Consider the following 69,192-nt stretch of genomic DNA (forward strand, 5'->3'; position numbering starts at 1 on the left):
GGAAGAAAGAAGGAGTCAGAAGGTTTCCACTTAAAGGGAACTGAAAGGTGGGCAGTGCAGTCACGGGGAAGAGAAAAGATGGCACGTTCAGTTTTAGAGAGGCGTCGAGTTTAGAAGTTGATAGGACGTCTGGACGGAGATGCTCAGCTGATATTTGGAAATCCCCTTTCTACTCCTATTCTGCTATGAAATTTCTTCTCCTTCATTCCATGGCAACACTTGCTCTCACAGCTGTGACCCTTATTCAAAACAGAGATATAATCAGGGGGACCTTCTGGTGCAAAAGCAGGAGGAAGGGACTGATCAACAAACTAGGGCCTGTCGACGCAAATGATCTGTAATCAATCTACAAATCACAATTGAGGTGAGGTTATTATGTGCCAGATCTGAGGACTAGCCCAGGGTCTTCCTTCCCCAAAGAAGGAAGGGCACCAAAGAAGTGGGGTGTACAGAGTGGTTCTATACCGTCTCGGAACAAAGAGCATACATCGCATATGATAGAAATGTCCCTTCTACAGTTGTCACAAGATGCTTAGCTAGCACAGCAGGTCCGTGGTCAGTAGGTCTGTGGTGACAAGGTGAGCACAGCAAGTCGAGAATAAATCCTTAGTTCCCAGGAAGAGATGCTTAAACTTAAACAATTGCTGATTTGGGGGAAGCTACATTCCTATCTTTAAGGGCCTCGTTCTTGTCTTTGGGACATACTAAATATTTAAAGCAGATGCACAATGTATGCTCAACAGGCCACGTCAGGCTCTTTTGGAAAAACAAGGTCAGGCCAAATTAGTTTTAAACCAAATGGCTTCCTCATATACTCCGATATACACTGTTGCTTTTCATTTATTTATCAGGCCCTGTACATGCCATGCTAAGCTGTGAGAATTGATCTTTCATCTAGGCCAGTGTTTCCAGCCAGAGGTCTGTGGCATTGGTCCAAGGGGTCCCTGAGTCCATAGGAGCACCCAGGATTGCTTGCAGATCAAATAACAGTGGTCTAATAAAAATACGTGCTGCTGTTTTTCAAATGTTTGGAGATACTTTCGACAGTAATAAAATACTCCTTCATTACAGAATTCACACCCCGTTTAGGTCACAGTTTCTGCCAAAATTATAACTACTAAAAAGTGAGTCAGGTTCCTATGTTTTATTGACATTAGAAAAACATCTTTCCACTTGGAACTCATCTGAGCCCATTGCAGGAGTGAGAGGGAGAGAGTAGGTGTTTCTAAGCAGACAATGGAGGGCAGGCTAAAGGTGAAGAGGACGGAACAGGAACAACTGGGGATCTAGCACAGCTGAGGCGAAGGCCTGAGACGAGCCCTCGGCAGAGCAGCTGGAGCGGGGGAGGAGTTGACGGACATTTTGCTGTTGGTTCTATGAAAGATGGGTGTTGTCACAAAATGCACATGGAGCCCACATACAGAGCGGATGTTCGCAGGCTTGCACGTGTCATCAGGTCCCCCTCCCTTCTCTGCCTCTCTCTCCTCCCTTCTCTTCTCACAATGTCTACCTCCACCCTCCAAGTTTGGGCCATGTTACTTCACTCTCTCCATTTAGCTTCCTGAACTGGTAACTGGGTTTAAGACTGTTGTTTCCAGCACCCAGTAAAGCCCACCATGGCTTTACTTCAGGACTCACCTTCTGGTCTTTGCTTGCCAGTCCTCCATTCCCCCATACTCGGTCCCCTCTCTGGCCTTAGGACCCTGCTTGGCCTGTGTCTGAAAAGGAGTGTGCTCTGGCATCTCTAGGTAAAACTGGTGGACACTGCAACTATTGGATGGTGGTGAGATAGGGACAGAGGAAGAGGTCACACACTACTCTGTGGGTTGTTTTGCTGGGACCTGGGTGGATGGAAATGCCACTGAGACAAGCATAGGGGGAGCAACTTTGGGGAAAAGAAAGGGAATTTGGTTTTGTACATGTTTCGTTAGCTACTTCCTGGTGAAGCTACTGGGAACTGCAGCGGAGCTGGTGGGAACAGAGTGGGAGGGTGAGCACTCTTTCAGTAACTCAGATGACAATGACTTGGCAGTCCCCTACTAGAGCTCTGCCATCAGTCCCCACCCATGTGCTCTTGTTCATTTTGACATCTGTCCCACTCCACCTCGTTTGGCACACACATTCCTGCTCATGTTTAGTCATTTGCTCTATTGGCCATCATTGTTAACTGCAATTATTTGAATACATTGTTAACACTGAAGTTTCCTCCCAAACTCTGGCCATTTGCCTCGCCTATCTCCCTCCTCCTTTCCCTCTCACCACCACCACCGCCTCCCTCACTGGTTCAGAATTCACACAAAAGTGGCCAGAAAGGAGTCACCAGGTTACTGTGGGATGGGCCATGATGATCAGTGCTAAGCACGCTCCTGTCACAGCTCTGCTGTGGCCACCAGCACCCAGCACAACCTCCTTCCCCCAGTAAAATTACACCAAGTAGGAGGCAGATGAGAATGGTATTGGGAAAGAGGTTTGCAACATAAATTTAGTTTGGGGGCTGGCCCGGTAGCATAATGATTAAGTTCACACGCTCCACTTCAGCAGCCCAGGGTTCATAGGTTCAGATCCCAGGCAAGGACCTACATACCGCTCATCAAGCCACGCTGTGGTGGTGTCCCTCATAGAAAGTAGAGGAAGATTGGGACTGATGTTAGCTCAGGGACAATCTTCCTCACACACACACACAAAAAAACATATATACAATATTATGTATTATTATAATATTGTCAACGAAAATAATCCATAACCAATCTATAAATGAAAATTTGGGTAAGTTTATTCTGAGCTTAAATCTTAGGATTATAACCCGGGAGAGTCTTTCAACAAAGGAACAGAGCACTCCAAAGAAGTGGGGGTATATAGGGTGGTTATATATCCTCAAAGAGTATGTTTCTCATATGATTGAAATGTCCCCTTTACAATAGTCACAAGGCTGCTCTGTCAGCACAGCGATTGATGGAAACGCCAGATAGGTCTGCTGTCTCAGTGAACGCCATGGGGTGGCAAGTGTGTTGCCTCGAGCTGGGCGGTCACAGATGAGTGCTGCAATCGGTTCCCAGCCTAAAGAAAGATGCTTAATCTTTAAGGAGATGCCAACGTTTGGAGGGGGAGGGAAGTTGCACCTTTATCTCAAGGGCCTTTGCTCTTGCCAGAGGGAATCTCTAAAGCAGATATACAATGCATGCTCAACCGCCTCCGTCAGGCCCTTTTGGAAAGACAAGGTCAGGCCGAATTAGGTTTATACCAAATGGCTTCCTCATATATTCCAATATATCCTATTACTTGCCATTTTTATTTGTCAATATAATAATATTATGTATTATAATATTATGTATTATATATTAATATATATATAATCGTGTTTCTATCAGGCACCCACACGCCTTGGCTGGATTCCCGGTGAATGAAGCAACGGCTAAAGTCTCAGTGAGAACACCCGCAGGCAGCCCGCCCCACGGACAGGGAAGCACGAAAGTCGCCGGCGCATCCTCGCCCTTTCACTTCCGGCCCCGGCGCCCCGCCCCCATGACGCTAACACGCCGCGCCGTCGGGTTGCGTCATCTCGGCGCGCCGCCGCTTGGCTCTTCAGTCAGGCAGACGATGGCGGAGGTTGGCCGAACGGCGGTGTGCGACCCCGGGGCTCTGCTCCCGGGGGGCTTCTGGGAGGCGGTGGGCGTGTGGCTGGAGAGGCCGCAGGTGGCCAACAAGCGGCTGTGTGGCGCCCGCCTGGAAGCCCGGCGGAGCGCCGTCCTGCCCCGGGCCGAGGCCGGAGGCCCCCGGACGAGCGCAGGCCCCCAGCTGGGCACGGCGGGGCGCGTCCCCGAGGAGTCCCGGGGCCGGAGGGCAGCAGCCACGGCGCCTCTGCTCGCAGGGGCCCCCGGGCAGCCCGGCAAGGCTGGCGTCGAGGAGGGCGACGTGCCCGCCTCGGAGCTGGACTCTCTCTGGAGCGATTTTTCCCGAAGCCTCTGCGGCAATCGGGAGATGCTGGCCTTCCTCGCCGGCTCCCGGGCGGGGTCGCGGCCGGAGGCGCAGCACGAGCTGGACGTGGTTCTCAGAACCGTCATCCTGAAATCGAGCCCGCATCGCCCGCTTCTCGCTCCGACGAGGGAAATGGTCGTGCAAGGTATGAGCATCTCTCTTAGTAGAGGTGTCAGAGGCAAACAAAGCCGGACCCCAGTGAAAGCGGCGAGGGTGGGTTTCAATTAGTACTTCGCTGTTGCTGTGGGGAGGAGAGTCCAGTGTGAACTGAACTCCACTTTGGTTTGTGCAGAGGCGCCCCGGTGTTTTCAAGGTAGAGGGAGGGATTAGGGAGGGGGTGAACTTAGAGTCAGGGCAGCGAAAAGTTAACAAAAAGCAGGAAAGGCAGGGGGAGGGGGTCGGTCCATGTGACACCCGTTTGGGTGGCCACCTGGTGCTTATGGAGTTGGGCTCCTCCCCTCCCAGAGGCCGGGGGACAGGGCTATCCTCAGGTGTGGGCTCCAACAGTCAGTTCTCTGTCAGCCTTGAGTTTTCCGGAGCAGGCACTTTAAGGGGGCCTAGGGGCATCCTAGGGGTGCAGCCTTGTGCCCTTAGGAGCTGTGTTAGTATTTGTTCAGGTTTTTATGGGCCGGGGTTGAAGCCCAGTTGGGACAGGGCTCAGAGGAGCCTGGCGAGAGTTGGGTCAAGAAGTGAATCGTTGGCAGAGAATGCGGATAGATTAAAAAGCACGCGCTCAACCTCATGTCATTGAAAAGGCGCTAAAGGGACCACTGTGCCCGTTCCTTTGCGGTGTCCTGGGGAGGTTGTAGATGTTTGATTGTTTTTTCGAGGGGCACGTAGAGGATGGGTTCGTTCATTGGGGCAGTGTCTGGACGGCTTCAGGGAGACGGTGAAGAAGTGCCGGATGTTGAGTGACAAAATGCTGGTGTAGCAGGTAAGGAGGTGAGTGGAAAGGCTCTCAAGGCCTCGCTCCAGTTCTTGAACACGGCTCCCTGCGTCTCGGAGCCCGCCGCGCATCAAATTCTCCTGCTCGCAAGCTGCACCTCTTCTGCCCCCAGCTGGAGAATGGTCTCAGGGCTCATGTGACTAGATTGAGCCCAGCTGCGTAATCCAGTGTACTCTCCCCCTTCTCACGTCTGTTCCTTAAGCACATCTGCAAAGTCCCTCTTTGCCCTGTAACACAGCATAGTCACAGAGTCTGGGGATTAGGGCGTGGGCATCTTGGAGAGGCTGTTCTGTCTGCCACAAGCAGCAATGCAGAGTTGCTGGTGGGTGCATGCCCCCCGCCCCGTACTGTCTGCCTCTGAGCTCCTGCAAGACTTCCCAGGGGTCCTTCCTCCAGGAGGCTCTCTCTGACCCTGCGGTGCCCAGACTGGGAGCTCTGCAGCCTTTATGCACCGTGTCGTGGTCACCTTTTACCTTTCCCCTCCCTTGGACTGAGAGGACCTGTGCTGCGGTGCCCCTGCTCCTGCGGGTGGAGACGTGGCGCTCTCACAGGCCTCTTTGCCTCTCTCTGGGAGCAGTGCTCCTCTCCTCGGGGATGCTGGTTTTAGGGCTGCTTCTTACACTCAGCCCCTGGCAAACTGTCTCCCGCGTGCCCTGCCCCGTGTAGGGCGGGGATGCGGCAGGGAATAGGAAATCAAAGCCTGTCCGACCCCTGGCACTGCTGTCAGTAGGTGGGGAGCCCTGGGAGATGGATGGCTCCGGAACTGGTTCATTACAAGTTATGACGGCTTCTGATAAGACACTGAACTAAGCAGTTTTAGTTTATCATCCGTATCTTCTTTTTCCTCAGATGTCCTCAATGGAACTGTAACTTTTTTACCTTTGGAAGATGATGATGAAGGGAATTTAAAGGTCAAGATGAGCAATGTGTATCAAATTCAGCTCAGTCGTTGCAGAGAAGAATGGTAAGAACTAGAAAACGGATTCCTCTTTCAGTGTTCTGTGGTTTCAGTTGATTACTTTTTTAGGTAGCTGCAGGATTCTGGGTCACTGAAGAGCCAGGGGACCGTCCCTCGGGCAGTTAGGGTTAGTGGAAAGGTGCTTTCTGTTGGTGTTTCCATGCTACGTCTGTGTTCCTGTGGAGCCTGGGTGGTCACAGCCTGCCTGGGGTCTGTAGTCTCCATATTCCACGTGGCCTTGATGGCTATTAGCACCTAGTTTTAGCATCAAATTCAAATAAACTGAACTCTCTTTATTTTTTGTTGTTTCTTACAGCTCAGTTAAGGGAGTGAGTGATGCTTCCTTTTTTGTTTCCTTGTGGTGCAGATGGTCTTAGGTACAGTGGGTGTTCAGTGATGCTTCTTAGAAAAGGAGCTGTTCAGTATGCTCCCTTAGTTCCATATGGTGTTTGGGCCTCAATGGAAAATCTGGAATTTGGTTTACTTCCACTTGGTATTTTTTATTTTTTTGTTTTTTATTTTTTTTGAGGAAGATTAGCCCTGAGCTAACATCTGCTGCCAGTCCTCATCTTTTTGCTGAGGAAGACTGGCTCTGAGGTAAGATCCGTGCCCATCTTCCTCTACTTTATATGTGGGACGCCTACCACAGCATGGCGTGTCAAGCAGTGCCATATCTGCACCCGGGAACCGAGCGGGTGAACCCTGGGCCGCCGAAGCGGAACATGTGCACTTAACCACTGCACCACCGGGCTGGCCCCCACTTGGTATATTTTTTTAAAAAAAAGTCAGAGGAAGGGTAAATTCACTCATTATTCTTGTGGTGATGTTATCCTGAGAGCCACATCCGGTCTGCACTTTCTAGAAGGACCTTGGGGATCGTGTGTGTTTAACCGGTGTGGGCTTTGCACAGTGTTTCGTAGAAAGTGGAGGGTCCAGTGGGAAGAGCTTAGTTTTGGAGTCAGACCTGGGTCTCCTCACTGGCTGTGTGATCTTGGGTGCGTCACCTTCGTGGCTCTGTCTTCTCACCTGTGAAGTGGGGAGGGCGCTGGGCTGGGCTTCCTGGGGACCTGTCAAAGGCTTAGAAGCTTGGTGGGCATACTTAGGGCCACCCTGGGTGAGCGGCCAAGAGGGGCCTTGTGTGTGGCCCTTTCCCCTTGGTGTGTGGAGAGTGAGGCACACCCCGCGGGCCGAGCTTTGTCTGTGGTGGTCTCCTCGTGGGGGCTGGTGCGGGGGCTGCTGGTGAGACTGGAGGTGGCGTCTGTCTGCTCAGTATGTTGGGAAGCTCCCAGCACCTGCGATTCGTTGGCATCACATTCCCTGTTCTTTGACGAGTTACAGAGGGCTCAGCTGGCTGCTCCCCATCTTTCCACATTGGCATTTCCTGTCCTTGCCCCACTGGCAGCTGTCCCTCACATTCCTTTTGGCACTGGTCAGACTTTGGGGGCCAGATGTGTTGTCCTCTAAGTGGAGCACACGTTAAATGGCCGTTAGAGGGGCGGCTGCTGGGGGGCACGGTGCTCCTGGGCGCTGGTTTCCGTAGTGTCTCTGGGCCCGCCATGTGCTCGTGCTGGGTGTGTGGTGGTGAGCGGCTCTCATGGGGCAGGTAGGTACCTCTGCGTACTGATACCAGGGGGTGCTGTGCACTGTGAGAAGAAGGAAAAGAGGAAATGGCTCTCTGTTCCCATGTCCCTCCTTAGCAAAGGTGGGGCTGTGTCCAGTAGGGTGGATGGGGGCACCCAAAGAGAGGCCTGAGCAGATGAGGGCATAGGTCATGTGACTGCTGGGGACACGTGGTGAAAGAGTGCGAGGCCCGGGAAGAGCAGGGGTGGCTGCCGAGGGGCCTCAGCCCAGAGGAGGCTTCCGGAGAGGAGAGGTGTCTGTTACTTGTGGGAGTGAGTTGTGTCCCTCTGATGCATGTGGTGGCAAAAAGCCTCATAGTCATAGCTCTCAGCAGACTGACCAACTCACCCTTGTCACCCGCCTGTCTCCCGCTCTACCCCTCTCATCCAACCGCCTGTGCTGCTGCTTGTTCTGGGGGCCCCATCGAACGCCACCTCCTTTTTTGCGGCCTGGCAAACTTGATGCTCTTTCCCTTTCATCGTGCCGCCCGAATCGCAGCCTCGGAGAGTGTGTGGTCGTGATCTGGGCCCACGGGTTGTGAGCTTTCGTCTACTTACTCGGCACACAGACAGCGATCGCCTGCCGTGGATCAGGCACTGTTAGGGCTCGGGTAGAGCAGCGCGTGAACACAATAGACAAGAGCCGCGGCCTCCCCGCATTCTGAGGGCAGGAGACACGCAGTAGACAAAATGAACCTGTACACTGCGGGGGGCTGCGTGCGTGAGCACTCTGCTTTCTGGCTGGTGAATAGTTGGTGAACCGGTATCCTCACATTTAAGCCGCACAAGTGAAAATGTATAAAAAATAGAAATGTTAGGCAAGTCCACAGACCCTGTAGAACCTGGCTCGTTAGCCCGTGAAGCAGAAGGTGACAGGGATTCGTTGTTTGTCCGTCCTGATGGGTCTCATGGGACGTGTAAATGCATTTGCAGCAATGTTTGCAAGAGGAGAGGCATTCTTTCTGCTTGTTAAATGTTTTTCTCTGTTAGATGAAAATTCTGTGACTAGTTCCAGATTAGTTTGTGTTTTCGATAAAACGTTTTGTGGTCGTAGCTGTCTTATTTCTTCTTTCAGCAAATAAACGTATAATTTTAAAATAAGATTGAAGCTAGCTCTACTTATTCACATTTCTCTTATTTTCAAAGGTTCATATCCGTTTTAATTTTCTGTCCAGAAAGATGGCATCCAGATGGAATTGCTTATCCCAAACTCACCTGGCTTGGGGAGGAGTTGCTGACCAAGCTGGCCAGGTGGTCTGTGGAGAGCGGGAAGAGTGGGTTTAAAAGCACCCTGTCCCTCATCTCCGTGCTGAAGTACAGCAGGGCCTACTGGGCGCTTAAGGAGAAATACAAGGACATGGTCAAGGTAATTCTGGGGAACAGCGTCCGGGACGCCCCTCGCTTACAGGAGGAAGTGTGACCAGACTACGCTGGGTAAAATTGCTTTTCCTGTGCACCATCTAGTTCTGTACAGACGCAGACTTAAGTCTTAGTATACCCACGTAAGTCCTGCGTTGCTCTGACATTCTTAGGGATGCACACCACAGCAGCGTTGGCAAGTGTTATGGAAAAGGATTGTTGGTTTTTTTTTTTCCAAAAGAACAAAAGGGAAATATTTAAATTTAAGATAATTGAACATTAAATTACTAAATTACCGTAATTCTTTGGTATAAACTTAAAAGATATTTTAAGAAAATATATGAGAAATTAAAGTACAAAAGAAACTTCCAGAAAGGAGATAAATTTCATAACGTGAACTTTATATCTAAGATGTACAAAGAAGGTAACAGCAGGCCTCTGTGGGTGCGCACCCAGCTCAGTCGAGCCTCCTTTGTCCTCTTCCTAGTTTACCCCTCCCTCCTCCTCCTGGAAGCAAGCACGCTTTGTCATTTCCATGTTTCTCTTATTAGTCATCTATTGCTCTGTAGCAAAGCACCCCAGACTCACAGGCTTGAGGCAGTACCATTCGTTCTTGCTGAAGCGTGTGTAGGTCCTGGATCTGCTGACCTAGGCTGGCTCCCCTTCTCTCTCAGATCCTGGCCTTGTGTTCCTTCATCATCTTAGTAACCATTCAGCATCTTCAAGAAGGGACTTTTATATTCTTCCAGCTTTTAAAATTGTCCTTAGTGAAATAGCTCGTCTGAACTGTCTATTCCACCATGACGGGAAACAGAAATTGAACATTTGACATTGGCCATCGGTTTTTCCTCTTCTGCACGTAACTAATTTCAATAACGAGGACTTGCACTTGCATAGCTAGTGTTTTACAGTTCTCAGAGCACCTTGATGGTCATCCTGCGTGGTGGTTAAGGCTTCGTCCCTGCTTTACACACAGGGAGATGCGGACACAACAGCTGAGTGACACTCCTGACGAATGACAGCTAGTCACTGACAGAACACGGGGCTAGAGTACTGGCCTCTTGACCCCTGTCGGCCTCCCCACCCGCCTCCTCTTTGTGTCCTTGTTCGTTATCTTCCTCTGGGTAAACAATGAAGATGGAAGAGCTGAAGATAGGGAGAAAGAGCTGAGCATTTCCTCTGATGTCTAGTTGCCTGTCTGAATATCTGACGTACCTTGTCTATTGCAAGGTGTTGCGTGGACCGCGTTGCCCTTGGTGTGTCCTGCCACGTAGACTTAGTAGAGGGTTGTGTGTCTTTATGCACGTCTCTTACTATGAGAGACCGACAGTGAGTTTCTGTCTTTGGAACAAGCTCATTTTTGTTATTTTATTGCGTGGTTAGTCCAGATTGACTTACACCTTAAGGGAATATTCAACATTGTGAAATGGTGGGGAGATGGAGAACAATTTACATATGCTCTTGAAAATGTTTTAGGTGTGGCCTGAAGTAACTGATCCTGAGAAGTTTGTGTATGAAGATGTGGCTATTGCCACCTACCTGCTGGTAAGAATGTATGTAATCTGAGTGGGGTGGGTGGGGGAAGCCTGCCATGGGCAGATGCTACAGGAGTGGGCGACATTGGTCAAATTCGTAACCTAGGCTGTTTGTAGTTCTCTTTGCCAAGGTTGCTTACACAATAATAGTTTTTTAACTTTGCATGGTGCTTTTGCATGAGTGTACAACAAGTTTGAATTGTGAAACGTAACTGCAGGCATTCAGCTAAATAATTCTTTCATAATTAATGGTCAACATGGAGATGCTGGCTGGCATATGGGAGCTCATGTGATTAGCACATCCCTTCCATTCCTAGCATTTGGTGTTTCTAGTTCTAGATCTTTCCTTAGCCAGCTTGCTAGCCACCTAAATTTGGACATGCTCTTTAACTTAATAGTCTGGATTTTTCTTATCTATAAAATATTTAGACTAGATAATTTCCAAGTTCCTTTCAATTGCAATTCTCTTAGTCTTTTTAGACATAGCATATTTTATTTTGATTATCAAAGTATACAAAACTTAAAGAATATAGAGAAAGCGTGAAGAAACTAACAATAACCTGTAAAGCTCTTACCCAGACATGGCCACTTTACTTTGGACTCTCGATGGAAGAAGAAAGCTCTGATGCTCCAGGCGGCATCACTCGAGAGCAGTGGGCCGATGTGCCACACTCTGCCTAACTATGTGTCACCTGAGTGAAAGCCCAGGGCCTCTGATGAGGCCTCTCCACCTGTGTGGGAGTGCGATTTGTAGTCTCACGTGGGGTTTGTGTCTGAATTATTCTGGGATAGAGTGAATTACAAACTGACTTTGTTTTTTTTTTTCTGTTGACTAGATTCTATGGGAAGAAGAAAGAGCTGAGCGGGGAGTGACAGCTAAGCAGTCCTTTGTTGACTTAGGATGCGGAAATGGTCTTCTGGTCCACATCCTGAGCAGTGAGGGGGTAAAGCACGGTTCATGGCCGTTTCTAGTATCTTCTCTAGAGAGTGTCTTCAAGTCCAGCCCAAGGTTCATTGAGATCTTTTTCTCCTGGTACGACCTGGATTCAGAGTCATCCTGGCTACTGGCATAGTGTCTGATTATAAACTTTGTTGCTCTGTAGAACGGGCAGCTTGTAAAACAGGAGGGAAAGACAGCCACCTCATTAGACTAGAAGAGCGGTTCTAAGGAACATGTGAGGCGTACCTATAAAACCACAGACTTTCAACAGCACATGTGTTTTTGCTGTCAAATAATTTTGTTTAGAAAACCCACCATTTCAAGGCACTGCAAGGGGAATAAAGGGCAAGGTGGGTTTCTGCCCTCGAGAAGCTTAAATTCAGCTCAGAGGACAGTCCCGGACACATATACCACAGTGTAAATTGTGGTGCTAGTTTGCATCTGTTTTCTGCGTCAGAGAAGTAAAGGCGGTCAGAGCAGGTCAGCAAACGTAAGCCGTAGCGCCCCATTCCTGGAGTTTCTGCTGTCGTCTCAGCCTTCCTGGTGAATCCAGTGCCTCAGGTGCTGTTCCCCCATCACCCGGCTCAGAGAGCTGGAGCTCAGCACCTTCACGCTCGAGGCGTGAAGCCCAGTTGTGATGACCCCATGGCTGATTTTCTTCTGACCGTAGCATTCTGCCTTACGGGATAGATATATTTGTCCTCAACTGTGGGAACTTGGAATGGAGTTGTTAAAATGTACTTTCTGAATTGCTTTGTAAAAGAATGGGTTTGTAATTGTAATACCTGTAAACAGGTTGTATGTAGGGTGTTAGCGCATCACTTGGTGACCTGGAGGCTGGTAGGTGGAGACGCTGGGGGGTGGGGTTGCCTGTGAGCTAACGGGCGTGGCCACAGTGTACTTGGTAAGGACTCGCCTCACAGGATGGCTGTCTGTCGTCTTGGTTGGCAAGCTGGAAGAGCAGCCGTGCCCGACATCTGAACTAGACTGAGAGCCGAGAGAGCTGCTCCCTTTCCAGGCCTGTTTCCTGGGGTTCCAGCCCTGGAGGTGTTTCGGCCTCTCGGCTCTGCTTCCCCTTTGTAAAGGCTCGTGACGGCTAATGGAGTACAGGGCCTCATCCGCGTCTTGCAGGAGCCAGAGTGTCTGGAGAGCTGAGAAACTGCTGTGCCGTCTGTGAATGCTGAGGCTCTGTTGCACTTCGCGCTGGTGGCAGCCCCTGCAGAGTGTAGTTTATTTTGCTAGTTTATTATGATGTGCTGAGCTTAACCTTTGATTTCTGAAATTTATTATTTTAGCATCCAGGCCGAGGGATTGATATCCGAAGAAGAAAAATCTGGGACATGTATGGACCACAGACTCGCTTGGAGGTACTGGCTTTCTGCATTTGTTTGACCTCAGCGTGGTTTTCCCTGGTGGCCGTTGTCTCAGTGGGTATGTTTCTGTGTGTCGGCCAATCAGAAATGCCAGGCATAACAATTCATATTAATCTAGGTGCTCTGAGATTTAAAGAAGGGTGAGCCTTCAGACTTTCCAAAACCTTCTGGTTAAATTGATGCTGACCTCCGGAGCTGGAGGTGCTCTTTCCTCCCCTAGGTCTGCCGCAGGCAGTTTGCATCTTGTGTGGGTGCCCTTGCTACCTTGGGGGCAGAGGATGGACCCTCGATCTTCTCTGCATCTTCTCCGGTGCCCGTGACAGGCCATTTGTTCAGACAATCACTTAGCATGGGTCTTTGTGCTCATGTGCTTTTAAGGAGTACACATCGTGGGGCCCACACAGATGAGCGGTGAACTAGAGTGCCATGTCAGGGCTGGTACAAAGGAGGTTTAGGGGCCAGGGACTCGCAGGAGGGACTCAGCCCCGCCTGGGATTTTCAAGAATGCTTCCTGGAGAGCCATCCTGGAGCATCCTCCTCAGGGGCAAGTGGGGGGTGGCGAGGTATCCAGCACAGAGTTGAGATGCACCCCTGACCAGATGGCCTCCTGGCTCTCGGATATGCAGGACATGAGGGGTAGAGCGGACCGTGTGTCCCAGACGCTTTCTCACATATCTGTGCCATATATATTTTTTTACCCTTCACATTTCCTTGAAATGGGACATTCTCTTTTTCTTAATACCCCTACCCAGAGATAATCACTATTTTTTCTTTATGGACATAAATACACATACTTTTAAAAATGACATCTGTGACCGTATTGTATGTAGAATTTTAGCTCTAGCTTTTGTTTGGTAACATCTCATCCTTGGCGTTTTCCAAAGCCTTCAACAATTACTTGTAAACATTGTTTTTATTGTTTTTAAAGATAGGCACCTGAGCTAACATCTGCTGGCAATCTTCTTTTTTTCCCTCCTTCTTCTCCCCAAAGTCCCCTGGTAGATAGTTGTATATTCTAGTTGTGACTGTCTCTGGTTGTGCTGTGTGGGACACTGCCTCGGCATGGCCTGACAAGCGATGCCATGTCCACGCCCAGGATCCTAATCGGTGAAACTGTGGGTGCCGAAGCAGAGCATTCTGAAGCAGGGCCCAGTTGGCCATGGGGCCAGCCAGTAAGCATTGTTTTTAAATGGGTGAATTCTCTTCCGTCCAATTGCACGGAACAGCCAGGCACCGAGTCTTGTCCCCACTGCCGACCCTCTGAGTGCTGTGTGCTGTTCCCCAGAACTCTGTGTGTCTGGACGCGCTGGCGCCCTCGTGCGGCCCGGGCGGTCGGCTGTCCGTTTTATGCCCCTCTCACAGGTGAGGAGCCCGTGCCGCAGGGAGGCTAGGCCACACGCACAGCACGCCACGGAGGCGTGGTTGCTGCCTCGACTCTTCTCCTTTTCTTGACCACCTGCTGTCAGATTACAGGTTACACCGTGTAAATCTTAGTCCACTTTAAAAGGAATCTTTTTCATAGGGCTGGATTTTAAAAGATTTTTGATAATATTGCCATGATGCTTTTCAGAAAGGTTTACTTGAAATACACTTTCATTTCAGGAAGAATCTTGAATGCTGTAAGAGATGTATCCAAAAAAACAGGAGAAAAAGTAAGGGATTCACATGTTTACCAAATATTTGAGTGCCTGCTGCCTGCCAGGCATTCTTTTAGGTGCCGACATTCAGCGGTGATGAAAGGTTCCTGCCTTCGTTGTGTGGGGAGGTGGGGACAGACAGCCCAGGGATAGATGAGTGGGCGCGTGGTGCCTCAGGTGGTGGTAACAGCTAAGAAGAGGCGGAAACCTAGGGAGGCAGGGATGCCGCCGCTGGGAGCTGGCAGGTCCCTTGCTGTAAGTAGAGGGACTGCTTCCCAGCACGGGGGCGCGGTGTGAGGAGTCGGGGAGGAGAGTGAGGGGAAGCGGCCTGGCCGCAGACATGCACACGCCCACGGAGCTGCGGAGACAGACCGCAGGTTTGCTCTGAGCCGGCCAGTAGCCTGGTCTCAGCCCATGACCGTGGGGCTCAGTGACCCAGGTCACTCCACCTTTGGTCCAGAGCCTCTCGCTCATCCTGAGTGTCCCCTAAGGGAGGGACATGATGGGTTCCTCCTCAGCAGTGACCCTACAGCGGGGCCCCTGTCAAGTGTTTGTGGCTGTTGGTCTCTAGGGGAGGCCTCCCAGTAGCCAGGGGAGCGCTCGGCAGTGGGGCCCAGTACTTGGCTTTGGGACCCCGGGGTTGTGGCTGCCCTCCTGCGATGCAGCTTCTGCTGAGCGGCTCCCTGCTCGCCTCAAGACCTTAGTCCTGGAGTTAGAATGCGGGGGTGTGACTGGGACACAGCTTCTCATCCACCAGAGGGCAGAAGGCCGGCTTGGGAAATGACACCAGTGTTTATTTTTCTTTATGGATAATGTCAAGAACATATAGAAGCAGAGAGAAGAGTGTAATGAACCCCAGAAACTTATCAACCAGCTTCAACGCTCATTCTTTTATCTCCCCCTCCCCCCCCCACATTAGTCCTGCTGTTACTTTGAAACAATTCTCAGGGATATCATTTCATCTGTAAATAGAAAATACAGTTTTTGAGACTATTTTTGTATTTTCTATCTACCTCACTTTCTTTTAAAGTTAAGAATGATATTGCAAAAAATAAAAGATCGGAGGAAGGGAAATTCATTGGAGCTGTCCAACAGCTCTTTATCTGCTGTTTTTCATTATATGTTTATGCTTTGCTTTATGCTACTGTCGGTGTCGCAATCCAATGTACACATCAGGATAGATGCGGAGAGGGCTGATGGCCACTCTGAGTTTATTATAACCAGCGTTTCAATATATACATAGCTTACAGCTGTTAAACATACACAGGTGTTCTGGATGAAGTAATTAGCGAATGCCAAGAATTCTTAGTGATTTCTCAAGGAGCCCTCTCTTGGCCTCTGTTTTGATATTATCATGTTGTTGCTGTGCTCCTATATTTTTATCTCAGAGCAGGCAAGGTCTCTTAGGCAACGGTCCCTCTTGCTCCCGATATTGATATCGTTTCTCCATCTGTGCCCCCGGGCGGCCGCCGCCTGGCTTAGGTTGCCCCCCAGGGGGTCTTACCCGTCATTGGCTAACCGGCCTTCTCACCTCCGGGTCACAGTTTGTTGGCAAGCTTTTTCCAGTGATTATTAACCCTTCCTGTGTCAGGGGCGGCTACAGCTACAAAGGTTTGCATTTGTTTATATCTTCATAGATTGTAATAAATTAAAACATACTTTAGAGATCTCAAGGTTGAAGAGTGTGTTGGTAAAGCCAGATGATGTGCTGGGATGCTCTTCCGTCGTGTGTGCAGACCAGGTGTTATTACACGGTTAAAATCAGGCTCTAAATTTAGGTATGAGGGTGATGATTTAGGCAAAAGGAATAACATGTTGATTTTAGAATTTTCTGTGTCCCTATGTTTTGTGAAAAAGCAAAATAATTTCTTTGGGTAAGAAGTTCAAACAGCAGTTGAATAAGCCCTCTGTTTAAGTTGTGACCCTAAGGAAGAGCTGGCTGGCATGAGGAGCCTCTTAGAGAACAGGTAGAAGGTTCTAGTGCTGTATCTGAGGTTCCCTAGCAACCTGCCTCAGACTTTCTGTGGAGTGGGGGAGACCCTACCCACCCCGTCGTCAAGGCCTGCTGATAGAGTTGTGTTCTGATCTCTTGTGAATTTTTTTCTCATTGCACCTGGACCTTCAGCCTCAGTGCTAGAATAGTCTTGCTTATTCTGGTGTTAAATATGAGGGTAGAAGCTGAACACGTTTCTGTTAGGCCTTCTGCTCTAGAAGAACTTGCCAGAAATGAGCGTGTTTTGTTGGCAAGTGCATAGTGCCTAGTAAATGAGTCATTTCCATGAACGATCTGGACATTCAAAGGCCAAGCATGGGATCCAGCTTCTTTTCATTCTTTCAAAAACCTCTTTTGCTTATAAGCAAGAGATGGTAAGAAAAAAGCCTGTTTCTAAAAAAGCATTGTGGTGATCACAAAGTGTCTTAATTTTGCTTGTGAAGCTGTATATGAAATAGGAATGTTGCAATTTGCTGTATTCAAAATGTCAGTTAAAAGTTTTCGTAAAACATGTGGGGCTTGGTTGTCTAGTGTGCTGTTGGCAAGGTAACTGTAAATGTTGCTGTGGTAATCACTAAGTGTAAATTATGGTTTTGTTAATACAAGCCATTTAAAGAGACAAATAGGCAAATTTAAATCTAGAGTGGGTGGGAATAAAGATTTGGTTTGTTTTTAGATTATGCATATACCAGGTGAGCAATGCTATTTCCAATATTTTAATATACATATAAATAGAAGCACATATGCTTATTTAAGACCTAGAAAGACTGTAGAATTTAAATTCTATTTTTGTATACATTATATCTACAAGACTCTTGTGTTTTATTGTGAGAAATGGCCTTGAAAAGTGAGTGTTGTTGTAAAGTCTTCCCCATTTTGTTTTTTTGGCGAGAAAGATTGGCTCTGAGCCAACATCTGTTGCCAGTCTTCCTCTTTTTTTTTTCCTCCCCAAAGACCCCCAGTACACAATTGTAGGTCCTTCTGGTTGTGCTATGTGGGACGCCGTCTCAGCATGGCCTGATGAGTGGTGCCATGTCCGTCCCCAGGATCCCAACCAGTGAACCCTGGGCCGCCGAGGCGAACTACCCGAACTTGACCACTTGGCCCGTCCAGCCCCTTCCGTTTGTTTTCATCAGGGAATGACACTCTGCTTACTTCCCTTGGGGATAGATTCCTCAGTTTTAAAATTAAGAGGATTTTGAGTGGTAGTGTAGTGTCTTTTCTCTCTCTTTCCAGTTTTTACTGACAGATTCACAATTGAGGCTGTTGATTTCAATAATTAACGATGGCCTGCTATTTAGCAGAAAGGATAGAGCTTTTATTTAAAGTTCTTAAGTCATAAAGCAAGCTGTTTCCAGCTTAACTAGAGAAATTATCAGAATGGTTAACATGCCTGTTCCATGGGTTTTTCCTTGCCGTCTGAGAGTTTACAAAAGATAATAGGATAGTAGCAAAGAACTAATGCATACTTTATATGTCAGTTCTTCCTACCTCTGATCTTTTCATAGACGTGCTTCATTTTGCAGAAGGAAGCTTAGACTTTCAGGTTGTATCAGTGCATTATATTATGCACCTAAATCAACTTCAGACCTAGCTGCTCGCCACTTGCCCACTCTTAGGGCCATTTCGTCCTCCCATATTCTGCCAAAGATGAAGCAATTTCCGTGTCCCATCTCTCCTATAGTTCCTTTTTTGTTTTTGTAAAGAAGCACATTTTTAATTATCAAACAGAGATTAGCAGTCAGACAAGTGTTCGTTTCTCTGGTTGTGACACCGCCAAAAGTCGCCAGTACTCTCGGCACTCTGGGGCAGACATGGGCCCAGGGGTGTTCACTTTCTCACTCCTAGTCCTGGTATTTTGCGCAGGATGCCCAGAGGGGCTGAGGTCATGCCCAGAGCAGCTGTGCTTCCGTGGGGCCTTGGCCCTCCCGCTGTGTCCTGCTGCCTCACTAGCTCTGCATTTATTTGCTAAACATTTAGTCTTGTTTTGTGTTTTTCTTTTAGGAAGGTGCAATCACACCAAATGATAAGACCCTTTTCCCTGACGTTGATTGGCTAATTGGTAACCATTCGGATGAACTAACCCCGTGGATACCTGTCATTGCGGCCAGGTGAGTAAGTGGAGAAGTGAGCGGCTGGGGATGTTTGTTGCCTCAACCTTACTGTCCAGAACAGGAGCCACTAGCTGCTTGTGGTTATTAAGCACTTCAAATATAGCTGCTTCAAAGTGTTGAAGTGATGGTAGGTTGAATATATTGGGTTAAATTTAAAATAAATTCCCCATTTCACTATTTAAAATATGGTTATGGGAAAATGTAAAATGAAGGTTCCTTTTCATGTTATATTTCTATTGGACAATGCTGATCAAAACCGTGCTACTTCTACAATATTTGTATCCAGTCTTGAAAGATGTGCCATTTTTTGGAAGTATTTTTCTCATAACAGGAGGGTTTGTCTTCAGAGGAGAAAATCTGTCAGTATAAAGATGATTTCCAGCAATGTTTGTCTCTTCAAAGTAGGAACTCCAGGTGTCTGTCAGAGGTGGCTTATGCTTCTGTATCAGAAGGAGATGTCATCAAGATGCTGGTTATGGGGCCGGCCTGGTGGCGCAGCAGTTAAGTGCGCACGTTCCGCTTCGGTGGGCTGGGGTTCGCTGGTTTGGATCCCGGGTGTGGACAGGGCACCGCTTGGCACGCCATGCTGTGGTAGGCGTCCCACATATAAAGTAGAGAAAGATGGGTACGAATGTTAGCTCAGGGCCAGTCTTCCTCAGCAAAAAGAGGAGGATTGGCGGCAGATGTTAGCTCAGGGCTGATCTTCCTCAAAAATAAATAAATAAATGAATGAATAAATAAATAAATAAAAGATGCTGGTTATGCTGCCATCCCCATGTCTCCTTCATCCAGGATTCTTTTGAGCTATTTTAGCTCTCAAGGGATAGCGCAAAGAAAATCTTAACCTTTGTTGTGCCTACCTCTGAAATTTCTTATGACAGCTGAAATCTCAAAGCACTTCAGAAAGTTTTAGATTCCAGTTGAGAAGAATAACTGCAATGGAAAAATATTTTTTATAAAAGTTATTAGAATCATATTTTATTGAAAAGTACTGTGCTGCATTGTTTCTAGAAAATAAATTGGGGAAGACTATAATTCCTTTTTTTTAAAAAAAATTTATTTTTTTCCTTTTTCTCCCCAAAGCCCTCCGGTACATAGTTGTATATTGTTAGTTGTGGGTCCTTCTAGTTGTGGCATGTGGGACGCCGCCTCAGCGTGGCTTGATGAGCGGTGCCATGTCCGCACCCAGGATTCGAACCAACGAAACACTGGGCCGCCTGCAGCGGAGCTCGGGAACTTAACCACTCGGCCATGGGGATGGCCCCCATATAATTCCTTTTTTTTCTTTTGAGGAAGATTAGCCCTGAGCTAACATCTGCTGCCAATCCTCCTCTTTTTGCTGAGGAAGGCTGGCCCTGAGCTAACATCCATGCCCATCTTCCTCTACTTTATACATGGGACGCCTGCCACAGCATGGCTGCCAAGTGGTGCCATGTCTGCACCCGGGATCCCAACTGGCGAACCCTGGGCCGCTGAAGAGGAACGTGCAACCTTAACCACCACCAGGCCGGCCCCTGTAATTCCTTTTTTACATAAAGAACAAAATTAGCCAGGAGCAAAGGTTTATGTTTTACCTTAGTACACCATTACCATGGGCTTTCTGCTGAATTTTCTTTTATGAATCTATTCAGGACTTTTGGTTTCTGTCTGTTGGTTGTTTTTGAAGGTCTTCCTACAACTGCCGCTTCTTTGTCCTTCCCTGCTGCTTCTTTGACTTTGTTGGGAAGTACCAGCGGAGGCAGAGCGGGAAGACCCAGTACCGGGAATACCTGGATTTCATTACGGAAGTGGGCTCGACCTGTGGATTTCACGTGGAGGAGGACTGCCTTAGGATTCCTTCTACCAAGAGAGTGCGTACGTCCTGACCGCCGTGGGTGTTCTCCATGCTGTGTTGCTGTTTAGATGGAAAGCTCAGGGCCGTGTCACAGAACCAAAAACGACAGTGTGATGTTTGAAAGTGTGAATGTTCCAGAAGGTGCCTGTGCCAGTGTCAACATCTCAGTCCTTGCTGGGGTTCAGAGGGCTCGTTCTGTCTGTACGGTCCCCTCCTCTGGAGGGGTTTGGCACTTCCTTCTGCAGGCCTGTAGCGGCTCTGCAGGAACCCTCCCCAGGTCTTTGCTGTCTTTGCAGAAACTGTGAGCAGCCCGAGGGGCCCTTCCTAGAGGAGGCGTCAGCTTGGCTTGTGTGGGTTGTGGCCCAGTGTCATCTGAGCTGGGGTGCTCCGAGTTGGCCTCCTTGGATTCCCAAATGATGGGCTGAGATTAAAAGTTGTTTTACGGGCCGGCACCGTGGCCGAGTGGTTAAGTTCGCACGCTCCGCTGCAGGCGGCCCAGTGTTTCGTTGGTTCGAATCCTGGGTGCGGACATGGCACTGCTCATCAAACCACGCTGAGGCAGCATCCCACATGCCACAACTGGAAGGACCCACAACGAAGAATATACAACTATGTACCAGGGGGCTTTGGGGAGAAAAAGGAAAAAATAAAATCTTAAAAAAAAAAAAAAAAAGTTGTTTTAGAAGTTCAAAGTGACTTCAAATTTTCTTATTAAAAGGCTCATTACTTCAGATTTACCTGAAATGCAATCTGTCCAGGCAGAAATTGGTCCTTGTGCTGTCTGAAAACAGTGGCCCCTCTCTGTGACCCTGCCCGGTGGTCAGGGCACACTGGGCGGGGTTCCTGCTTATTGCTCCAAGGACTTGACCCTCTGAAAGAGAGGAATCAGTTTACATTAATCTCTGACAACTGTCTTTTACAAGACTATGGCTGTGTGCTTCTTTTGAAAAACAAAACACAAAAATCCTTCATGTCTAAGTCACAGAGCTTGATCGCTTCGCGTGGTGAAAAGGACCAAATCCTGGGTCAGGATCTGGGCTCAGCTCTGGCCCTGCCGCTTTCCAGCAGTGCACTCGGGGGCAGATTGCAACACCTAGGCCCGCATCCTCGCCAGTCAGGTGGGGAGGAGCAGCTCTCCATGGCTCATGTTGAGGACCAGATAAAACAGCATCTTTGTCACCAGCTGGCAGTGATTGGGCCCTGCAGTCAAGGGCTTCAGGGACATCATTGCTGTCAATCCTATCACTGCTCAGAAGCATTTTGAAAATGTCCTTTCGGACTTGTCTTCAGAGCCTTCGTGTCATTCTCTTAAGTGCCCACTATTTTGGCAAGTCATAGTCTTCTGAGGTTGGAATTGATTTTTGGGAACTGCTAGAGTTTGGGTCATGTAGGTGGGTACGAGGGCCCTGCAGTTTTGATTTCTGCATTTGTCGTTCCCTCACTAGTTGTAGGATCCTTGGACTATTGATTGATTTCTCTGAGCCGCAGCTTTCTTATCACTGGGTGGCTTGGGGGTCAGATGCAAGGCGATGGCCACATGTAGCAGCTGTTTAGTGAGGACTGATCACATGCCAGGCACTCTCAGTCCCCATACAGAGAAGTCAAGTCCCTGCCTGAGCTCACGTATTTAGCAGGTGGCAGAGCTAGAGAGCCATAAGGGGTGCCTCTGGTGTAAGTAGAAGTGTTTCCTTTCCTCACCTCTAACCTGGCTTTGTACTTAATGCCCAAGAACAGAGTCCTGAGATGCTGTGCTCATGGCAGCGTGGCTGGCCTGGGCCTCGCTCTCTCAGGGGCTCTGGAAGGGCAGCCTTCGTCTGGATGTGTGAAGGAGGAAGGGAGTAGTGTGAATTAAACATTGTGCTCCACCAGGCGCTCTCCTGGTCCACACGAGCATGCCCTCCCTCTGGCAAGGTCCCTGTACTGATGCCTCCTTCCTTCATAGCCTCGGCTCAGAGCTCGTGGGGGTCCATCAGGGTCTGCGTGGGGCGGAGCGGTGGCGGGAGGGCTGACCAAGGGCCATGCTGAGGGCTAGGCCCACGGTGCTCCTGGAGGGGTGGACTGGCTGGTGCATGTTTGTCAGAACTCTGCAAATCTCAGCAGAGAGCTCCAGCTGCTGGTGTTTGTTTCTACATCATTGATGTTGTATTAGTTATTAAAATAAGAATCTCTTTCATGGTAAATATCAAAACTTTTATAGTTTGTACTCTAGAACAAGAGAATTCTATGGAGAACGCTGAAATAGACTCTAGGAACCTGCTAACACACTTGCTCTGCTCTCTTCAAATGCAGGTTTGTCTCGTCGGGAAATCCAGAACATACCCCCCCTCCAGAGAGCTGTCCCTCGATGAGCAGAGGACCCAGTACATTAACAGCAGGCGGGGCTGCCCTTTGGGCCCAGCTGGCCGGGAGCCTGCCCCTGCTTCCCCCCAGGCTGCTGCCAGCAGTGCCCATCACCCCGGTGGCCACGGAGCCCTGCATGGCGCAGCTGGGCACACGCCTGAGGCCCGGGCCTCCGAACTGTGGCTGCCCGGATTTCAGCCCAGAGAGAAAGCTCAGCGCACAAGGAACTGTGCTGCCCTCCCTCGAGACTTTGTTGACCAAGTGGTGTTGCAAGTGGCACATTTGTTGTTAGGTGGGAAGCAATTAACAGGAAGTTCTCCGAGTGGCACTTTGAAGACCTGGAATCGAGGAGGTAACCGTGCGCCGCCGGGGGCTGCTGAGCACTTGCTGGGTTGCAGGCAGCGACTCTGTTCTCCTTGGTGACCGGTTTAAAATGGTGTGGCCATCTTGAATTAAATACGCTTTAAGGAAACCGTGGTAATAACTAGGCTACCTATAATCTCCTTCTTTAGCGTTTTCCTTGTAGTTCCTATTAACACACTGGACTTTGGTTCCTCAGAGGAGGCAGTTGAGGTCAGAGTGGTAGTGTTTGGGCCTTTAATGGACTTTTCCAGAAGCATTCAGGCTTCAGGGTCTAGAGCGGCTCATTTCAGTCCATAGAGATTATCTAAACAGAAAGCAGGTTACTGAATGCCAGAAAAGTGCACTGTCCCCTTGAGTATTGGTAAGATGTTGTGATTTGATAATTTCATTTTCTTCAAAATCTCCAAAATGCAAAAATCAGACAAGATAAAAGGGAGACATTTGTGCCTCATTGTTCTCATGGGATGAGTAATGTGTTGAAATTAGTGGCACTCAACAGAGCTAGGGGTCAAAGCATCAGCGTTGTTACTTTTGTGAGGTTGCTGTGAGTGGGGAAAGCCCCCGGGGCTGCTGGATGAGGAGCTTGGTTCTTCCTCCTTTGCGTCCTGTCGGGGCCCATGCCTGTCAGCAGCCGGAGGGCGCTGGGGGCAGAGCCAGAGGCTCATCTCCTGGAGATTTTGGGTCATTGGAGGAAATCGAGGACCCCTCCCTCGGCCTGTCAGGGACTGCGGCCTGGCTGGCCCTGTGGGTGGGACGGGCCAGGGAGGAGATGGCAATTGGTTCTCCTCCTCTCCGAGCCTGGTCTTCCTCCTTGAAGTTGTCATGCTCAAGTTACTGTCTTCATGTTTTCACACCCCTCCCGTCTCTCATGCTTGCGATGTGGCAGTGCCATTGAGCATCACCCTGCTCCAGGAATAATCCTGCCCTGCTAGGGTCTGATCAGGGGAGCCTCTCTGGGGACCCGGTCGCAGCCCTGGCCAGTGTGGCGCTGGTTCAGCTGGCTGACCATCCATGTAACTGTGGACCTCCAGCCCTGAGGTCCATGGGGTGTCCTATGGGCTGACACCCCACTTCCTCAGTGCACCCTGCTAAGGCAGGGCCAGAGTAGAGAGGAAGGCAAGCTGGGTAGAGGCTCCTAGTGGGTTCTCGAAGGGCACAGAGCCCCAGAGACTTGAATGAATCTTAAAATATGGAGTTTGACCCTTAATCCTCAGGGTAGCCCTTTCCTCTGCCGGGTCCTTTGGGAAGGATTCCGCACGGGAGTTGCTAGTCTGCCTGGGATGGAACGCCCTTTTAGTGAGCAAAGGCTGGATCTTTCCCTAGGCTCACAGGTAGATGGTGGGGTGGCTCTGATTATCAGGTCTCAGCCCTGCCCGCCCATGGGAGACATCTGGGAGCTGGGTGCCGTCCTCCCCAGGTTGGTCTCCCTCCATCTGGGGCTCATCTTTGGTGCTCCGGCTGCCCCCCGTGCGTGAGAGGCGTGCTCCGGTGAGGTGGAGGTGTGCCCTTGGCCTGTCAGCCAGAGGTTCCACCCACAGGTGGGCTTCCCCTCCCTCGGTCACTGGAATTCGTGACCCTCTCCCCAGCCCGCCCTGGGCACAGGACCGTCCGTGTTTCCGAGTTCTGCGTGACGGATGAGTGGGTCTGTCCTCATGACCTGATTGATCTCAGACCCGGGTCTCCCCTCTGCGAGGCCTGGCTGGGAGACGCAGGGTGAGAGGAGGTAGCCCCTGCCCTCGAGGGGGGTCAGGACATGCCGTATCAAAGGATGAGCAGGTGGGAGGTGGCCAGTGCGTGAGTCAGCATCCAGGAGTCGGGGGGCCACCTCCCACCTCCTTGTAGTTCCTATTAACACACTGGACTGGGAGGGGCAGGGAAGGCTTTCTGCGCCAATATTTAACTTTTTCCTTGGACTCCCCGCTTCCTCTTGGGGTAAGTTTGAGGCAGCGGAGAGGTGCCCTGAGGGTGGGCTGTGCTTTGATAGGTGGGATCACGCCGCTGCAGGAGCAGCTGCCTGCCTGGTGTCCATATTGGCTCGCCTGTGGGCAGGCGGGCATGGTGAGCCCGCAGTGCAGGGCCTGGCAGGTGGACGCTCTTGGGGGTGACGGGCACCAATGGTCTGCCTGCGGAGCTCCAGCTGTCGTGAGCTGTAGACTAAATTAATGAAACGTTCAATGTTCATGGTCTCCTGCTGACATATGTAAGGGGTTTGAATTTAGAGAACTTGAGTTTAACAGGTTCCTAATAGCCTCTTGTTGTTTGGGGGAAACCCCATTTTCGACAGAGAGCCTGTCCTTGGCTGAGGTAGCCAGTGAGCTGGACAGGGAGACTCTGCAGAGGCTGAAGCGAGAATGTGGAGGCTTGCAGACGCTGCTTAGAAACAACCATCAGGTGTTTGAAGGTAAAGCGGTACGCCTTTGCAGGTGCCTGTTTCTGACGGGATACCGTGCTCCACCTCCCCTGGGTCAGGATTTTCCTTCCTACACATCTTGGCATCGCCCCCTCCCCCCGCCACCTTTTTTCTTAGTGGTAAACTCTATTTTAGTTAAAACTCACAGAAGAGTTGGGAAGGTAGACTAGAGTGCCCCTCTGCCCCTCACCCAGTTCCCACCTGTGAGCCTCTCACATCAGGAGAGGACACTGCCACACCCCCCCTTTGATTTGCTCCCACCTCTCTGGCTCAGCGCCCCCAGGCCTGGAGTTGCCCCTTGCAGGATGTGCTCGCTCCTCACTCAGAAGGAAGTTGAGTCTGAAAGCTGCTGCTTGGGCGCCCCATGTGGCCTGGGCAGCCTTCTTGGGTGGGGGCTCTTCATTTACCTTGCTTTGGCCTTTGGCTGCTTGCACACTAGAAGCATCCTGAGCTCCCAGCCAGGCTCTGGGCAGTTTAGAGGAGGGAGCCCCGATTCCTGCCGGCTCTTGCACCCTGTGTACCTGCGCTGGGGCCTCGGGAAGTCTGCCCCTCAGGGGTGAGGCGCTCCCTGCCCTCCTGCGCTGACGCCCTGGTTCCAGGACTGCCGGAGCGGCAGGGCCAGGCGCCTGTGTGCTCTCACTCAGTCTGCAGAGCAAGGCAGCACTGGCCCTTCTCCACCCCCACCCCGAGTTTACGGTGCCCGGGAGGGGAAAGTGTCACAGACGTTTACACGGGCACCCGAGGTTTAAGTTGTTCTGTTAGTTGAAGTTTTCAAGCGTACACAAAGGAGCTCCTGTCTGCCCCTCATCCAGATGGGCAATAATTGGTCATATTTGCTTCTTGAAGCTTTCTCCCTGTTTTTCTTTGTGGAAGTGTTTGAAAGTGCCTCCCAGCTAGTGTGCTGTTTCACTCCTCCATGCTTCCGTATGCATCTGTAAAAGTAACTGTGTCCTCTTGCGTCACCATAATGTCGCGGGCATGTTTCCCTGGTGTCGTGAGGTGCAGGGAGACCTAGGCAACCTGGAGGGCCGGGAAGGCCGCGCTGAGGGAGTGACGCTGGGGCTGGGAGTAGGAGTCAGCTAGGTGACAAGGACGAGGACGGGACATTTGAGGCAGAGAGCAGCCTGCGCGAAGGGGCTGAGTTGGAAAGGAGCAGGATTGGAGGCTTGATGAGCGAGGGGTGGGGGTAGGCGGGGCTGTGAGAAGGACTTAGGCCTCTGACTAGCACGGGAGTGGTGCCACCGATGTGACGGTGTGAGAGTAGGAAGGAGCAGAGCTGGCTTCCAGTCTGGCTGCAGTGTCACTGTCTGTGTGACCTGCCGTACGATGGCTGCAGTGTCACTGTCTGTGTGACCTGCCGTACGAAGGGCCCTGAGCCCTATTGGTCACCGGGCCTGCCTGCTCTCTCTCACGTTGGGTCCATGAAGGTCAAGTGCCGTGTTCAAGTCCCCCCACAGAACAGCACCTGGTTCCCATAGTACTTAAGAAGGGGAAGCGAGTTTGATGCTGTTTCTGCTGTGAAATGTCTCATGAAGGCTGGGGGTGGGCTAGTGCTGTGTACTTCCAACTAGCTCTTCTTTGCGGGAGGCGGGGGGCAGACACTAGACGTACAGAAGCGCTGGTCCAGGGTGGTGGTATCTGCAGATGTTCCGTGAACGTGGGCTTCAGGGAAGAGCAGGCTTGCAGGGGCTGTCGATGTGCCCTGTGGGCCCAGCCTTGACCTGCTGAGAACATGGGCTCCTGTGAGGGTGTGACATGCTGGTCTGGCTCAGGAGCCCTGCCCACACCGCCCCTTCCTTCCACCCACCCCTGCCCCACCCACCCCCTTCTGCCAGACTTAATCCCTCAGTGCCTCCTGTGTGGCCTGCTGGCTTGTGTTTCTCTGGGACCTTCACTCACAAGGCTGTTCCCTGTCCCCACCTCGGTGGTGCCCTGGTCTCTCCGATGTAGCTCAGCTGCCGTCTCCTCCAGGAAACCTTTCCTAAACAGCTTTCCATCCACCCCCACCCAGTCCTGCCTCCTCTGGGTCCCCAGGCTCTGCACCAGTCACATCACTTCCCCAACTAGACCCTGGACTCTCTGGGGCGGGCCCAGGTCTTACTCTGCAGCCTGAGAAGCAGCCCAGAGCTCACTGCTTTGGTGCTAGCATGTGTCACAGGATGAAGAAATGAGTGGCCCAGTGAGGAGGGTACAGTCACGGGACCCCTCCTCACCAGGGGCAAGATTGTTGGGTCCCAGGGTCCCCGACCCACAAGGTGCCATCTGTGGGCATGGCTCTCCATGTCCATGCCCTGGCTGGAGGCTGCAAACTAAGATGATGGCTTCTCTGTTCCTGCCCCAGGACCTGGCAGAGGAGGCAGGTACACCAAGTCGTGGGTCCAGCACAGTGGCCAGGTGCCTCAGTGGGGTCTGTGTGGGAAGGAAGCAGCTGGCCCTGCTGGGTGGGGGCTTTTCCAGGGGTGAGGGAAGCCATCATGCCAGCACAGAATGGAAATCCAACCTGAGGCTACCGGCACCTGCTGGGCCCCATGAGAGGGGTCCGTACACCTGCCGGGCCCACAGGAGGGGCGTGGGCGCATACTGGGCCCGCAGACCTTGTCTAGGGACGCAGGCAGCTTTCTGGACCCCAGGATTTGAGCCAGTCCCCCCCACCCATCAGTGTGCTGCTGCCAAGTGGGGTGGTCAGACGTGACTCAGCAGGGCAGGGAGTAGGGAAGGAGGCACGTCTGCCCACTCCCTCAGCCTGTAGACCTCTCAAGGGTGTGGAGAGCTGCCGCCTTCTCTTCTCTGCCTCCACGTGGGCACACCTCACTCTCTCCCCTGTGCGTGCACACGAGAGCTCAGGTGTGCACGCCTGCACTGTCTTCCCCCCCCATGGGTGCATGTGAGAGCTTGAGTGTTCACACCTGCACTGTCCCCCTCCGTGCATGCATGTGAGAGCTTGGGTGTGCACGCCTGCACTCTCTCTCCCACTATGCGTGCACGTGAGAGCTCAGATGTGCACGCCTGCACTGTCTCCTCCCCACGTGTACATGTGAGAGCTTGAGTGTGCACGCCTGTGGTGCCTTTGGGTGCCAGCTGCCTCTGCGTAGCTACACTTGGTTTTCATTTCAGCTTGATTTCCTTGGATAAGTGCTGCTGTTAGGATGGCGGTCAGCTTTATAAGGAGAGCTGGAGTCTCCATATTTGCGGGTGGGGGAGATGCAGAAGCTGAGGCCAGGAGGGCAGGCCCCGCTGGTGGGTGGAGGAGGCGGGACGCGGGCGGCCTTCCTGAGCTGGAACTTCCTGCCGTGGCTCAGCCCTGGCCCGGCTGCCTGCGTCCTCGGTCTCAGAGCTTTGGGCATTGGCATCCCACTGCAACCCCGACGGGGGCTCTTCCTTCTCTTTGTCCCAACGCGTTTTTTTGTTTGGTTTCATGAAATAGTAGCTTTTTTCTCCGTTATAAATATGCGTGTGTGTGATTGCTTTTCTCTGCTGTTCACATCAGAGGGCACATTTATTCTTGGAAACACTTCTGAGTAGGAGGCTTGGGGACTGAGCTCTGAGTAAACATTCTGCTTCCAGTCATGCAAAAACTATGCACTGGAGCTGGGTCTCATTCTGTCTGAGGGGTTTTAAATGACGTGGCCAGGCTCTAGTGATGTTTCCAAGAGTGAGAGTAAAGATGACTTTCGATGCCTGCAGTTGAGCCAGTGCCCAGCACCCTGTGTGCCAGGCACCGCTGGGCCGCCACCCAGAGGCCGTGAGCACGGTGCATGAGGCCAGGGGCCCGCTCTCGTGCCCGCCCCCAGGGTCGCACAGCCTGGCATGCAGGCGGTCAGGAGGTTCTGGCCAGTGGGGCGTGTGTGTGCCCATGCCGTGCTGAGTGGTCTGCGCGGGTGGTCTCTCTAATCCCTGCGCTCATGGCCTTGAAGGTGTGGACTTGCCCAGGGTCTCCCTGGGTGGAGGGGCTGGGCTGGCAACCCAGGCCACATCTGACCAGAACCAGTGCTTCATCCCGGTACGTTGTCCATAGCGACTTTCCGGAGAACCTTGAACCAGTTCCTCAGAACACTGGTTAAGGTAGCGTCTGCTGTCAGAAACAGAGGAAACGAAACAGTTTCCTGTGGTGTGTTCAGCAGGTCCGAGGGAGCGCACGTGAGGGCCGACACTTCAGGAACGCTGGATGGGAGGGGAGCTTTGGGAGGGCGTGTGTTGTCCTCCAGTTCCATTTTAAAATTGGGACCTATTTCTGCATCAGCAGAGTCTAGCGCTGGGGCTGGAGCAGGCACCCTGGATGCTGGTGCCCTAGGCTGCCTGGCACAGGCCTGCCCAGAGTGGGAGCTGGGGCTGTGAGGAGGGGGATGCCAGAGAGCTGCCCTGTGTCGTGGGGGTGGGGGGCACACGTCAGCTGTCCTGGCCAACCTCAGGGCACCCCGGCCTCTGCCATCTCCAGGGTCACCCCTGTGTCATTAGCCCCGACTCCTTCGCCTTAGAAATACTAGCTGGGCCCGTTTTTCCCTGGCCTTTCAGGTCTTGCTCCAAAAATGTGGCTAGATATCATATTTCGTGAAACCACCTGTGGAGGGCCTGCTGTAAGCCAGCCTGGCCTGAGGGGAGGGGACATGGCCTGACCTCTGGAGGGCAGAGGTCCCTGCCCAGGCTTGGCCCGGTGAGCCCCTACCCTGTCCCCCGTATTTCTCTTGAACCCGGCCAGGACATCAGGCTGGGCCAGTGCTCCTCAGCTTTCTGGGGCGCGCACTCCGGGAGTCTGGTGGGAGTCTTGCCCCCAAAGCCCTTTCTGCACACACCTCAGGGGTCTGACTCCCCATCCCACTGGCCTGGGCCGTGTCATTCCCTGCGGCGCCAGGAGGTGCTGCTGTGGGAACATCCAGTGGAACACAGCGGGGTTTGCGTGAGCTGAGCGTCAGCGTTGTTGGAGCAGTGCAGCAGGACGGCTCCGTGGAGGGGACAGAACTGAGCCTGGCCCTGAGTAGGTGCTTCTTGGCGGCCCCGGGAGGATGAATCCCTCGTTCGCATCCCTCCCTACAGGGAGGCGCCCCTGCAGCCCCTGTCTCCGGTTGCAAGGGAGCGTGACGTCAGTCTGTGAAGACAAACAGTCTCATTATGGCCACGACACGGGTCGGTTTGAAAGTGGAATTCAAGCTTAATTCACACTCTCAGGTTCTCCTTGGAAGTCGGAGCACCAGGTTTGTTCACTGAGCTCCCTCTGTTTCTGCCCAAGCCTCTCCCGCTCCGGGTGGCTTTCTGGCTTCCAGGGAAAACCAGGACGGGTTTGGTTGCTTTGGCTGCATTTCCCGTGGAGTTGTCGGCTCCTCAGGATGGAATGGCCAAGTGGAAGCTCTGGGGCGGGTCTCAGCCGAGTAGTGGTGACTGGCTCAGGAGGCAGCTGGGTGGGGGCCCAGTCAGCTGATGGAACTGTGCTCCCCCTGGCCTCCATCCCCCGCTGCTCTGGGGTCCTCCAGCTGCCCAGCTTTGAGGTCACCCAGCCACCCAGGTCCCTCCCAGTGCGTCTCTCAGCCTCCCTCTGCTCCAGGCGGGCCTCTGTGAAGCCCTGCGCCTTACCCTGTCTACACTGGGGGGCTTTGGTTGTGGGGTGCCTACACCTGGTGTCCCTGCAGCCTGCCGGTCGTCTTGCCACCTGGGGAAGGCCTCTGGCGCCTCGCATTGTTTCCCCTGTGTGATGCGAAGATCGGTTTCTGATGTGTCCTCAATCAGGGACCACGTTTATGGTTCCTACACTCCGGGCTCCAGGCCTCAGCTTGTTTCCCACAAGCCCGTCCCCCAGGCTGTCCCAGCCACTCTGTCCTGGGGCCACACTCTGGATCTTGTCATCACCAGAGCCTCGGCCTCAGGCACCGGGCTACTCACCCCTCCCTAGTGTCCAGCACGCACCTCCTGATGGCTCCCAGTCCCGCTGGTGCCGGCCCCTCCACACTCCCACACCCCGGGACGCCTCCACCCACTCCCTGCCTGCTCGCTGCCCGCGGGTGCTGTGCCTCTGTCACTTCACCCTTTAGGTGGGGACCGCAGGCCTCAGGGCGGGTTGGGTGCTGCTGGTCACTGCTTGAGATCTCAGCACCTTGTCTCCCTCCCTCTGGGCGCTGGCTTGCCGAGGCGACTGGTCTCGCGTCACTGCATCCCTGGCCCTGGACGGCTGCCTCCCACAGATCCTGGGCAGTTAATGGACTTGCAGGTTAACTTCTTGGCTGTGTCTTTTGTCTGTTCCAAACCACAGTTCTGGACGGGAGAGTTCACATTCGCGACTGGAGAGAACAGAAGCCACCAAAGAAAAAGCAACCGGAAGCAAAACGGAAACTGGTCCCTGAAGCTTTCAAAACCCGTGTCTGCTGGTTTTTCATGCATCACCCTGACGGTTGTGCTCTGCCTTCACTCTGCTGCCCATTCGCCCACGGGCCTGGGGAGCTGCGGCCGTCACTGACTGCCAGGACGGAAGAGCGGGTCTCGTGAGCTGCTCTGCCCTGTGAGCAGGGGCCTGGTGCTGGGAGGCCATGCCGGAGGTGTCCCGGCTCCTCGGAGCCCTGTGGCTTCTGTGCTGGTGGGGGCTCCACCGGCTTCCGTCTGCTGTCCTCCACATCACCATGGTATCGTGGTCATGTGACACGGACATGAGCAGCTGGAGCCACTCTTGCCCCACCCCTTTGCGTGCTGGGGTGTCTTAGATCAGGCCCTCTATCCTGTGTTCAGCAGCATCTTATCAGAAAGAGAGTGGGAGAGTTCTTACAGTGACTTGGAGTTTGGAAGACATAGGAAGTGCTTGACTGGCCTTTCTGGGCGCCGTTCTGGCTTCTGGACGCTTCAAGTTCGGGGTGTGAGAAGAACAGGGTACCCCGAGAGGTGAGCCGTCCTGCCAGCAACTGGCCGACTGGAATCCTGCCGCTCCGGTGCTCACCGCCCTCTTCCTGCCCTGCTCTAGCTCTCCCCACAGGCACGTTAATTCTTTTCATTCCAGGAAAAAAAAGTCCTAATGTATTTCTCTGTGAAGTTATTTTTTCACTTCATTCAGAATGCCGCCTCCGTAGATGCTGTGTTGCCCTGGTTTTCCGTGGGGGCGTCCTGGCGACCTTTAGTTGTGTAGTTCCTGTGGTGCGGGTATTCTTAGTTCACTCCATGTAATGAGAGTAAACTCATTCCTTTCTGTGGGAGGCGCCCAGCTCGGTGCTGCACGGCTGGCGCTGGGGCTGGGGCTGCCACAAGGCTCGAGGCCCTGCCCTCGGGAAGCCCCCTGCCGGCTGGGGCCCCCAGATCCCAGGCCTCCCACACCCATGTGGTGGCTGTGGCGTTTCCCACTCGCCCAGCCCCTCCCTTGCACGAGGCTGCAGAGATGCCACTCTAGCCACAGTTGGCTTGCCTCTGCAGATGGAGCTGTTCTGACCAGCGAGGCAGGAGGGAACTGCTGGGGTTCCTGGGGGCGATGTCTTTGCTGTGGAGCCCCCTCTTGCCCTGGCTGCTGCCATTGCAGGGGATGCCTGGTGTAGGAAGCCGTGAGTGGCAGAGCAGAAAGATGGAGGGAGCAGGTTCCCTGACGTCCTGAGCCACTGGGTTAGCCAGCCCTGGAGCTGCACCTCCCCACCTCTGACCTCTGCCGTTCACAGAGGTGAAGCATCTTCCCTGGGGAGCCAGGGGGCCGAGGTTTCCTGTTACTTGGTGCCTAGCACATCTGGGACTATCCCTTCAAGACAAGCCCGCTGGCCTCCCTATCCTGGGAGCAGACCAGGGGCCGCCCGCTTCTCCTTCCTCTTGGAAGGGGAGCATCTCCTGAAGGATGGAGTGGGAGCCCCAGGCCTGCCTAGGCCCCCTGCATGTGCAGGGTGTGCAGCCTGGTGGACCACGCCCATGCGCACCTGCTTTCCTTTTCCAGCGTGACTCACGGAGACGTGCTGCAGCGGGCACGGACGCCTGGCTCTGTGATCAGTACACACGGGGTGGCCCTTGGTAAAATGAGCTGTTCCCCAAGTCTTGGGACAGACAGTTTGCCCTGAAAAGCCCCAAGGATACATCCTAGTTGGCGTCAGCAGGGGGTGTTAGATGATCTCGGGTCTCCTGGACACCCCTGGGAGACACCTGCCCCAGCCAGTGGTCATGGTCTCTGCCCATCTTGGTGGGGTCCTGCCAGGCTGAGGGGACTTGCCTATACCCCACCAGGATTGCAGAAATGTCCTTGGTAGGCCGTGTCACTGGATCCAACTTCTGAGTTCCAGGTACCACTTCTCACTGGCCCCTAGCACCACCATGCCCCCTGCCCAAAGGTCATGGTAACATTGGGCATCACGCGCCCTGTAGCATTGTAGCCGTGCACCACGTGTCTGTGCATGTACATGGCCAAGTGAGTGCTCACCATGGCAGCCTGGCTGTGGCCTGCCCGGGGAACTTGCCGGGGGACGGCTCTGAGCTTGGAGCATCTGATGTGGAAAGTGGGACCTCGTGAGTGCCTCACCGAGCCAGGCGGGCAGCAGGGCTTGCAGCAGATGGCCTCTGTGCCCGGGCAGCCCTGCCTAAGTTGCGTTTCCTCCAGAGACCCGGGGAGCCCCGCGGGCTCATATGTGTACTGCCCAGGCAGCCCCTGCCCTTTCCCAGAGCCCTGTCACCCCGTCTGCCGCAGACGAAATACTTGGGGAGCAGAGTGGTTACTGTAGGGACCGGTCTGACACCAGCTGGAGTTGGTCAGGGTTGGCAAGATAGGAGGTGACCGCTGTGTCCTAAGGGCTAGGTGGACTTTCACCCGGTGGCTGGTGGGAGGTACATTTAGAGGCCACGGGCTGAGTCATTGTCTGGTGCTAGGAGTAGGGAGGCACCCAGAGGAGAGGGTTCTGGGGGATGGGCAAGGGAGTGACCTCAGGTCACGTGCGTGGTACATCTTCCACTTGCCCTCCAGCGTCTCTCTGTCCTCCATCCTCCGTGGCTCTGGCTGAGGGGATCCACTCCCACCTCAGAGGTGACCCCCTCCCCCCATCTCTCCTCATGAAAGACCCCGTCACCTCAGAGGGGACCAGGAGCTGGGGCTGTGCTTCTCCTTTCCCATTGACCTGCTCCTGGGGTGGCTGCCCACCAAGGGTCACCATGCAGGGCCGCTACTGCCACAGTGCGAACAAACGTGGTCCCTGCAGGAAGGCCCCGTCTGGGTGAGTGTGCCTTAATGCATCCAGCTCATTTCTGGTGTTTCTTGCAGGTTTTGTCATTAGGGGAAGAGGCTGCTCGCAAGGAAGTGCATTAAGAGTGGGCGAGCCGCGGAGTTTCCCAGCTCCTGGCTCCCTTCTCATCACTGTGGGCTTTTTTACCATAGCTCAGTCTAGTGCGGGAGACAGAACTTTTGGGAGGCCCTGGACCAGGAGAGGCTGGGTTGGCCTGCAAAGATTGCTCCCATCTGGACAGGAGGTGAGTGCTGCCTGCCACTCCCTCAAGTCCTGTTGCCTTGGACAGTATATCTGCATTGTTACATTTAAGCCTCACCACCTTGTGGGGTGTCCGTGATCTGGTGCCACAGGAAGCAAACCAAGGCTCAGAGGGGTTGAGTGACTTGCCCAAAGTTGCACAGTTAGCAACTTCCAGAGTCAGGATTCAAACCTGGCACTGCCACCTCCCAGGAGGCTCTTTCCTGGCAAGGCCCTTGACCAGAGGGGACATGTGGGAGTTAATTTGGGCGTGCATTTATTTCTCACCTTCCAGTGAGGGTAGAGAGTCCTGCCCTCCAGTTGTTGGTGATGAGTGAAGTGTGCTTTCAAAATGAATCCGTTTCAATGAAACAAGTCAGTTTAGTACAAAATATTAAACAGGTGATTGTTTAGTTGGTGCGTGGAGGGGGCCAACGTCACAAAGATGGTACCTGAATGATCCCACTTTGGACGTCACTGCCCTCTAACTTCTTCCAGAATGAAGGTCAGACAGCATCCACGTCTCACCGTGTTGATCACAGAAACCCCGCCCTTGTTCGCCCTCCGCTGGGGGCTGCAGGGGCTGCGCCTCAGTTTCCTTGTTTGTCAGACCTTGAGGATGCGACAAAGAGGAAAGGGTGAGTGGGTGTTGGGGGCTCCCCAGCCAGGCCCCGGCAGGGGCTCAGCTGTGCAGGTGACCGGTGTCGATTGCTGCAGTGCGGCTGGCCCCAGAGAGGACCGTTGGGCTGCTCCTCCCAGGCGGCTCCGTGTGTTAGGAGGGGAGGCGCATCAAACCACGTAGTAATCCCCCGGCCTCTTGTGCCTTGAGGATGTGGCCTCCGGGGTAGCTGGGAAATTTCCATGGCCTGGGTAGTTGGGGGTCCAGTGATTTTTAATCCAGAGAGGCCGCAGTGGGCCTTTGTGTAGGGCTCCAGCCCCGTCTCGTCAGATGATTTGTCCTGGGGTGGGGTGGCCAAGCGTTTGCCCACGTGAGTTTTTCTGCTGTTTCCCCCTGCAAGCCGTCTGCGCAGCGCGGAGAATGGGAGCTCTGTGGCCAGGGTGGAGGGCGGGGACTCACGGGGGCGGAGGAACTGCACCCTCGGTTGGAGCTAAAAGCATCACCTTGGTTCACGTGTTCAGCACATACTTACTCAGCCCCTGGAGAGGGCTGAGCGCTGTGTGGCTGGGACCCTGCTTGGTGCTCTCCAGAATGCCCAGCAGGCACCAGCACGTCAGGATGGACGAGTGGTAGTGCTGGCAGGGCCCGGGGCTCAGCTGTGCCAGGCTGGAGTAGGGGGACAGGGCGTCCTGGGTGGCTGGGGCTGTGGAGAGGAAGAGAGGGTGACACACAGACAGTCCCAAGTTGCATGAGCGCCGTCCCTCGTGGGGGTCTGCGTCCCTGTGCTGGGGTCTCTCGTGGTTGCTCAGGGTTTGCGATGCGTGTCCCTCGTGTGTCAGCATCTGCTGTGGATCAGTGTTAAGACGACTTCACGGAGAACGCAAAAGCAACCTAAGAGCACGCTGCTGTTGCTGTTGCTTGAAACAGCCTGTTGACTTCTAAATGTGCAAAGGAAAACATTTCGTGTTTACCCACGTATTTACTGTTTCCTGTACACTCTGCTGCTTCCTGCGCATACGAATTTCCACCTGGCCTCATTTCCTTTCAGCCTGAGCTCTCCGTTAGCATGTCTTATAGTATGCTGTCCCTCTGGAAAATGTCTTTATTTTGTCTTCATTCTTCGAAGATGTTTTAGTTGTGTATAACATTCTGGCCTGGCAGTATTTTTCTTTTAGCTCTTTAAAGTTGTCATTCCATTGTCTTCTGGACTCCATGGTTTCTGATAAGTGAATCATGGGTTTATTGCTGCATCCTCTGTGGAGTGGATGCTTGTTCTCTGGCTGATTTTAAGAATTGTTTTCATCTTTAGTTTTCAGCAGTTTTATATAACGTTCTTCATAAGATGTAATTTCCTTTTTATTTATCCCAAAGTTTGGTGAACTTTGTAAATCCCTGGGTTACTGTTTTTGATCAAATTTGAAAAAAAATCAGCCAATATTCTATAAATATCTTTTTCTGCTCCATTCTCCCCTCTCCTCATAGGACTCCACTCATCCCTGTGCTAGGGCGCTTGGTGCCATTCCACAGACCGCTAGGCTCCGTTTATTTTAATCTCTTAGCCTGTGTGCCTCACTTTGGATGACTTCGGTTTTGACTTGTCTCTGAGTTCATTGGTCCTTTCTTATGTTTCATTCAACGTACTGTTAACCCTACTCAGTGATAGATTTTGTAATAATTTCAGATATTGTAGTTTTCCTTTCTAGGATTTTCATTTGGTTATCTTTTTGCAGGTAATTTCTCCTGAAATTTTCCATCTCTTCAGTCATTATCCATCAAGTTTAAAGTCCTTTTCTGCCAGTTCCAGCATTTGGGTCATCTATGGGTCTGTTCCTTTGGGCTGGTTTTTCTCTTGACTATGAGTCACATTTTCCTGTTTCTTCCTATGATTAGATTTTGTTGTTGTTGTATACTGGATGTTGTGGATGCTTTCCAGATGTTGTAGAGATTCTAAATTCAGTTGTCTTCCTAGAAGATGGCTGAGTTCTGTTTTATTGCTCGTTTAATTATCAGGGAATCACTTTGGGTTAGCAGAGGCTTGGCATTAGGCTTTGTTAAGGCAGATGTATCTCTGTTTTGCCTTTATTCTGATTTCTTTTTCTTTTTTTTGAGGAAGATTAGCCCTGAGCTAACATCTGCCACCAATCCTCCTCTTTTTGCTGAAGAAGACTGGCCCTGAGCTAACATCCATGCCCATCTTTCTCTATTTTATATGTGGGATGCCTACCACAACATGGCTTGACAAGCGGTGCATGGGTCCACACCTGGGATCTGAAACAGCAAACCTCGGGCTGCCGAAGCGGAACATATGAACTTAACCACTGCACCACCAGGCCGGGCCCTATTCTGATTTCTTATTCCATGTCCCTGTAGTCCTGGACAGGTCCGTCCTTCTACAGTGGGTCTTTCTGGGGTTTCATGGGAAGCCAAGGTTTTTCCTGGTGCCTCTAACTTGGCAGAACTTGAGTTCCAAATTCTGTCTTCCCTGTGGCATGCAGCACTGCACGCTCTGCTCAGCTGTACTTCTGGCTCTTGTCCTTGGCCCTTTGGACTGTCAGTCACTCCTGTGCGATTTAGGAGTCAGCCAAGGATTTCAGAGCAGTTTATATGCAGATTTTGGAGTGCCCCCTCTGTGTGTCCCTCCTCTCCAGGATTTTCCCCTCAATTTCCGGTTGTTTTGGCAGCACTGAGCTCTGTCCACCACTCCTCAGGTGATGAGCCAGCAGCTTTCTGGTTGACCTCCGTCCTCCGTGCCCTGCGCAGTCGGCAGTATCCTTTAGGGAGAGCCGTACCAATACAGATCGTACCTGTGTGCCCGCTTCTCTCAGGGCCACACTCCCCTCCGGGTCGTACCTGTGTTTGATCACTCTCCAGTGCCTTCAGCCTTTCTTCTTTTCGTCCAGGGTTACAGTTGTTACTAACAGAAGAGCTTGTCCTAGACGAGCCGCTCCGTGAGCACTGGGAGCCAGAACCCTGTGCCGTGAGATTCGAAGGAGACGACCACCACATCTGTTCTCCCATCCTGATGGCCAACCTCCACTTCTCAAAACCTGAAAATCATCCTCAGCTCCATGGACGAATCCCAGCTGCTTCCCTTAGCGGCCGGCTAGCTCAAGCTCATCTCCCCGCACTTGCTCTGACCCCTCAAGACTTCAGCTTGGACCGCTGCTTGTTCCTGAACCCTCCAGACCTGCGCAGCCCCGTGGAACCTTCTGCAACGGTGGGAGTGTTCCAGATCTGCGCTGTCCAATGTGATAGCCACTGCACTGGCCACTTGAGATGTGGCTGCTGAGACTGAGGAACTGAGTGTGTAATTTTATGTAATTATGATTGAAATTCAAATAGCCACATGTGGCTGGTGGCTAACACATTGGACAGAGAGAGCTCTAGACCGCCGCTGCTCAGAGTGTCGTCTAACAATCAGGGTTAGCCTCGCCTGGGCATTTGTTAGAAATGCAGAATCGTGGGCCCCCCGCCCCGGCCTGCTGATCCGAATCTCTGAGCTGGGCCCCAGCCCGCTGCAGCCCCCTGTATTTACCGCTCTCTGGGTGGGGTCTGGTGCTGGGGCTGGGGAGGTGCTGCTGCGGTGCGCTGCACACCTCAGCCTTTTCACATGCTGTTCCCTCGGCCTGGAAATGCTTCTCTCTCTTCTCTGCTTAGCACAGTCCTGTTGTTCAGAATCCAGGTAAAGCCAGCTCTTGGGGAGGCCCTCTCCGTTGGCCCCTCTGCCGCACCGGTAGGATGGCGCCGTCATGCTGCGTCACCGTCTTTCGTTGAACGGTCTGTCCCCGGGAGCGCCTCGGGTGGGAGTGACCCTGGTCCTCCCTGTGTCCAGCCAGGCGCAGGCTATTTCGGATGCTCAGAACTGCCTGCTGAGTAGCCCCCGGCCTGGCGAGGTCTGCGCTGCTGCCGGTGGCCTCTTTTCTGCCCTGGCACTTTGCTTTGGAATCAGGGTTTTGGTCTTTGGAAATCCTTATGGCCATTGGGAGGGTTCAAGTCTTAAATTTCCTTTCAAGGGCTAATTTTTTTTTTTGCTCCTTTTTTAAGAGTATAGATTTTTCGTTTAGTTGGAAGAGTCAGGAAATGCAGATGTTGCTGTGGATGGTTCATAATTCCCCGAGGGGTGAACTTGTTGAATCCGTCTTGAAAGTGGGGGCCCTCAGCCAGGACCACGGCTGCTGACACAGGCGGAGGCGGGGCACGGGCTTCTGTGTCAGAGCGGTCCCCGCAGGTCCTGACGCCTGGACTCAGCATTCTCCCTGCCTGTGTGAACGCCCTCCCTGGGAGCTGCTGGGCCTGGGGCAGGCCCTGAGGGAGGGGTCAGGGCTGGGATCCTGGCCGCTGGGCAAGAGGGGTTGCCTCCGATCCCACCTTGGGTGGGTGCTTCCAGCCCACACGGCTGCCCCGGGCCCTGGCTCCGTGAGTTCAGTGGGGGCTCGGTTCTCCGTCCTCAGGGCCCAGGGCCCCAGCTCCCGCTGCAGGCCCTTCCTCAGTCCCGGAACCCAGCCTCTGAGACTCACCCCATAGGCCACACTGGGCATTAGCAGCCTGCTGCACCAAGCCGGCTACCAGGCAGCGGGGCAGAAGCGGGGTGCCAGGAGAACCGATTCAGGGTTGGGAGAACAACAAAACCAGCCCAAAAGATGTGGGTGTGAATGTGGCCTCAGCCTCTTTGAGCTGCATGGCCTTGAGCAAGTTACGGGAGCCTCAGTTTCCCCTCTGTAAAATGGGAATGGTGACGTCTGCCACATGGGGCGAGAGACTCGCATGTCCACCCACTGCAGACCCTGGTGTGTGGGAGGGCAGGCCCAGTCTCCCTCCACCTGAGACGCTTGAGCCCTTCAGCCGGTAGAAGTCAGCTGACCTCAGCCCCACTCGCTGCTGCCCCTCTGGGCCAGGCTCCTGCTGGGGACACGGAGGAGCCTCACGCCTGGCCTGGATCTTGAGGACCCCGAGCCCAGCAGGGACCTCAGCCGTGCCTAAGCACTGTGCCGGGAGAGAGGAAGGCAGATTCCGGGGGTCCGGGGGGCGCTGGGCCTTGCTGAGGAGGCAGGGAGATGGGAGGAGGAGACGCATAAGGGTGTTTCAAATGATGATCCATGGTTGGGGGGGCGGGGTGTGTTCCAGGCAGGGAACAGCACTGGCCAAGGCACAGAGACAGGCAGGAAACGGCTGGGTGCAGGCGGTGGGTGAGGTGGGCACGGGGTCAGGCTGCAGGACCCACAGGTGCTCACACCTGCCACCTGCTGCTGCTTCCTTCCGGGACTCCCTGCCCTCCTGCCCCAGCTTGCCGACGCCCTAGACAGGCTGAGTCCCCACTTCTGGGGCCCATGGTAGCATCTCCTCACAGGCCTGGCGATGAGGTCAGGGCCTTACCTGCTCAGCCACTGGGGCCCCGGCCCCGTGCTGTGGTCACTCAGTGAGGGTTCACCTCACAGAACCCTTGGAGAGAGGCATCTTCCAAAGGCAGGCTTGCTCTCCTGATGCTGCAGAGTGGTGCTGACACCTTCTGAAGGCACCAGACTGTCTCCTGGGCCACAGAACTCCGTCCCGAGGACAAGGTTCCCCCACTGCTTCTCTCCCACACCCTTGGCTGCACCAGGAGACATGGCCGCGAAGAGGGGTCTGGGGGACAGGCAAAGGGAGGGGGGCTCAGAAGGCAGCCTCATGCACACACCCACCCCAGAGATGTCCAGGGTCCTTGCCCTCCGTGAAGCCACCTCCTGGGTCTGCTCCAACCCCAGCCTACGCCAGGCCAAGGAGTCCACGGGGCTCTGTGCTGGAAGCTTCTTCCTACAGAGGAGACACTGGCCATTCTGTCCCTCTGTGACCCATAAGCAAGGATGCAGGTGACAGACAGCTCTCTGTGGGGCGCTTGGAGAACTGGCACTGCCTGTCAGGTCCTCAGACGGTGAGAAGCAGGTGACTTTTCTCATCACCCTTTTTGCGAGGGCTGCTAGGAAGCTCAGAAGCAAGTTGTTCTTTATGGAAACATCAGTGGTATAAAGTGTTAACAGCAGCCCCACAGCTGCTCACTGCAGCCAGCTCTGCCCCGCAGCAGGTGCGCTCAGGCCAGTCTCAGGCTTCCCAAGCCTCGGTCGCGTCGTCTGCAGAATGGGCTCAAGAGAAACAAGCTCACAGGACTGTTTGGGGAATTAAATGAGATATTTTGTGAGAAACACTCTTAACAATGCGGTTGTCATGTGAGGCAGGAAGTGTTGATGTTTTTCTGCTTCTCAGCGGGAGGTGGAATGAGCGTGAAGGACCAGTGGGTGGCACTAGGTAAGGAACAGATTTTTCCTGGCGGATGGATAAAAAGTTCCGGCAGCCCTAGCAGGTAGTAACTGACTGTTGAGAGGTCTCGGATCTGGGTCTGCTGTGGGCATGGTTCAGCTCCCAAAAAAAAGGGCAGCAAAATGCATTTGGGATGTTTTGAAAGTGGAGCTGGGCAGCAGACACCCCAGGAAGGTGCAAGAACTCCAGGTCTAGGTCTGAGATGCCGGCAGAAGGCGAGGGGTGCAGGTCCCGAAGGGCAGGAGGTCTGCCTCACCCAGCCCACGCTTACTGCGCACCCACAGTTTCTGAGCCCCTCCCTCTCCCTAGGCCCCCCTTGGTCATGGGGTGCAGAGAGCAGTGACCATGGTTCCCACCAGGCTCGGGGATGGGCACCTGAGGGAGGGTGCTGGGGGCACACGGTTCACGGCAGCTCTGCATGTCTGGGGCATCCTCCAAGGGCCCGGAGGGGCTGGAGGTGGCAGCTGTGCCCAGGAGGAGTGGCTGGGGCTGGGCGTAGGGCTTCAGCCAGGGGAGAGAAGAGACAGTCCCAGGGGTCTTGGGTGGAGAACAGAACAGCTTGTTCTATGCCACCCTCCATACGGAACACGGAACATCCAACACGGAAGCCAGACCGAGGGCAGATTTCTGCTCAGCCCACGAAAGAAAAAATGTTTGGATCAGCAGAGCTGACAAGAGGTGGGACACACTGCCTCCGGGGAGTGAGCACCCTGTCATCAAGGGTGTGCAAGTGGAGGCTGCACGACTATCTGGCAGGAATTCTGGGGGATATCTTCCCTGTTGATATTTGGGGGTGGGGGCGTGAACTTGATCATTTGCAGATCCCTGTTAATTTAGACAGTTTGTTTCTGGGAGTGGACATCATGGTGGAACTGTGGGCGCTGTGGAGCCTGGCCGTCGGGACCCAGAATCTCCTCGTCATGCTTCCAGTCTGCTGTGTGATCTCAGGCAAGCCCCTCACCCTTCCTGGGCTCCAGTCCCTCCATCAGTAAAACCAGAGGGCTGCTCGAGTGGCTCCTGAGGCTGCTCTCGGTGCTGACACCTGCTTGGGTTTGTGCACCGATGGGGTTGATGCCACCGCGGGACAGCGGGGGTCCTGCCTCTTCCTGGATCCTTGGGGAGGGAACTCCCTACTTCCCGGGAGGAAACACATCACTGGTCCTTTAGGTAGCAGCTGCATTTGCCAACAGAAGGGCTGTGATTGTCTTTTTCAAGGAGAGAAGATAAGTTGATTTTGATGACTCATCACGGGGCATTCTCCAAAATGGGTCTGCGAACTCCTGTTAATCGGCGACGGTGGCTAATGGTGTGTTTCTAGAGCACTCCCCTGGTCATGACTTCAGAAATCCTCCTCCGTAGTCCATGGAGTCGTTTTCATGGTGGGCAGGCGCCCTGAAGTGGAAACGCTGTCCTGCCTTCTCCCTGTTGGCCTTGGTTGGCCACATCTGGATGCTTCCGGCAGAGTGGTCGTCAGGGCCGTGGCGAGGCACCCTCTGTGTATTTGTTGTCTGCTGCTGTGTAATGAATTGCAATGAACTTCACGGCCAAAGGAACACTGTCCTCTCACAGTTGCTGTGGGCCTGGGCTCTGAGCGCGGCTTAGCCGGGTCCTCTGCTCAGGGCCTCATCAGGCTGCTGCTGTGCTCTTGGCTGGGGCTGTGCTCTCAGCTCAAGCCTCACTGGTGAAGGGCCTGCTGCTGAGCTCACGTGGTTGTTGGCAGCATTAGGTGCCTTGCTGGCTGTCGGCCAGAGGCTGGCCTCAGCTCGCTGCCACGTGGCCCTGTCCTGAGGCCCGTTCACCGCGTGGCAGCTTCTTCAGAGCTGGCAAGGGAGAGCGCCCCCTGGCAAGACTGCTGACACCCTCTCGTTTGGTTACTGCTGAAGTGACGGCCCATCACCCTTGCAGGGTCCTGTTGGTTAGAAGCCAGTTGCAGGCCCTGCCCACACTCTGGAGGTTACTCGCGAACACAGGAGGTGGGCCATGGGTCCACTCAGAGCTGGTGCTGTTGTCTGGACCAGCCCACGCCATTTTATCCACCCTTCAGACGAGCACACCCTGCAGCATGGGCAGGGGCTGGAATCCCATCAGAGTGAGACGCGGGCATGCCCTGTGCGCCTCACACTGGCACATGGAAGGTGGAAGAGCTGGGTTGGCATCACGGGCTGTGTGACCATGGGTGGGCCACCTCCCGTGGGGGCTGCTCCCTCATCCGTAAAGTGAGGAGGGGGTGACCTTGAGGGGTCCCAGCCCATTCTCTGCTGAGGATATCTGCCCCCTGCCCCCGGCTGCAGGTGCCACATTTGGGGGGCTGCTCTCCCTCACAAACCCTCCTGTTCTCCAAGGACACTGACTGGGCCCTCCACAAAGTTAACCCAGGTCTGACACTGTCTACCTGGCATAGCGTCAGACCCCACAGGTTAAGGGCTCTGTCCCGCAAGACTCCCTCCCCTCCCCCCTTCAGATGCCGGTCACAAGTCCAGGTTGTCACTTGTGCTTTGGACCTCCTGGCTGAACATCAGAGGTTCCCATGACCCCCTCCTCGGGTTCCATCATTTGCTAGAGTGGCTCACAAACTCACAAAAATGGTTTACTTACCTTATCACACCTGCCACCTCCCCACAGCCCCTGGCAGGGGGCCTTCCATTCCGCCAGCCCCCAGCCCCAGCTGATGGATCCAAGCCTGAGGAGCTGGCCCAAAGGAACTGCCCAGAGCGACAGGTGCTTGCTCAGTGGAACCTGAACCAAGGGGTGTGGAGTCTGGTCAGACAGAGGGTCCTAGCAGCAAGGCCATACGGGGCTGTGTGCCCAGTGGCGAGGGGCAGAGCATGCTGGCCCAGATGTGACCTCTGGGGCAGTTTCCTGACCTTAAACTGTAGGTGATGGGTGGCCCTCCCAGGTAGAGGACTGAGTGGGGTGACCAGGCTGCACACCTCGGAGGGCCTGGCGCCGAGTCGGTGCCCAGTGAGATGTGGAAGTCTGCTGCTGTGTACGGAAGCTGGCGAGCAGTGGTCACGCTGGGGCTGCTGTGACTGTGCGGGGGGAGCCTCACCCCGGGGGAGGCCGGGCGAGTTCCATTGTAGCTCTGCTGACCGAGCCTGAGATGGGTTTCTTTTTATTTATTTATTTTTGTTCTTTTTTTTCCTTTTTTTTAAAGTATGGAAGCTCAAGTATAAGATGTAGATGTGTTTTTAAGCTTTACAAAAAAAAACCAGAATAAAACAAAAACTCCTTTTGCATTTCATAAAAATTGACAGAAAAGCTCTTGGCCAGAAGAGCAGAACGATCAGCAGGCCCCACCCCCTACCCCCACAAGCACGCGGTCTTCGCTGCACAGGGGCCAGTGTGCAGGACAACGCTGAGGACCACCTCTCCTTTATTCCAGAGCTGTCCCCTGTCACCCTCAACCCCCAACCCCAAGCAACTCCCAAACACATGTGGAATCAGATTTCCAGTTTTTCTGAGATGGGGTCTCAGGGGTCTCTGTGGTGCCTGCCCCCTCGGCTTCCTTGCCTGTAAGACTCGGGGTGGATGGAGACCCCCCCAAGGCTTTCTTAGTGGCCCTGGAGAGACAGCTGGTGGTGGACGGCTGAGGTCACAGGGTCAGACAGAGCCGGTTCACACCCCTACCAGGAGGGGAGCAGGCTGTGTCACCTTTTCTCCTCACAGTCCCCGCAGGTGGGTCCCCTCAATGTCACCCTCTTTGTGCTGACGAGAAGTCTGACACAGAGAGGCTGAGCCACTCGCCCAAGGCCTCACAGTATACGGCGGCCTGGAGCTGGAACCCAGGTCTGCCTGGCTGAGTGCACATGGGACACGGAGGGAGGAGGTGCTTTCGCAGCCCTTTCAGGAACTTTACAAGGGGATGAGGCTGGAGCGAAGTCAGGGGCCTCCCTGAGACTGAGATCCACAGGGGTGTCATTGAGCTCCCGATGCCGTCCCCTGACCGATACTGCCCAGAGCGCTCGGAGTCCAGAGATGTTTTCAGCAGCAGGGGGTGAAGCAGAAGGAATTTCTCCTAACCCCTCCGTGCCCCAGAAAACGACTTGGACGGGAATCCACTGTTTCTTAACTGTTGAATCATCGGGCCTTGACTGCTGAAAACAGAGCAGCACCCAGAGCCTTCAGGCCAGGCTGCAGAGCCGCGACGGTCCTGCAGGGCCAGCCAGCGAGGCTCGGCCAGGGCGCGGCTCCACGCTTGTGCCGCCTTCACCTGAATTAACCTCTGTTCTGGGGTCCCTGCGAGCCAGGCAGGTCCCTCCCTCAGCTGGGGCCTGCTCAGGCCGGGAAGCGGTGACTCTGCACCGGGAGGCAGCCAAGTGCTGCGTGTGCACTTCCTCCCCTCCCCGTGCGCCTGCGGAGGCTCCGGCAGGGAGCCTGGGAGACTTTTCTTGGCGTAAAGAGAAACCACAGCTTGAGCTCCAAGTGGGAAGAGCTGCCTGGTCCGCGGGGCGGCCCGCTGACCGGCCGAGGGGCTCGCGGGAGCCTCTGCGCCTTCGGGGCTGGGCCTTCTCATTAGACTGGCCGGCGGAGCCTGCCTGGCCACGGGTCGAGGGGGTGGCCCGCAGCCTGAGGACTGGAAGGCCTGTGACCACACCAGCTTCCCTGGCCTGGCCTGAGCCTTCGGGGGCCGGATTCCCCTCAGAAGCCCCCATGGAGCAGGCCTGGAGCTGTGCTTTTCCAGGCTCAGGGGACCCAGCGGAGGTCTCCCTCCACCGCATGCCTTGCGCACATGGTCACAGCAGAGTGATGTCTTCATGCCCTGTGAGCTCCTGACCCGGGCCAGGTGGCACGGTGTCCTCACCGGGAGTTTGAACGAAGGATGAGTCTCTGCTTGTGACTGGGCTGGTTGTTCAGAAATCCAGGATCATGTGGCAGCCGTTTATTCTGCCGTGAAACGCTCCATCCACAGCACAAGGCGGAGACCCGAGAGGAGCGTGGGCACTGGCCAGTCTGGGGTTCCCATGGTGCCCGGTTCTCGGCTCCTGAGCCCTGAGCACCCGCCTGCAGCTCTGTGACAGCCCTGCCGCCCTCCCTCCCTCCATCCCTTCCCCCACCTCCCCCCGTCTCCCTTTATTTTTTGGCTGAAGCTAGAGTTGGTTCTGTTACTTGCTTCCAAAAAGAGTCCAGCCTGGGGCTGTGTGAGTCCCCCTGCCCCGGGTCTCAGGTCCCTCTGCTCTGCCCAGAACCTGGGGGCAAGTCCGTCATCCGTTTAAAGGAGGATCCTGGCTCTGAGGGCCAAGATCAAGCTTGAGTGTCCACAGTTTGCGCGGGCTCCTTCACCGCACCCCCTGCCGTCCCCCAGTTATGGACCCGCCCTCAGCCTGGCAGAGCCCTCAGCCCGAGAAATGCTGGGCCCCAGCGCCCCCTCGGACGTTGGGGATGGGGACGCACACCTCTTGGGTCTCCTCCACGTCTGCCCCTGCAGCTACCTGGGGCCTGCGGCGGTCCCTGGAGGGTATTCTGGGCTGTGAGAGGCAGGGAGGTGACGTTCCAGGCAGGGGGCTGGGGGCCGTGAGGGTGGGCAGGAGCCACTGGCCGTCCTTGGCTGTGGGTTGTTGTTGCGCCGTGGAACTCCCTCCCGAGAGGTCCAGCCTCAGAGGTGAAGCCTTTCACAAACCTGAAGCCCGCTCGAGTCACGTTTGAGTGCAGGGCAGATGCTCAGGAAGCCCCGGTGGGACTGGACGGAAGGGAAGCCTGTCCCTCTAACCCACATGGCCATGGCGTCCTGCGGACCCCGACTGTGGCCGTGCGGTTGTAGGGACGTGGACCGCGGCTCTAAAGGGCGGGCCGGCTGGGCACCTTTGACGATGTGCCCACAATAACCCTGCTTGCCGCAGGCCCTGAGACTGGTCTGTCGGGTTTGGGACACGCCTTTCCCTCCCTGAGCCTTGGTGTGCTCACCTGTAAAGTGGGGGAGCAGCCCCTCTCCAAGCCAGTGACGTTTCCTTGTCCTTGGGCTGACTGTCCTTTAGGGCCTCTTTCTCTTCCCAGCCCCAGGCCCCATCCCGCACTGCCCTGAAGGGCTGGCAGCTGGCAGGACCCAGAGGGGGCCCAGCCAGCCGCTTCTCTCTCAGGCAGAGGACAGATAATGTCTGGTTTCCATGGAAATTGGAAACCAGAACACAGGTGAATCTGAGACTTTGTAATCCAATCTTGAGTAACCAAAGAAACACAATGAAATCGTACATCTAACTCCAGCCAGTAGGAGTTGGGTTTTCCCCACAGTCCTGAGGACCCGTACCCCCTGTGAAAGGGGAGCCCGAGGTGGCGGGGAAGGAGTCTGAGCCTGCTCATTTCCCGACAGGCAGGACAGCTGAGGGCTGCCCCCGCTGCCCACTGGGCCGTGCTGGACGTGTGACACATGGGAAACACTGGACAGGCGTTGGCTATTTCTATACCAGCCTGTGTGTGGCAGACAGTCTAGGGACCCTAGAAGCAGAGCCTGAGACAGGGATTCTGGTCATGCGATTCATTGAGTGTGCTCTCAGGATGGGGCAGGGCAAGGAATTAGGCAGAAAAGTGGTCTCGGCTGGAGTCATGCTGCAGCCTGACCCCAGGAGCTCTGCAGGGTGCACTGGACCACCTGGGGAGGCCAACCTGGGGCAGTGGCTCCCTCATGCCTCCGTGTGCCCTGGGTTGGGGAGGCCCTGACGGAAGGCAGTTTCCCCTGTAGGGGCACTTGTGAGCCAGCTCGGGCGGAGGCTGTAGTGGCCGGTGAGGGAAGTCAGGTCAGGACGCCAGGGGGTTCCTCTGCAATGGGGTGCCTGTGCCCATTTCACAGGTGAGGAAACTGAGGCTCAGAGAGATCCAGAGCTGGCCCAGGTCCCATTCCAACCCCGATGAGGCCGAGCCCGGGCCTGGCCACCTCACACCACTGTCCCTGTGAGGAGGAGGCTGTCGTTCACTGAGCCCCAGCCATGCGCCTCAGAGGCTGGTCGGACTGTCTCCATGTTACGTGCAGAGATGGCAGCCAGGCCCTTGGGCCCCACGAGGAAGGTCTCACCGGGGAACCAGAGCAGCTTTGAGATGTGCCCCGATGTCAAAGCCCAGCTGGCATGGCTGCTGGCCACACAGCGGTTTAACCCAGGCCTGCAGGTGGCCACCTGTCACTTAGTTGGGATGTGAGAGGGTGGCACGGTGGGGTGGGGTGGGGTGGGGACTCGAGCTGTGGACGTGCTGGGTTTGAGCTGACCGTGTAGCACAGAGGCGATGGGTCACGTGTCTGGACCTGGGGGCAGGCCCTGGCTGGAGACGGCACTGGGAGCTGTCCAGGTAGAGACGGTGTGTTGGTTTTCTCTTGCCCCTGTCACACGTTATCACCGGTTCAGCGGCTTCCACAGCCTAGGCTTGTTATGGGGTCTCGCTGGGCTGGAGTCAGGGCATCATCAGGGCCACCTCCCTCCGGAGGCTTTAGGTAGGAGCCACTCCTGGCCTTCTCTGGCTTCTAGAGGGGCCCGTGTCCCTCAGCTCCTGGGCCCTTCTTCCACCTGCAGGCCAGCCCTACAGGTGTAGGTCTGCCTCAGAGTCCGTGCTGCTCCCCAGCCTTCTTCCTCTGCCCGCCCCCCCCCCCCCACCAGTGACCATTGGTTACCTGGAGAGAGCAGAAAGAAGGTGGCCTTGGCCTGAGACGCCCGGGGAATGAGCTCGAGCCCAGGATCTCACTTACAAGGGTGAGGGTGGAGATAAAACTGAAAGGATGTGTCCCTGTCGTTGTATAAATGGCAAAAATCGGGAACAGCCTGCATGTCCCACATGGGAGACTGGTCACAGCTCATTGCTTCATCTGCCCGCTGGAACCCCAGGCAGCCACGTGGGGTCTGTGCTGAGCGACGCGGCAAGTGCCCCGACTGCATGAGGCTCTGGTCACAGCGAGTTGCAGACGAGCACGGGTCCATCCCTGAAAGTGCTCACACTCAGAAGAGTCCTGAGGATGGGCAGGAAAATGTCAAAAGCAGGTATTGATCAGGGCCGCTGGTTTCCCCTTCATGCTGGTCTGTATTTGCAGTTTCATGGACTGTGGTAGTCAGAATAACCCCCCTCAAAGATGTCCCGCCTTATGTCGACACGGAAGCCAGCTGCCCTCTTCACCTGACCATCCCTGACCTCGGTGGGGGTGTCCCCCCTGGAGAGCTCAGTTGTGTGGATGAGCCAGGCGGCACTGCACTCTGCTTCCGATGGAGAGACCGACCCTGGTGAGTGACCATGTGAGTTGGCCCAGGGACATCCGAGGTGAAAGTGCTAAGAGCACTGGAGGACAGGGGTGTCCGGGGTGGGCTGCATCCTCGGGGGTACCCTCTACTGTGCTCACAGTTGCTGACAGGCCTCCGTCTGGCCAGAGGCTGTGTGTTTCTCCATCTCCACCCTGGACCATGCTGTCTTGTGTCCTGGCCCCTGCTCCAGGCTGCCGTCGAGGGAAGGAGCTGCACTGGGGCTTGGGTGGGCAGTCACTGAGGGGCCAGTGCTGGGTGCATTCCAGGGGCAGGCCCTCTGGGGGAGGCTGTCGTGTTCTTCCCATGACAGACGAGGACGAGGATGCTCAGAGAGCTCGAGAAGCTTCCTAGGATGGTCCCTTGGCAAGGACAGAGCTGGATCCAGGCATCTGGCTCGAGCCTCCTTCTCTAGCTCCATAATGCCTTGCTACCCCCAGTGACATATCTCCTGACTCCTGCCCAGAAGACACCTGTTGGGACCCGGACTGGGGGGGCGGACCGCTCACATTTGGGAGGGCAGACGAGAAGCCAGGCGGACCCGCCTGGGGTCTCAGCTGGGCCACTTACTGAGTGTGACTTTGGGCAGCTTACTCAACTGCCCGAGCCTCAGTCTCCTCATCTGTAGGGAGGGCCACCAGCCCTTCCCCATGGGATTTCAGAAGGATAGGGTGAGAGGACAGTGGATCCCAGTGCCTGACGGCTAAACGTGCATATTCTGGATGCACTTGGGGTGCATGCTTGCCCAACATCTGAGCTCCCAACAGGAGGAGACAAATTCCTCTTCTGGGAGACTGGGACTTATCAGCCTTCGCATGGTGTCATCATTTCACTCAAGGATCCGGCCACACGAGAAGGTGTGCACCTGGCTTTGATGCAGGGAATTGCTCAAGTTGGAAGAACAGCCCGTCGACCCCAGGTACCCTGGTGAGCCCGTGTGCCCTGAGCCACTGCTAGAAGCCGCTCTCATGGCCCAGATAACACTCAGTGTAACCTGTGAGGGGCTGTGGAGGAGGAAGCATAGCCACGGCGTCCCCTCCCTGGGGCTGGCGCTGGATGAGGGGCCGGGCCTCCCTGGAGGGCACTTGGCCCTGCCCAGAGAACCCCTTCTTCTCTCAGCTGGGTCAGCTGCAGTCCCAGAAACTGGGCAGGTCCAGCAGGCAGGCCCCGGAGGGCTGGCCGGGTTAGTAGGAAGACCCGGGGGCCCGGGGTCCAGAGATGGCTGCCTGCCTTGGCCTGCCACCAACCACTGGCCAGTGGGGGATCTGAGAAAGTCTCCCCACTCTGGAAGTCAGGCTGCTCCCGGTTCAGTGGGGAGGGAGGCTCACAGCTTGTGAGGAGCTCTGAGCTTCTGGAAGGAGTGCCATTGCTCTGGGACATGTGTCTTATTTTCCCTGCCTCCTGTGAGGCCCTCACACACTACCTCATCTGGTTGTCACAGCAACCCTCTGATACAGGCCTCAGTGTCCCCATTCTACAGGTGGAGGGACTGAGCCCCAGGACGAGCAGTGCCACGTTCAGGGCCTCAGAGGAGATCAGCAGCAGAGCCAGGACGAGAACCTGGCCCTCTGGCTTCCCACTCGCTCCAGCCCACCAGGGATGTCTGCAGATCCTGTGCAGGTCTGTGGTGGTGGTGGTGGAGGGGGACATGGGGTAGGTCTTGGAGGAAGCCCCCTAGGGCCCTGCGAGGTTTTGGCCTGGAGCCCCTGAGTCTCTGGTGTCATTTGTGGATATAGAGACACAGGGGGAGATTGGGGCACGGGGGGAGAATGGAGAGTTCCTCATGGCCAGGTCGAGGTGGGATGCCCGTTGACCCTTGCTGGAAAAGCAGGTGGAAAGGCCTATTCACAGACCAGGAGCAGGAGCAGGAGGCAGAGGGTGCCATGTGGGTGGTTTGAAGATCCCCGTGGACAACGATCAGAACAGGGGAGCCACCAGGCTGGGCCTGGTGGGACAAGAGCGTCCCCTCAAATGGTGGACCCACAGTAGCTCTCAGAACCCCTTCCTGAGAGCTGATGGAGATGGTTACCATGCCATGTGGATTTAGTGTTTCCCAGAGACTCTGTGGTCTTCATAACGTCCCACGTTCAGACTCTTCCAGATCCTTGTTTCTGTGTAGTGGGCTCCAAACAAGTCCCCATCCCATGGGGACGACTCCACTGTCAAACCTGTTTCCCTGTTATGGCTATAGCTGTTTTCCACCAGTTAGGAAATGCAGCGTGTGCCTCTCAGTGATCGGTTTGTTTCGTATAAAGATAATGCATGCACCATCATATTCGTTACCCTGCTCCAGCTTCTCCATCCTTCCTGCTATGTGTCTACCTCCACAGCTGGTTGGTTTGTTTGGTTGTTCATCCATCCATCCAACCATCCATCCTTTCTTCCTTCCGTTCATGCATCCTCTATCCATCCATCTACTCTTCCTTCCATCCACCCACCCACCCACGCCTCCATCCGTCTTCCCATCCCCCAAGAATCCTTCCCCCATCCATCTCCCATCCATCCATCTGTCCATCCATCCACTCACCCACCCGTCCATCTGTTCATCCATCCTTCTGTTTATTCATCCAGCCACTGTTTCCTGAATGCCCACTTTGTGTTCCAAGTGTTATGTTGGGTAAAGGAGATATAAGACGCATACGGCATGGTTCTTTGTCCTCAAGAAGCTCACTTGTTCTCGTGGGGAAGAAACAGTAATGATGATGGTAGTTCACTTTACTGAGGACTTATTATGTGCCTGGCACACACTAGGTCTATCCAACGATTTTATGGGGTGCAGCTAACCCTGCTGGAAAGAGGCATGAGCAGAATGCCAAGGTGTCCCTGGGGAAGCCCCACTTCCTTTGGACAGAGCCTGTCAGGCTGGAATTGACGGACAAGTGGAACAGCAACAGCAGTGCCTGGAGCACGGGCATGGGGATGCTCATGCCGTGGAGCTCTCATCTTGGACAGGGGTGAGGAGGACCCGGCCGGGGCAGTGCAAATGGACCCCAACCTGCTGCCTTTGCTGAACGCATGTGCGTGTGAGAGAGTCCTTCCTGGGATGTCTGCCCACGCTGAGTGTGTGTCTATGGGCCCCTCGCTCTCAGGCTGTCCCCCTGACTGCACCCTAAGGAGCCTGCTCAGCAGACCTTCCGTCTGCCCCCGAGGGGTCACGCTGATGACTTGACCCGATAGAATATTTTGTGGGCAGGAGCCAGACACCAGCGAACGGAGAGGAAATTGGCCCTAGAAACCTTTCTGCATCTGATAATGCGGGAGTGTCTGCCTGCAGGGCCTTTGAAGAGGGTCTGCAGCCAAGGCCCCTCTTGGAATGTAGGGAACGCTTGGAGCTGGGCCCAGAAAGGTGCGCGTGTGGGCACACATGCACACATGCATGTCCAGGCACCTGCCTCTGGCCCGAAGATGCTGGGCAATGGCAGTCCTGTCGTCACTGTGAGGGAAATGACTAAGCCATCAACGATGAGACAGAAAGAGAAGCACTCTTATGGGACAGAAGCTCCAAGGTAACACCACAGCTCGGGGCTCAGGTTGGTGAGAAGGGCAGTTAATGTGGATGCTGTGCGGGCCATGGGCTGGGGCTTGCTGGCAGATCTTACTGGAAGGCTGGGATCTACATCCAGGTGGGCTCCCTCGAGGGCCGGCTCTGAAGGGGCTGCCTTGTGGTTCCACTTTCCGGACACCCTTCCCTGCCATTCAGAGAGAAGGTCATCCTACAGCCAGACAGATGACAGTGCGAAGGCTCTGGGCTCCTTCAGCTCCAAAAGGGGGCTTTTAGAGCCTTGGGCACCCCCTCCATCCCCGAGCACAAACTCTGTGTGCCTGGAGCGAGCAGGCCAGCCACCTCCAATGCTCCCAGCTTCATGTCCCAGGACTGAGCAGGCTCGCAAGGCCAGATTTGGGGCCTGTGGGAGGTCCTAGGGGGACGGCCCCCTCTCCTCTCTGTATTCCCTCCAGAACGAGACCACACAGTGCTGGACACTTTGGAATGTGGGTGCACCCACAGGAAAGCGACAGGGCTGGGGCAGCCCAAAGGGTCGCCCAGCCTGGGTCCAGGGCAGGGTCCCCAAACTCTCTTTATATCCCCACAGGAACTTTGAGGAGAGCATGCGGCCTCACCCCTCTTATGGTTCATCTCTAAACTTTTCATCTGAAGTTTAAATGGTGACAAAAGGCGATGTAATAGTTTTATGTTAAAATGTTGGCATTTAAAAAAATGCAGGGGGGGCTAGCCCCATGGCACAGCGGTTAAGTTCATGCACTCAACTTCGGCAGCCCGAGGTTTGCAGGTGTGGATCCCAGGCACGGACCTACACACCGTTCATCAAGCCATGCTGTGGCAGCATCCCACATAAAACTAGAGGAGGACTGGCACAGATGTTAGCTCAGTGACAATCTTCCTCACAAAAAATAAATTAATTAAATTAAATTTTAAAATGCAGGAAATGATGCCTCCTAAGATGGTGGACATCAGCTCGCACGGTGTTCAGGTTCCAGCTGCTGGACCGGACAGTGCACCTCCTTTGTGCCCTACGGTCTTCCAAATCCCTCCTATCCCTTACAAACACAATCATACAAGCTGAAAGAGATTTTTAAATATTTCTGTGATCACTATTCACATTCTAAGACTTTAAATTTTCTTCTGGATTTAGTTATCCCTACATTTGTTGTCAGAACCCAATTGATCAAAACAATGTAAGCATATTGACAATTAGTTTTGATAATAATTATCACACAGACACTTACATCTTGTTGGAAACAGCTGAGCACGGCGTTTCTCACTTGCTTTGTGTATGGTGCGTGAGCTGCTGCGTGAATTACAGGGGATTCGGCATCACTTACTGTTATCTTTTATTTTATAGATAAAGATTAAAAAACACTTATTCACAGAGTGGCCCCTGGCCAGGGTTCCGTCAGGGAGCCAGAAGTGCTGGGCTCTAGAGAACGGCTGTGTCTCCCAGCGGGCCTGTGGGCGTGCGCGCACACGTATGTAAGTCTATAATAAGGTTATAGACTTAGGTAAAGGACTGTATATGATCACATTCCTTTAGAAGTAAATAATGAATATATTTTTATTTTCAATATGATTTGAATTATCATAAAATTTTAAAATAATTTTATTAAATTACATCAATACATTTAAATATGTAAATGTGTGTACCTACATACGTATGTAAATTTGTATGTTTGAATGCAGGATGATATATACCATCCCACATACGCATCTATGTGTCTGTCTGTCTGTCTGTCTGTAAAGGGATAGGTTACCAGCCCCACGCAGTAGCCGGTGGGTTAAGTGGTCTCTGTCAGGCTCTCATCTGATGCTGGAGCTTGAGGTCAGGGCAGCAGTGGGGAAGGGAAGATGAGTGTGGAAGGGGAGCCAGACAATCTGGAAGCCACAGCAGGAGCTGGAACCTCAGGAGGACCACTGAGACCCGTGTCAGCTCAGGTCCTGTTGCCTCCACCGTGGGGGTGACGAGGGTGTCCTGCAGGAGCCGGGCCCCCTCTCACCTGCCCGCTGCGGGGAGAAGCAGAGAAGGACCCAGGGACAAGGGTCCAGCAGTTGCAGCGGCCACTGCCTCACCCAAGAAGGCGAGCCACAGAGCATCCACTGCCTCCCTCCCACCCTCCAAGTCTCCCACGAGGGCCCCTCTGTGGGAAAGGGACTCAGAAATGTCGTCCAGCCTGGTTGGCTGACACCTCACAAAGCCAGCACACAGCTCCAGATGGCCCGAGGCACCGTGGGCCTTGGACAGAGGGACAGGCCTGTCCTGAGAGGAGACACAGGGGTGGACCTTGCTGGGGGCAGGTAAGTGTGGGCACAGGATGGCGCTCAGGCCTGTCTCCTCCCCGTGGGGTCCCACCGGCCCCCTGGGCCACCGCCAGAGTTCTTGGACAGGCTTATTTCTGCCCCTCTCCCACGCTCTGGGCACCTGTGGGCCTCGGAGTAGACTGCGATTTCTCCCCACCCCCCGACCTCTGGATATGCCAGTCCCTCCTCTTAAAACACTGTTCCACTCTTCCTGCCCCAGGCCCGGCCTCCCTTCAGATGCTCAGTCAGCATCTACCCCTCTCTGAAACCTTTGCCCTTCGCCCCGCCCACCTGAGCAGGATGAAATTCTGCCCCTCTGGACCCCGACCGTGAGGGCGCTCAGCTTTGTCGGTCCTCGAGGAAATGCAAACTGAACCACAGCGCAACTTCACTGAACACCCACCAGGACGCAGCAATGTGCCGCAGACGTCGCAAGTGCCGCGCAGCGGGGCACTCGTCGGCGCTGGTGGGGTGGACGTTGGTCCAGGCACTTTGGACCGAGGTCTGACCCACACTGTGGGGCAGCGTCTGCTGCACATGACTCAGCAGTTCTACCCCTGGGTGGACACGCGACAGAAACGCACACGTACGTGCCCCAAAGCACAGGAACAGCCCACGGGAGACCACTTACGTGCCGCCAACAGCGGACGGATGAGTAAAGCGCGGCTGACACGCTCTGAAGGCAATCCCCCAGTGAGCGCGGCTGCCCCCACCGCTCATGGTGCTGGGCGTGTCCTGCACGTGGGGCCAAGCAGAACCACAGGAGAAGACCCGCCCGCCCGAGGCCGCCTCCCCTGTGAAGTTCCCACGGGCGGGGTCTGCGGGGAGGGAGGACGGCCGTGACTCCCGGGGCGCTGTGCTGGGAGGTGGGGCGGCCTCAGAGCAGGGGACGGTCTACATCTCTGACCTACGTGGCATGTCTGCTTTACGAATGTTCATCCAGCTGTCCGGTTTTGGTATTTTCTCCATCCTTAACAAATTTACCCCAAATGCCCCCAAACTTGGGCCTGTGCAGTAGGAATAAGAATAAGCACCCCCAGTATGTAGTTGGTGGGAGGAGAATAGGTTGGAGGGAGATAGTGGGTGAGTGCTGAGCCGGGCCCGCGTGCACTGAGACTCGCAGCTCCTTTATGTAACGAGTGCTCAGGGATGCTGGCTTCGGGCTGGGTGCTGTTCTAGCCCCAGAAGCAATGACCGTGCAGAATCCAGGCTGATCACGGGAGCTCGCCGTCCAGCGAAGGGCGCCTGGCTGCTGGGTCCTCCCTCCACCCCAGGCCTCTGACCCGATGTGTGCACTTGCAGCACCTGCTATGATCCAGCCCCTTCCCGCATGCTGCCCCAGTCCTGTGGGGACATGGAGAGACGATGACACAGATGTCACCAGGGGCAGAACCAGGGCTGTGGGAGCCCAGAGGAGTGTCTGACCCGGCCTGGGGAGGGCTGAATCAGGGAAGGCTTCCTGGGGAGGTGACCTCTAGGATGAGTCTAAAGAACGTGCAGGAGGCTGGGGATGGGCTGGGGGTTGGAGTTGCTCCGGCCCAGGGAGCAGGTGTCCCTCTGCCTGCAATATCTTTTCCCAAGGTGCTCCCGCTGCTCAGGGCGTGCTGCCTCAGCCTTGGGTCGAATGTCCCCTCCCCTGCGCAGGGTGGTCTAGGGCTGTGCAGGGCTGCGCCCACTCTTGCCTCTGGAAGCAGGGACCTGTGTTCTGCCCGGCTGTACCACAGGAGTCCAGCCTGGGGCCTGGGGCGTCCTGTCCCGGCAGGACACTGTGGTCCAGCTGACACTTGATTGGCTGGCTGACGCAGCGGCAGGCCCCCACGCTCTGGGTCCGCTTTACCGGACTCGTGGGATCAGGCTTTGGCTCCAAATACCTGAGATTTTAGGTCGGCACTCCTAGGTCTCTATCTCGGCATTCACCCTTAAGTGCTCTGTGACCTTGGTCAAAACATGCCTCCCCTCTGAGCCTCAGTTTCCCTCCTGTGTCCTGCTCCCCGCCTCTGGTCAGGGCCCACATGCAGCAGGCGCTCAGGAGGCGCAGTGATCATTACCATTCTGTGCAAGGTGATGTTACTGGCAGGACAGGGACTGGCCATGTCTCAGAGACAAGTGGGTCAAGGCCGCGGCCCCTGCTGCCAGCGAACGAGTGCGTCTGGAGTGATACGCTGACCTCGCAGCCTGCGCGACCCTTTGCGTGGACGATCTCTGACCAGGAACACGGCCCCTGCTGTCTGTGCCCCCGCTCGCTCCAGCAGCTGCACTGCTGTCTTCTTCCTTCTCTCTGTGAACGAACTGTCTGCTTTCCTTCTGCTGACGGCAAGAGACCGCGGCGAGAAACTTAGCTGGTGGCGCTCAGCCCAGTCTCTCTCTGCAGGTACGACAGACCCCCTCCCGGCCTCTGTCCCCACTGGTTGGTCTCCCACTCCTCTGACTTCACTGGGGCCTTGTGAGGTTCGCTGGGGGTCCCGAGGCCAAGGGAGCAGCTGTTCAGAGGGGCTCTCCAATAAGCTGGGTTTATTCCCAGTAGGTCCCCGAGCCAGGGAGGTTTGGAGGTTCGGGCTCAGTGGAAGGAACCTGGCTCTGCAAGGAGAGCCCCTGAGTTCCCACGTCCGGGGAGGGCCCCCAATGGCAGGACCCTCGGGGAAAGTGACGCTCTTCCTTCACGTTCAGAGCTGTTCTTCTCAAATGATCGATGGGCAAGGACCATTTTGTTGCATTTTGTTTTTTTTGCTGAGGAAGACTGGCCCTGAGCTAACATCCATGCCCATCTTCCTCTACATTTTATGTGGGGTGCTGCCACAGTGTGGCTTGACAAGCAGCATGTAGGCCTGGACCCAGGAGCCGAACCTGTGAACCCCAGGCCGCCAAGGTGAAGCATGCAAACTTAACTACCATGCCACCAGGCCGGGACGAGGATCATTTTTTAAAATTTCCAAACTGTGGCAGACCAATACTTTTGTAAAATATCATAAAAATAAACTGTTAGAAAAGGGAATAAAAAGATATTCATTCAAAAGACAGGCCCATTTAAAAATTATTGTAAGATTTAACAACAGATATAAATTACTCTGTCAGATTGCCATAAAAGTTGCTGTTTACTCTCGATTTCTGCACCTATCTTTTCCCTGACCAGTAACAGTGGTCTGCAGATGGCTCTGGGCTGTGGCCACCCCTGGGGTCCCACTGGCCCCTCTGGCTCAACCTCAGGAAGGTTTGTCCCTGGCTGGGGAAGGGGAGTTGCCAGGAGCTGAGAGGGCCGGAGTGCCCTGGGGCTGGGATCCCGCTGGAGCTGCAGGTCCAGCTCGGGCCTCTCACACAGTGCCTGGGGGGCAGTTGGTGCTGAGGCCAGTGGGAGCCCTGAGAGATGGTGGGCAATGCGGGCAGAGGTTTGCGGGAGGACGTGCTGCCTCTGAAGACAAGGAGAATGATTGGGAGTTGGGGGTCCCTGGGAAGGAAGGCTTATCTTGGGGTGGGGGAGGGTGTTTCCACTGGGCCGTGTAGAAAGTCAGACCAAGCAGACAGGTTTAAATCCTCTCCCTTTTGCACTTTCATGTCTTTTAGTTTCTGAACCTTCTGAGGAAGTTTCCTGATTCTTTACAACTTTGGCAGGAGGGCTGAAGGAGGGGTGGGGAGGTAAAGGGGGCTGGGGTTTGCCCCTTGCCCCTCTGATAGCCCAGGGCAGCCTGGTAGCATCAACAGGAAATTGAGGCAGGGGTTGGATGGCCACTTGGGGTCCCCCAGCCTTGAATGGAATGTCTGTGGGCTGCCTGGGGAGATTCACAGGGTCGTGGAGGCACTGGAGAGAGACCCCCAACTTCAGGAAGGGAGCAGAGGTTCAAAGGGAAGGATGGATCCTATCAGTAACCCCCTTATGTTTGCAATACTCAAGGGGGAGGGCAAAGCCGACACTTGAGGCACATTCATAGTGGCTACCACTTATTGGGAGTATTACATTCTCTCATTCAGTGCTCATGACAGCACCTTCATTGTACAGATGAAGAAACAGACCAAGAGAAGTGAGCTGACCTGGCCATGTTCCATGGCAGGTAAGCATCAAAGTGTTGCTTTGACCTGGTCCATCAGACTCCAGAGCGCAGGCTCCTACTACTGCACTGCCCTACCTTTATGACAACTGAGTTCATGACACAAATGCCAATGTGGCCAAGGTTGAATTGTGTGTGCAACAGGAAAACTGCCTTCTGCATTCCTGCTTTGGAAGGGAGCCTGACTTTTTGTTTCCCTCCCAGCTCCTGGCTGTGGACTCCAGGAGAGAGAGACTGTGTCTTTCTTGCTTACTACTGAATCCCCCATGTCTGGGATGGGTTTGCTGCATAGCAAGTGCTCAATAAATGTTTGTGGAGTGAATGAATGACTGCACCTGTGGGAGATATTGTCTATCCTCCCTGTTATTCATCCATACATCATCCATCCACCCACCCTTTTATCCATCTGTCATCCACACACTCACCCATTCAGTCATTCTCCCTCCCTCCCTTCTTTGAGGTTACTGAACCAGAGACATCCAGTGTGCTAGGCACTGTGTTATCCTGGGTGGGGGTCCCTAGGGACTTTTGCAGCACCGTAACCTTATAACAGTGTCACCTGCTCTATCCAGCTGACGATTTCTTGAGAAGCCCTGCATCTCTCTGAGCTGATCTTTTTTGTCTGCTTCCCCCCCGCCAAATCCCCCCAGTGCATAGTTGTATATTTTACTTGTGGATCCTTCTAGTTGTGGCATGTGGGACACTGCCTCAGCATGACCTGATGAGCGGTGCCATGGCCACTCCCAGGATCTGAACCAGCAAAACCCCAGGCTGCCAAAGCAGAGCGCGCAAACTTAACCACTCGGCCATGGGGCTGGTCCCGTCTCCGAGCTAATCTTATACATTGAACGAGGGATCAGTGTGCAGATGGAGCCGCTTCTTGATGCTGTGCTGTATCACCCACTTCCTGACCATCTGGAAGAGAATGAATTTCAAAGGAAAAGCAGGTGCAGATGGTGCTGAGCACTGGGTGGGCCCGGTCACAGGCAGCCTGCAGGGTCTGCAGGCTGCAGTCCTGCGGCCCAGCGTTGTGGCAGGCACAGCACTGGTGCCAAACGCCTGTTTCCAATGAACTATTTACAAGTTTTAGAAAGGGAGACTGCAGGAAGCAGTGTGATGGCTGGGACAGAGGACAGAGGCCTCCAGCAGACACAGGCAGTTTTCGAGGATTCCTGGTGTGATGATTCACCCGGAAATTTATTTTAAAATTCATTTCTATCCAGTGGTGACCAGGGCAGACCAGACCCTGGGGAGGTTCTCTCACCGCCTCCAGTGCCAGGGAGCAGAAGAGAGGGAGGGAGCTGGAGGACAGGGTAGGCCCTTTGGAAGGGAAGTGGGGGGGTCCTGGGTTTAAGAGGCGGTGGCAGGCATGTCCCAGCCCTGTCACCAAGCTGCTGTGTGAGGTTGAGGAGGCCCCATCCTCTCTGGGCTTCCGAGTCCTCCTCTGAGAACTGCACACAGCCCACGTGGCTCTAGGGTCCTTTCAGCTCAGCTGCTCTGGTCCCCTGATGTTGGCAATCTGCTGGGGTTGTGTCCCCTTCAAGAAGTCTGTCTTCAGCCTCATGAGGCCAGGGCCCGGAAGGGAGAGGCAAGCAGTGAGAGAGCACAGGCTCTGGGCTCAGATAGCCCTGGCCTTGCCCTGCACTCTGAGGGACTTTGGACTCTTCCGCCCTCACCTGCACAGGGTGGGGCCCTGGGCGGCACGTCCTGGCTTTGCAGGGAAGGAGGCAGGGTATGGCGGGGCTGCTGGGGGTGGAGGCCCTCAGGGTCTGTACCCCTGGGGCCACATGACAGCTGGAGGGAGCCCAGCCCCTGCTGAGGGGGTCCTCTCTGCTTCCTCTCCAGCCCCCTTGCCCAGAGAGCCCCCCGAAGACATGCCTGCTGGGGGCGAGACCCTCCGGCCGGGGAGGGGCCTAGACAACTTGGCATTAATGGCTTCTTCCCTGCAGGGGCGTCCTCGTCCTCCCCGTGGTAGCCCAGGCTTGAGGCCACGTCAGCAGCAGGCCCATGGCTGGGAGGCGGCCCCATCCTCTGAGGGTTTCCACGAGGCATAGATTTCTGGCAGGATGCAGGACGGGTGGAGGCCTGGGAGCTGCCTTCCTCTCCTTGGGCAGAGAAGGAAAAACTGACTTCCAAGAACTGAGCTGCATTCAGGAATCTTTTTGCCTTGAAAGCACCCTTTCTCTGTGCTGGACTCGAAAAGGGCACCGACTCTGCCCGCCTGGCTTCAGCGGGGTGTTAGGGCAGCAGGGGCAGGCTGCCATCGGGGTCCTCCTGACCCAGGATGGGAGGTGGGGAAGGCACGGGGTCGGGCAGTGAGGGCATGGAGCAGTACGGCCTGGCGCAGGGTCTGAAGTGACTTTAGGCCATTTAACTGCAAAATGAGAAAGGGACCCTCACGATGCAGCCCCCTCGTGGCCAGGTTCTGACTCTTATGGCTGCACCAGCCTGGACAAGGGTTTCTGGGAACCTCAGACTGCCCGCCCAGCAGATGGGCAGGGGGTGGCAGGAGCCGGGGGCTGCTGTAGATTTAACTCACGTTTTCTCCAGTTCTTTCCAACCCTGATGACCTGAGTATAGGGCGGGACCCTGCCCAGGCTCTCGTGTCATTTGCCCCTGAATCCCATTTTCTGTCCCTATGTCGCCCAGCCGAGGATGCTGGCAGCCTGGCTGCCCTCCCTGGGGTCAGCTGTGCTCTCACCCTGGGAGATGGGAAGGCGAGCGAGTAGCGTCAGGTGCTGAAGCCCTGTTCTAGGAAGGTGGAGGGAACCTTCACTGAGCCTGGGCTCGGCACCACCACTGGCCTGTGTCAGGGCTGAGTGAGCATGTGAAGAGTGACTGGGAGATTACTCGGGATACGGAGGGCAGCAGCCACGTTTCTGGGGGCCTCCGGGGGGCCTGCCATACGTGCTGTGAGATGACTCATGCAGCTGCTTCCTGGGTGGTCCTGGATGCTCCAGTCAACCTCTCTGAGCATCGTCTTCAGAGAACCAGATGGAATGTGCCAGCAAGAGCTCTGGCTGGGAATAGAAGCTGACGTGGTCACCCCGCTGGGTCAGCAACTTTGTGAGTGACCCTGGGTGGGCCCCTCCTCTCCAGGTCTCAGTTTCCCCATCTGTAGAGTGAGAGGTGTTGAGGACCAGCCTCTGAGCCTTGGTGGGAAAGGGGCTCAGCTTCCTCTGGTGGAAGGAGGTGGGTACAGAAGTCTGGTGTGGAGCTGTGCTAGTGATGGAGTGGGCTTGGCGAGACCCCAGGAGACAGGTCAAGGAAAGAGCGGCTGGCATGGGCCAGTGACGTGGAACTGGAAGTGTCTGAGTGGGACCTCAGCAGTGTTCCTTCAAGGGGCACAGACAGCAGGTGCTCACCCCTTTTGGCCCCTGCTCTTTCCTTCTTCTTGGCTGGAATGCAGATGTGCTTCTTGGAGCTCCAACAGCCAGCTTGTACCTGGAAGATAGGCCCCACACACCAAGCATGTTGGAGCAGAAAGAGAGAAGGCTCTGGGGTCCCTGCTGACCTCAGCCCTCCCAACACCTTTTATCTGAGAGAGTAAGCCGCCGTCTGTTTAAGCCACCCTATTCTGCTTCCTGCCGTGTGCAGCCGTCCTGGTCCCACCTCGCTCGGCCATCCCGGGGCCCGACTGGGTGCAGGACCCGATGGTGCTGGGGAGGGAAGGAAGGGAGGGTGTGAGGGGGTTCTGGAAAGCGTGTGAGGTAACTACCGGAGAAGCTGACTCAGCACGTCTGATGGAAAGGTCTTGCTGTTTTGTAGGAGATCCTGTTTGGGCAAAGCCTGACAATATTACCAACATCAGGAATGAGAGAGATGACGCCATACGGATTCCACTGATTAAAAGGAAAATAGGGGAATGGTATGGACAACTTCATGCCAATAAGTTCAAGACCTTAGCGATAATGGACAAATTCCTTTAAAGATCCCAAATACCAAAGCTCACTCAAGAAGTAAAAGACAACCTGAACAGCCCTTCATCTGATGGAGAAGTTGAATTCATAGTTGAAAACCTCCCCATAAAGAAAATGCAGGCCCAGGTGGTTTCACTGGAAAATTCTACCAAAAATCTAAGGAAGAAATAACACCAATTGATTCCAAATTCCTCTGGAAAATAGAAGAGGAAGGAATATTTCTCAACTCATTCTATGAGGCCAGCATCACCCTGATACCAAAACCAGACAAAGACGTTGAAAGAAAAGAAAACTACAAACTAACCTCTCTTACAGACATAGGTGCAAAAATTTTAAACAAAATTTTAGCAAATTGAATCCAACAATAGGATAACATATTAGGATAACATATTAAATGTAAATGTAAATAGGATAACATATTATGACCAAGGCAGATTTATCCCAGGAATGCAAGGTTGGTTTAACATTTAAAAAGAAATCAGTGTAATTGACCACATTAACAAGCTAAAAATGAAAAAACGCATGATTGTCTCAAGAGAGGCAAAAACAGCTTTGACAAAATCCAACATCTATTTTTTTTGCTTTTTTTTTTCTGAGGAAGATTCACCCTGAGTTAATGCTTGTGCCAGTCTTCCTCTATTTTGTATGTGGATTGTCGCCTCAGCTTGGCTGCCGACAAGTGTGTAGGTCTGTGTGTGGGAACAGAACCTGGTCCACCAGAGAAGAGCACACTGAACTTAACCCCTAGGCCACAGGGCCGACCCCAACATCTATTCTTGATGAAAACTCTCAGCCCACTAGGAATAGAACGGAACTCTCTCCGCCTGATCAAGGACACCTGCGAGGCCCACCGTTCATGTCATACTTAGTGGAGAAAGACTGAGGCCTCTAAGAACAGGGGCAGACAAGGACATATGCTCGTCCCACTTCTGTTCAGCATTATCCTGGAGCTTGTGGCCAGAGCAATAAGGCAATAAAAAGAGATAAATGGCATGCACATTGGAAATGAAGAAAAACTCTTTATTCACTTACAACATGGTCACCTCTGCAGAAAATCTGATGGAATCTACAAAAAAGCTACTGGAACTAACAATGGAGTTTAGCGAGGTTGCAGGATACAAGATCAATATATGCAGATCAATTCTTTGATATACTAGCAATGAACAATTGGAAATTGAAGTTTACAATGACCATTTACAATAACATCAAAACTATGAAATACTTAGGAATACATCTGACAAAAGGATGTGAGACGGGTGCACTAAAACTGCAAAACGTCGCGGAAAGAAACGAAAGAGCTGAAGCCGCCGAAAGAGGGCGGGCCGCCTCTTCTCCCCGAGTGCGTCTATAGATTCCACGCCATCCCAGGCGTGTCTCGGCGGGCTTTTTTGTAGCGTTGACAAACCGATTCTGAAGTTTGAACAGAAGTGCAAAGGACCTAATGTATCCAAAGCAAGTTGACAAAGAACAAAGTCGCAGCATTCCCACCACTGGAAGAAGGGAGGCCCACACAGCGTGTGTTGTCGCCTGGCGTCCTCTCAGTGACCCTGGGAGGGGTTGCGATTTTACAGATGAAGAAACTGCCTTGGCCGGTATCCCACAGCAGTGAGTGGGAGTGCCAGAGGCTCAGGTGGGCAGGACCGTGCCCGCTCTGCTCAGTTCTGCATCCTCAGCTTCGGGCATCCCTGCCTGGCACCTCGCAGAGGCTTGATAAACAACAGTTTATCAGAATCCTGGTAGCTGACAGTCACTGTGTGCTTTCCCGTGCTGGCTCTGTGTGAGCACTTTCTACATCAGCCCTGTTTGCATGGCGTGGGCGTGGTAAAATGCATCTTCCCTCGCCTGCTGCCCTTACAGAGGGATCTCCCCTAAACCCTCCTGGGCTCCGGCCTCACCCCTCACTCCATGCCCTCCAGGAGGAGGGCATCGGTCACCCGCTGGAGGAGCGTGCTGTGCGTGCACACATGTGTAGCTTCTCCACTCGCTGTCCGCTCCAAGTGCACAGTGTGGTCAGCTCCTCCCTGGTCCAGGTTTCGGGGCCACCCCTTGGGGAGGCCGGCGGTGGTCAGTTCTGTTTGACCCTGGTGGTCAGCATTAGGAAGCCATTATTGCCGCACATCGGAGCCCATTCCTCTGAAGCCAGCCTTGTTTGTTTGTTTTAAGTAACAAAGCTGATACTTTATTTCCATTCTCATCTGCCTGATTTCCCTGTGTCCCTCTTGGCTCCCATGCCGTTAATGAGTACTTCTTCACTGTGGAGGTAACCCACGCAACATCCCTATGGGGTGGGTACTCTTATTATCCTCATTCTGCAGCCGGATAACTGAGGCCCAGGGAGATGAATGAATGAATGGATGAAAGGACAATTTCCCTCCAAAGCCTGGGCTTTGCCCCTAACTACCCTGCCTTAGACATGAAGAGCTGGGTTTGGCCAAAGAGAGGTGGATGGGGCTGTGGCTGGCTTGGTTCTGGACACACTGAGTGGTGAGGACAGACCCTCTGGGGGCTGGACAGTGACTGCCCTGTGCCCTGTTGCTGTGGCTGGCTGGGTATGGCCCCCCCGGGTCCCTCAGCTCCTCTCAGCGCTGGGGTGGTGGCCCGGGACGTGAGTGGCATTGCAGCGTGGAGGGCAGAGGCCAGGTCTCCATCCTCTCCTGCCCCCTGCTTCTGTCACAGGGCTGGACGCAGACAGGGCCAAAGAAGTCTTGTCGAAAGAAATGTGGGTGTTGAGCATTTCAACTTTCCCGATTTGACTTTTCGCGCAGGAGAGGAAGTCGAAGGCCTGGATGCCCATGCCAAACCTGCTCGGCTGTGTCCCTTGTGGGGTGACAGGCCTTGCGTCCCCACAACCTGCACTGGGCAATCCCAGCATCTGCGCCGGGCTCAGGGCTGCCACGGCGGCCTGGAGAGCGTTCTCACCCGGAATGCAGCCGGGACGCTCCCGGGGCCATCTGGAGAAGTCCTCGCAGAGCGCGCCAGCGTTTGTGCCTCCAGCAGGGCGGCTGCCAGGGCCGATTTTCCACTGTGAAAAGAAACGCTCTGGAAGGGCTGGGTGGCCACGTGGACTGGAGCCCCGCTTCCCCGCCAAGCCCAGCTGCCCTGCCCTTGAACAGTCCTCCTCCCTGAATGACGGCCATCGTCATGTCCTCTCATTGTTCTTGGCTGCGAAGCTACATTCCACTCAGCAAACACAGGCACCCCCACGGGCCGACTCAGTTCCTGCTCCCCGGGGAGCGCTCAGTCTCCTGGGGAAGCAGACACCGAGAGAGATGGTTACAACATCCACGATCACTATGGAGTCCTCTAACATGCCTAAAGCTTATAAAGATTATCTGATTTAACAACTGGGACGAACTGAGGCATATATTACTGCCCTTGTTTTATAGACAAGGGAACTGAACTAGGAGAGGTTCAGGAACCTGCCCAAGGTCACACAGCTGCCAGAGAAGCAGGATTTCATCCCCTGTGATGACTGACCTGAGTTTGTCTGATTGTCTTTCTGTGTGTTTTCTGCTGTGGCAGAGGTGGGCAGAGAGGCTGTGGGGGCCCAGAGGAGGCACCAAAGCCAGGTCAGGCATCAGAGAAGTCTGCCTGGGAGCAGTGAGCGCACAGCTGGCTGTTGAGGGATGGATAGGAGTTGGTCAAGTGGAGGGGGGGAGGGCAAGCAGGTCCCTGGCCAGATAAGTGGCCTTGGCTCCCTCTGTGATCAGTGTGGAAAGAGCAGACACATTGACAGATGGGGCTGGAATAATTGCTTATCTCTATGGATAGTGAAAACGCTAGGGCCCTATTTTACACTGCGCAAAAGCAAATTCTGAGTGAAGACCTGGACGTGAAAAGCAAACTCCGCGATGCTGAGAAGAACAAACAGCAGAACGTCTCCGATCTTGGGTCAGAGAATGGTTCTTCACCAGGACATGCAAATCCAAGCCATAGAGGACGACAGTTGCGTATGCCGTGTGACGCGAGGGGCTCAAAGCAGGAGGACGTTTGTGACGCGCCCCCCACAGAGGGCGCTGCTGGAGATGGCCCGCGGAACAACGGTGACGTCTCAGGGACTCCCGGCCCCGTGTGCTCTCCTCCTTCTCTTTCCCCCTCACACACCCCCAGACATTTGTTCCTTCCACGCGGCCTCCCTGCCCCAGGCCCTCTGCAGGCACTGGGCCAACGGGGCAATGGAGCTGTGGCGCCTGTGTGGCTCGGGGCTCACCTGGGGTCCCGGACACACTGAGTGGAGAGGCCCCAGTCAGTGCTATTCAGCGCAGTTCACACCCGGGGCCTGTCCACGGGTGTTTGTTAGTGCCACTGGGGGGAGACTGCACAGCAGCCTGACTTTGCTGCATCACTGGAGCACGTCACCATCTGACGTCATCTCACAACATGCAGGTGCACCAGTCCACGGGGTGAGCCCCTGTGGCCCGGCTGCACATAGTCACACACAGTAGGACCACGTTTCATCCTGGAGGGTTTGATGCCTCCCCACAGACAGCGTGACTGGATGCTGCCCCCGGGGTGGGGCGGTGGTCAGGAGGGCTTCCTGGGGGAGGCGCTTCCCAGGGTGACATGAGCTTCAGAATCCACCTCCATGGAGGCCCATGAGACGGATGGAGGTTGAAGACTCACAGCCTCTCGTTGAGGCCCCCTCAGGGAACCCAGCTCAAAAGGACACAGGCCTCCCTGTGAGCCAGAGACGTTTCTGGGCCGAGGGAGAGGCCACGGGCAACAGAGAAAGCAGGACAGAAGGAAGATGCATTTCAAAGGAGGCTCAAGAATTTGCTGCTCAGGAAATATTTCTGGGAAAGTTCAATGGGGCCGCCTGTGGAATCTCAACTATTCCCAGTTTAAGAGGAAGGAAGGTTTGTGCTCCTGGGGCGGAGGCCAGGGGGCCCTGGAGTTCTGGGTTCACAGGCGAGGCTGCTGGCTCCAGGGCGGGGCGGGGTCGGCAACGGAGGAGGTGCGTGGGGTGGGGGTCAGGGAGGGTCTGCGCCAGAGTCAGGGGGAGCCGAGGTCAAAGTGGAAAGCACTGGGGGCGCCACACTCTGCCCCTCGCTCACCCCCGCCCTTGCGGACCGGCGTCGTCCGCGTGGCGGCCCTGGGATGCGGCTTCACTCTTCAGTGGCCCAGGCCGGGCCATGGGTGACACCCAGCAGGTGCACTGCGCAGTCTGCTGTGTGAGTAGATGAACTCCACATCCCGCTGACTGCAGACACGTCGCTGCAGGATGCTTCCTCCCCGACACGCCAAGAAGAGAAAGACCGCTGCCGTGAAGTGCCAACATGGCCTCCCTGCCACGTCGTCATGTTGCTGAGGACACGTTCACTGGCACTGAACCATGACTCAGTGCCACGAGTCGTGTCAGGCCTGCCGCTGGCCCAGTGTGAGGGTGGGGTGCGTCCAACCGTGGGGAATTGCAATGAATATGGTGATCTCAGTCCCTGGGCACTGGAATCTGACACCTCCTATGTCTGCATCTTCGTGCTCTGTTTCAGTTTTGTTTTTTTTTTTTTGAGGAAGA

General features: G+C 54.5%; 1 protein-coding gene and 1 long non-coding RNA gene across 5 annotated transcripts; both read left to right on the forward strand.

The window, feature by feature from the left end:
* Window positions 1-3,540: 3,540 nt before the first annotated feature.
* Window positions 3,541-32,389, forward strand: TRMT44 (tRNA methyltransferase 44 homolog). 4 transcript variants are annotated; one of them, XM_070613419.1, is made up of 11 exons: window positions 3,542-4,120; window positions 5,771-5,885; window positions 8,645-8,864; window positions 10,334-10,402; window positions 11,229-11,336; window positions 12,628-12,699; window positions 18,340-18,446; window positions 20,116-20,299; window positions 22,573-22,975; window positions 25,271-25,395; window positions 31,635-32,389. In XM_070613419.1, exons 1-11 carry the CDS (start codon window positions 3,598-3,600, stop codon window positions 31,836-31,838), a joined length of 2,130 nt encoding a protein of 709 aa, XP_070469520.1. In that variant the 5' UTR covers window positions 3,542-3,597; the 3' UTR covers window positions 31,839-32,389. The 4 variants fall into 4 exon arrangements, with proteins under 4 accessions (XP_070469521.1, XP_070469520.1, XP_070469519.1 ...); XM_070613418.1 differs by having other exon boundaries at window positions 3,543-4,120; window positions 25,271-25,387; XM_070613421.1 differs by having other exon boundaries at window positions 3,981-4,120; window positions 8,674-8,864; window positions 25,271-25,387.
* Window positions 32,390-34,583: 2,194 nt separating this feature from the next.
* On the forward strand, window positions 34,584-41,592 carry LOC139082404 (uncharacterized). The gene is made up of 3 exons (XR_011538372.1): window positions 34,584-34,792; window positions 35,287-35,426; window positions 38,308-41,592. It is a non-coding gene; the product is annotated as an uncharacterized lncRNA (long non-coding RNA).
* Window positions 41,593-69,192: the final 27,600 nt, after the last annotated feature.

This window comes from Equus przewalskii, chromosome 3 (assembly GCF_037783145.1).
Source record: "Equus przewalskii isolate Varuska chromosome 3, EquPr2, whole genome shotgun sequence".
Classification (NCBI taxonomy): domain Eukaryota; kingdom Metazoa; phylum Chordata; class Mammalia; order Perissodactyla; family Equidae; genus Equus; species Equus przewalskii.

What these genes read in the sequence shown, in the direction of transcription:
- TRMT44 (XM_070613418.1), top strand. Translation starts at nt 3,598, where the DNA reads ATGGCGGAGGTTGGCCGAACGGCGGTGTGCGACCCCGGGGCTCTGCTC. An exon ending in ACATCCTGAGCAGTGAGGGG is followed by an intron (nt 11,337 to 12,627) that starts GTAAAGCACGGT and finishes TTATTATTTTAG; the next exon opens with CATCCAGGCCGAGGGATTGA. An exon ending in ATACCTGTCATTGCGGCCAG is followed by an intron (nt 18,447 to 20,115) that starts GTGAGTAAGTGG and finishes TTGTTTTTGAAG; the next exon opens with GTCTTCCTACAACTGCCGCT.